The sequence below is a fragment of the Podarcis pityusensis genome, assembly GCF_964106645.2.
Source record: "Podarcis pityusensis genome assembly, chromosome: 3".
Taxonomy (NCBI): Eukaryota; Metazoa; Chordata; class Lepidosauria; order Squamata; family Lacertidae; genus Podarcis; species Podarcis pityusensis.
This window is the reverse complement of record NC_138026.1, coordinates 44225031-44297119: the sequence shown is the minus strand read 5'-3', so window position 1 is coordinate 44297119 and position 72089 is coordinate 44225031.

The window sequence follows — 72089 nt, the reverse complement described above, 5'->3', positions numbered from 1 at the left end:
GAAAGTGGGAGAAGCAACAAGAGGAACAGCCATTTTAGATCTGGTCCTAACCAATGTTGATGACCTGGTTAGTGGGGTAGAAGTGGAAGGATCATTAGGCATGAGTGATCATGCTCTTCTGAAGTTTACTATACAGCGGAAAGGAGCAGCCAAGCATACTAGGACTCAATTTCTTGACTTTAAGAAAGCCGACTTCATAAAACTTAGGGAAGTGCTGGGTGAGATCCCATGGACAGTAATACTAAAAGGAAAGGGAGTTCATGATGGCTGGGAGTTTGTTAAGAGGGTGATAGGAAAAGCACAACTTCAGGCAATACCAATGAGACGGAAACATGGAAGGTTCCTAAAGAAGCCAGGGTGGCTATCTAAAGAACTTTTAACTGAGTTAAGATTAAAAAAGGATGTGTACAAAAAATGGAAAAGGGGGGAAACCACCAAAGAGGAATTCAAACAAATAGCCAGCACGTGTAGACACAAAGTCAGAAAAGCTAAAGCACAGAATGAACTCAGGCTTGCTAGAGAGGTTAAAAGCAACAAAAAAGGCTTTTATGGGTATGTTCGTTGCAAAAGGAAGAACAAAGAAACAGTGGGGTCACTCAGAGGAGAAGATGGTGAAATGCAAACAGGGGACACAGAAAGGGCTGAACTCCTCAATGCCTTCTTTGCCTCAGTCTTCTCCGATAAAGAAAACAATGCCCGACCTGAAGAATTTGGAGCAAATGATTCAGCAGAGGAAACACAGCCCAGAATAACTAAGGAGATAGTACAAGAATACTTGGCTAGTTTAGATGTATTCAAGTCTCCAGGGCTAGATGAACTGCATCCAAGAGTATTAAAAGAACTGGCAGATGTGATCTCAGAACCACTGGCAGTCATCTTTGAGAATTCCTGGAGAACAGGCGAAGTCCCGGCAGACTGGAGGAGGGCAAATGTTGTCCCTATTTTCAATAAGGGGAAAAGAGAGGACCCAAATAATTACCGCCCAGTCAGTCTGACATCAATACCAGGGAAGATTCTGGAGCAGATCATTAAGCAAACAGTCTGTGAGCACCTAGAAAGGAATGCTGTGATCACCAATAGTCAGCAATGGATTTCTGAAAAATAAGTCATGTCAGACTAACCTGATCTCGTTTTTTGACAGAATTACAAGCCTGGTAGATGAAGGGAACGCAGTGGATGTAGCCTACCTTGATTTCAGCAAGGCATTTGACAAGGTGCCCCATGATATTCTTGTAAAGAAGCTGGTAAAATGCGGTCTTGACTATGCTACCACTCAGTGGATTTGTAACTGGCTGACTGACCGAACCCAAAGGGTGCTCATCAATGGTTCCTCTTCATCCTGGAGAAGAGTGACTAGTGGGGTGCCACAGGGTTCTGTCTTGGGCCCGGTCTTATTCAACATCTTTATCAACGACTTGGATGATGGACTCAAGGGCATCCTGATCAAATTTGCAGATGACACCAAACTGGGAGGGGTGGCTAACACCCCAGAGGACAGGATCACACTTCAAAACGACCTTGACAGATTAGAGAACTGGGCCAAAACAAACAAGATGAATTTTAACAGGGAGAAATGTAAAGTATTGCACTTGGGCAAAAAAAATGAGAGGCACAAATACAAGATGGGTGACACCTGGCTTGAGAGCAGTACATGTGAAAAGGATCTAGGAGTCTTGGTTGACCACAAACTTGACATGAGCCAACAGTGTGACGCGGCAGCTAAAAAAGCCAATGGAATTCTGGGCTGCATCAATAGGAGTATAGCATCTAGATCAAGGGAAGTAATAGTGCCACTGTATTCTGCTCTGGTCAGACCTCACCTGGAGTACTGTGTCCAGTTCTGGGCACCACAGTTCAAGAAGGACACTGACAAACTGGAACGTGTCCAGAGGAGGGCAACCAAAATGGTCAAAGGCCTGGAAACGATGCCTTATGAGGAATGGCTAAGGGAGCTGGGCATGTTTAGCCTGGAGAAGAGGAGGTTAAGGGGTGATATGATAGCCATGTTCAAATATATAAAAGGATGTCACATACAGGAGGGAGAAAGGTTGTTTTTTGCTGCTCCAGAGAAGCGGACACGGAGCAATGGATCCAAACTACAAGAAAGAAGATCCACCTAAACATTAGGAAGAACTTCCTGACAGTAAGAGCTGTTCGACAGTGGAATTTGCTGCCAAGGAGTGTGGTGGAGTCTCCTTCTTTGGAGGTCTTTAAGCAGAGGCTTGACAACCATATGTCAGGAGTGCTCTGATGGTGTTTCTGAGGAGATTTCACCCCTCCCATACCCAAGAATCTCCTGATGATCTCCTGATGGTCTCTGCTGACTCTCCAGAGAGGAGGAGGCGTGTCCTGCCTATCTACTTATTCTGCCCAGCAACATATCTGTGTGTGTGTGTGAGAGAGAGTCAGTCAGTCAGTGTATCGGAGAGAGTGAGAGTGTTGGAGATCCTAGAGATAAGATTGCTGCTAAGAGCAGCTGCAGACTCTCAGTGTAGCATTGATGTATGCTTAGAATATTCAGCTCTGTATATAGCTTTGTATCATAGTTGTAGTTATAGAATAAAAGGAAGATATTTTACAGAGCTGCTCTCCGAGTGGTTTATACTCTGCAAGACTCTGCAAAACTCTGCTGCGCAACGACTGTATTATTGAGACAGTGAATCCGGTGCTCTCAGCTCTAAGCTGTGAGTCCACAGCACTGTGACCTGTTCCTGTGGGAAAAGGAGGTCTCTGGCGGTGCTACCCAGCTCGCCTAGCCCAGTCGGGGTTGAGGTGCATGAGTCCAGTTGGCGCACTGGCTCTAGGGCGATGCTGACAGTTTCCTGCTTGGCAGGGGGTTGGACTCGATGGCCCTTGTGGTCTCTTCCAATTCTATGATTCTATGATTCTAGGCTGAACTGGATATGGCATTAAAATCGCCTGGGGAAGGGAATTCTACTACCTCTCTTATATCAAATGCTCAGACAGTTTTAACTCCAAACAGATACTGGCTGTCATTGCCAGTTCAAATGTACTTAGGAATGCATCATTTTTAATAAAGCATGAGATTTACTAATAAGACATCAACTGAACGTAGTGCACTATTAAATTCCAATCAAATTAGTGCATCTTGTGACACATTAATTAATTAGTTTATTAATAGAATAAAAGATTGGTAATATGACAGAAAATTAGATAGCATGGTGAGAGGGAAAATTACTAGTACAATGAGTCTGTCAATTTTTATTATCAAATTCTGAAGGGTTTTTTTTGTAATATAAGATAACTTCTGTCAAAACAATAATATATTAAAAGATTTGTATTCTACTAAATGCATTTTATGAGTTTGGGGTGTCTTATTACTGCACTAATAGCGTTTCATTTTTTACAGAAGAAATACAATAATACTTATGCATCGTGATGCTTTGTCTCTTATGCTACCACGCAGCGCAATAACAAAGAAGTATTTGAGGGGATGGAAGAACATAGAACTTCTCTCCAATGCAGAGTGGAGAACTTGTAGTGCTCCAGATGTAGTTGGACTCCATCTCCCATCACCCCCAGTCAGCTGTGGCCAATGGTCAAGGATGATGGGAGTTGTAATCCAGCAATGTCAGCCAAGGCCACGAATTCCTCAACCCTGCTCTGATGGGCCAAAGCAGGCAGCAGCACAGAACTATGGTCAGGGCCTCTTTGCAACATAGTTGAGTGTATTTGGGAAAGATGGGAAAGATGCAGTAGAGCACTTTAAGGTATCGGCTACAAAAGAAGGAAAGAGTATAGTGAGGAAAATTTATTGGGTATCTCAGGTCATTTGGTTTGTAAAAATTATTATAATGAATTCAGGTTTCTGGAAGTATATACTGCGCATTTTGCAAAACCTACTTCTTCCCCACACCTTACATGGCCAAAGGAATTCTGTGTGAAGTTGTTTCCTGGGTTATTTGAAGAGATGGCAAGTTCTTTGTAGCAAAAATAATTGTACACAGAGCTTCTTCCTCCTCTGACGCCTACGGGAATATCTTGGATAAGGGAGCTTCATGTCTGCATTGAAACCCCCTGTGTCTGCAATAAATCATTGAACACATTACATTCATATGCTTATTCAAGATAAATAATGTCGGTCATCAAGGCTATGGATTGTGCTGCATCTTATATTAAAAGAAAATACCTTGTTATATGTTTATTAAAGCTACACATCCCATTTAAAAACAAAGCTGCATCAATGTGGAGTATTTTTTAGACATAATTATTTGTAACTTGCAGATTATATTCAACTTTTTATTTTGCTCTATCCTTAATTTTGATGCTGGAAGCTCAATTTTTAATTAACCCCTCTTATTACATATTAGAAAGACTTCTGGATTAGTTTAATGATTGCTCCCAACTTAGCCATTCTCAGAAACATGGTGCAAGCTTTTCTACCTATTGTTGAAAGTAATTTAAAAGTAGTATTAATTGTGTGTTGTGCTAATGCATTTTTGGAGCCCCAGTCAGGGATTAAAAGCTTTTTAACAAGGTGCTGTCTAGACATGTGTTAGAAACAACATTTTCAACCAAAGAAGCTTAAGAGCAACAAGGGTGGTATCGCCTGATTCAACATTAGGTACAATGAAATTCCCTAGATGCATGTGCATGGCATTAGAAAAGGGAATTAGTAAAAAAAAAAGAATGGACAAAAAATGTGCCTGCTTTGCATTAATTAAGTTGCATTCTCATTGTATGCATTTTTATTTATTTATTTTAAAAAATGCTTTTTCTGTCTGCATTATTTCAGAGGAAATTTTATCATTGTCATCAGCACTGAGAAAAACAAGTTTTCCTTAAAATAAAAAACTACTCAGAAGCTTTACAAGAAAACCACAAAAATTCATTATATAAATATCTGCCAAATAAATGTGCTGTCATGATGAACAACAGTTTTCTTATAATACAAACAAAGCTATTGCTTATTTGTAAAATACCACATTTTCCATAACCTCAGTAGTTCCCATCTTACAACAGAGAGCCGAGTTCCAATCCCAAGTGGAGCCCATGGACAGTCAATATAATAAATCCCAAAAGGAAAAGGAACTATCAATATAGAAAGTTTCTACTCAAGGCTGAACCCTAATAAAACAGAAAAAAACACAGAGAGTTCAGGAAAGGTGACAAAAACTGACACATCATATTAAAGGCTCAACAGGCATTCAGAACCTTCATCAATATTGAAAAATAGAAAAGTGCAAAACCTGGTCAAACAATCACAATCTGAAATGAGGTATTTAGTTCTGGTCATGTCACTGCTGAGCTAAAGTAAACAGAAACCAAAGCAAAGGAGGAGGCAAAACTGCTGAAAGGAGATCTACTCACCTTCGGCTTTCATTCTCTGACATTATGTGGGGCCACTCACAGGGGCAATGGTAAAGAGGCGGCAATAATCTTTCTGCAAATTCGGCAAATATCCCATCAAACTTTGACATTAGCCACAGTAGCACATCTCGCTCTTAAGGGCAGAAAGAGCACATGCGGTTGGCTTACACAATCCAAATATGCTTTTACAGCAGCTTTTTTCTTTGTTCCTTTACTCAGACTCGTGAAGAGTCAAAGTCAAATGAAAAACAGCTGAGGGGGGAGTTGTTTATGTCTTTGCCACAAGTTTTGCCACACTTCAGCCCACTGATCCCTGGACAGCGACTTGTTTACTTGGAGAGCCATTTTGAAAATGCAGACAGAGAAGGAGGCCCAGGGCCCAAATTCCAGCCCATAGCTGATTGCTGACAAGTCCTATCCCCTTATATTGCAGCCTTTCCACAAACTGCTTTTGTCTCTGGCTTGGAAGCTGAAGGACAGGCTTCCTCAGAGGCCTGGTTTTGCTCCAGGAGTCTAGCATAGAACCAAAGCTGGAAAATGTGTGCTGGATAATCAATAATGTTACCCTTAAGTTTGGGGCTAGCTCAGGGCTATTTTTCTAGAAAAAGGTGCTGGAACTTTCCATAAACACCTCCCTCTCTCTCTTAGAACGGCAATGGTGCCCACCTGAGAGGTGCTGGAACTTAGTTCTGGCTAGAGAAAAAGCCCTGGGCTAGCATGCATTAGGAAACGCTACATGAAACTCTGGAGAGCTGTTGCCAGTCATTCAAGCTTGGCTAAAAATGCAGACCAAGTCTTTCTTTGGGGATGTGCATTTATCATGGAAAAAGGAAAAAAAAGATACTGTTTTGAATTAAGCCAGAAATGATAAACAAGCTTGGATTTTTTACAGCTAGCTAGCAAGGAGTCTCGGATTGTAGGATTTCTTTTGGTGCTGTGGTGTTAGCACTGCTTTAAAGACTATATCTGCCTGTCTAGGTTTCTGTTTCTTGCCCCTCATCATCTTGTGTATTTTAAAGAAAGTAAATATGTACAGATATTATTTAAAAAACAAACCATGAATCTCACAAGGAGATTGACCCTGTCTGTAATGCCTGTTCTTGGAACCTAAAAACAGGTCAGGGAAGTGGAGAAAATGAAACAATACAGAACATTTTTTTCCTGGAATCTCAACACAAGCTGACTGGTATAAAAGCCAAATGCACTATGAACAGTGGTTTTCTAGCTAATTCCTTTTTTCTTATTGCTATGAAACAACTCCAGCCATTTGGAAGAAGGCAAGGGATTAATGGCAAATTTCAAGCTTGCTCATTTTTATCAGGACGTCAGTGGCGCCTAAAGTAGGGGTGTGTGTGTGGGTGTGTGGGTGTGTGTAAGCACATGAAGGAACACACAGCAATATTTGTTAAGATATGAATGAGCAGAATGTTGTATCCAGTCAGTTATTCGTTTTCCCTTGGACTCTGCGTGGTTGTTTGTTCTTGTTTTGATTTTTTGCAGTGGGGGATTTTGTAGTAGTATTGTGTATTGTACAAGGGAAGGGAAAGGAAGTGAGACAGTGAAAGCAGAAAAGGAAAGAGAAGCAGACGAAAACGAAGAAGAAAGAGTAAGAGAACAGGATGGAGGCTTGGAGAATATAAATGATACTTTTTAAAAATACACCCTGCTGCATCCTCCTTATGTGAATAATATGCAAAATACAGATATGATAAAATACACTACCTTCCCTTTGCTGCACATTGTGCAAATTGTGGTTCAGAATCAAATGGGTCCCGTTCTTTCCAATAAGCTGTTTTGTTCAGAGATCATGAAAAATTTCTGCAGGTTGGGCTCCTGTGAAGCACTGCAGCTGGATAACCACAGAAATAACCAAAAACGGATGGCAGGAGATGCAGCCCAATAGAGAGGAGAGCTCATGGAGCTACTAGAGACAGCAGGACACAGATCTTAAGGGGAATGGGATGGCAAAGATACATATGAGCAAATCTGTTCTCTGTTCCTTGAAAGCCCTGGGGAAGGCCATGCTCTGAAATACGTACTCCTTGTATTCCCTATTTTGATTTTTATTGTTGCTCCTTCTCTCTCTTTCTCCCGTCATTGTACAGCAGACAACTGCAAGAGCTCTTGCATTCAAAAACAGCGAGTGAAACAGAGGTGCAGAGAATTTGTGGATAGGATAATAAAAGGGTTTATCCTAAGGCTTGCTATGGTAAATGCTTGTCACAGCAGGTGTAATTTTGACCAAAGACATAATGCTATAATGTGTTTTTTATCTGTAAACATTTATTGTTAAGCCAATATTGTTAATAGCAAAAAGAATGGCTGCAGATATTTCATTATTGAACTGAAAATGTCACATATTGATTCAGATTTGAAAGCATATCCTTCCAAAAATGTGAAAATATTTCCCTCAGGTAGACGAGATTCAACTATATAGAGTTGGAACACTTTGCCCTGATCAAAAAGGCAAGTGCTTCTTAAGGACACAAGAAGATCAGCCCATCTGGTCCAGCATCCTGTTCTCACTGCGGCCAACCAGATACCTACTGGAATCCTGAAAGCAAGACCTGAGCACAACATTACTTTCTCTGGTTGTGAATCCCAGCAACTGACATTCTGAGATATAGTGCCACTGACAGTCTCTTTGAATATTCAAGTATTTGGTGCCTATGTATTTGGAAATCACACACAGGAAAGAGGGGAGTTGCCACCTTCTCACCAGTATCATACCTGCTGGCCATATCCCAAGGTGACACATGGTTGGCATTTCTATGCACATAAAGTTTGCAAACCTGGAGATTCGCATCTTTCTGCTGGGAATCCTACATGCATAGAAGCATTGTCACTAAGGAAATAGTGTTCCTGCTGGCCCCTTCGTGCATTTGGTAACTGTGTGCAGTGAATAAGGTTAGAGTTTATAGTAAATTCACTATTAGAGGAAGTGATGTCATCTCCTTGCCCAAAGAATGTTTAAAAAATGCATTGTTCATGAGTTGTAAGGCAAAACAACAGAAAGAGATAACAGTTTGTAATTAGAATTACATAGAGACTCATATCTGTGTAATCTAGGGAACAGGGTGTCTAATTTGAACCTCAGAGATCTGGGTTCAAGTTCATTGAGCCTCTGCTTGCCACTTTGTAAGTCTTCTATTTTACACACTGTGTGATGATACCAGTCTGTTTGATGAACCCACTGCCATTTTAAAAGCAGGTAATGCCATGCTGGGGCGAGCAAAGCTTACAAATCAATCTGTCTTAACTGATTGTTTGTACCTGTCTATCTGTGTGTGTGCATTTAATTTTCTGTATTTAATCCTCTCTATCACACACAGCTGCAGCTACAGCTTTGGACATTTCATGTAACTTTAAAGCAGTGATGGCCAAACTTGGCCCTCCAGCTGTTTTGGGACTACAACTCCCATTATCGCTACCTGTTGGGTTTGGAACTTAACAGGTTAAGAAGTTCCCATGATGCCTCAGCATTCTGACGTCAGCTTTAGAAGCTGGGAGGAGTTTCGTCTCTGTTCCTCTCTGGTCTCTGAGGGAAGAGGTCGCAGTTTTTAGTCATGGCTGCGGTGAGCCCAGGAGATTCCTGGGGAATGTCGGAATAAAGATACTGAAATGGACAAACCTGGTCTCTGTGTGTTTGTCGGAAGCTAAGTGGAAGCTACGTGACAGTTTCACCGCTGTGTTTAACTCTGCTGAGGCGTGACTGGAGAGCTACTGGAGACGGAGCTGAGTGGCGCAGCTCGGAGGAAGCGCGCCGGGCATAAAGAGCTAATTGTGGATCGTAAATCAATTAGCAGGGGTCACGCCAAACCAATAAATCAAATCAACAGGTTATGGACCCTTAATCACCGATCGTAAAAACTGTCAGAGCTGCCGGAATGCGTTTGAAGTCGCTGGCAGGAGTTTTTGCCTGGTGTTAAGAGGCAAAGGAGGGCTGCGGAGCTCAGAGCAGCTGAAAGACGCAAAGTGTTTGCCTGTGCTGGGAGCTGAAGAGCAGCTGGAAACGGGTGCCGGATAAGCTGGTGAGTAAGCTTGGGGCCCCGGGAAGACGATGGCAGACAGCCAGGTCTTGAAGGACATTGCGTTTGAACAGCTCACTCTAAGAAGTTGGGCAAGGGCGTAAAGTCAGCAAGGGCTGCCTGGGATGTGCTGTGAAGCTTCAGCAGGAGGCCAGAGCCCTGGAGAAGTATTGAGAAAAGCCTAGAGATGGCTGCAGCCCCTGTTCCTGATGTTTTAGCCTCAAGGAGTGCTAGTGAGCAGATCGGGGGGGCGAAGGATTCCAAAGGCCACTTCAAAAAGTTGTCCACTGTGCGTGCTGGAGTGGAATGTCAACAAAGCAGGTTCCCAGAAAGCCGCAGTGGGAGCCAGGCCAGAGGGGGCGGAGCTGGCAAGGAGTGCGTTTCCGGAAGAAGGAGGGCCAGGCCAGCTGGGAGGAGCCCCGGGCAGTGTTTTTCCACTGGAGTTCGTCGTTGCTGCCCATGGAGAGCGGAGACAGCTGGGCAGGAAGGTCCCAAGGTCAACCAGCTGAGTTCCCATGGGAATCAGTCTCGGAGAGGAGGCCAGCGTGGGAACGCAAGGGAAGGACGTGGTTCAGACACTGGGGAGGGTTGTTTTCTTATCACTGCTTCTATGGCAACTGTGAAGAACAACTCCAGCCAGGACACGGTGATGCGCTGGGTTTTGAATACTGCTGTTGGTCAGCACCTGCTAAGCGAGCCTGCTGGCGAAATGCGGAACTGCAGAGCTGTTTCAACAGGACACAACTGTGATGTTAGCAGACGGAATGAGAAAGTCGGTTTCTGCTGTGGCTAACATGTTTTTTTCTCCTTTACAGGAGGAGCTAGAGGTCTACGTTGGGGGGAAACAAGTGGCCAACGTGGAGTGCAGCAGAACAATCTCTTTGTTCTGGAGTCACCTCTGGAGGGTGGTGGGAATGCTGGAAAAGCACAGGCGCAGTGTGCTAAGGTTCCCAGTCATGTGCAAAAGCTGCACAGGTGCACAAAAGGGTACAAACTCCGGAAATGTGGGAGGTCCCTAGGGTGCAGGGCATGCAAGGGTGCACAGGTACATGGTTTTCCCGGGTTTGGGAGGGTAGCCGAAGAGCCCTTTGAGCTCTTTGAGGCAGGTGGTCCAAAGGTTCAGGAAATGATCTTCTGTGGATATGATCCTGCAACCAATGGGTGGAAGTTTGCATACCCAGAGGGTGATCAAACCAAGCTGCTGGTCAGTAAGCAGGCTGAGTTCTGTGAACAGAATGGGTGTTCAAGACTCAGGGATGGTTCTGATTTTTCTCTCAGAATGTCTGTCTGATTCTGAGGAGGAAAGGGAGCCAGAGGCTGATCCCGGTGATAGGGACCAGGTCCAGGATCAGGGTTCAGAACCCGGTGATGGGGACCAGGTCCAAGATCAGGGTTCAGGGCAGGTCTGGGCATCTCCAAAGGTTGTGAAAGGAGTGTCCAGGTGTGAGGCTTCATCTCCGGTTAGCGTAATGGAGAAAGCTCACAAACAGGGTGTCAAGTCAGAGGGGGAAGGATCTGACGGAGAAGACACAACTGCTGGCCCAAATGGGTCCGTAGGGTATCAGGTCACAAGTGCGTGGAAAAGTGTCGCACAGTGTGATTCTGGGAGTGTTGAAGGGGTTCAACAGGTGCCTGGGAAAGATGCCGGGAAGGGGCACAAGGCAAAGGGGAAGGTGTTGAACTCAAAAGGTCTTGTCAGAATGGTTCGGCAAGAGGGGGTGTTGGGTTTGGAACTTAACAGGTTAAGAAGTTCCCATGATGCCTCAGCATTCTGACGTCAGCTTTAGAAGCTGGGAGGAGTTTCGTCTCTGTTCCTCTCTGGTCTCTGAGGGAAGAGGTCGCAGTTTTTAGTCATGGCTGCGGTGAGCCCAGGAGATTCCTGGGGAATGTCGGAATAAAGATACTGAAATGGACAAACCTGGTCTCTGTGTGTTTGTCGGAAGCTAAGTGGAAGCTACGTGACAGTTTCACCGCTGTGTTTAACTCTGCTGAGGCGTGACTGGAGAGCTACTGGAGACGGAGCTGAGTGGCGCAGCTCGGAGGAAGCGCGCCGGGCATAAAGAGCTAATTGTGGATCGTAAATCAATTAGCAGGGGTCACGCCAAACCAATAAATCAAATCAACACTACCTAACAGGACTAGTGGTCAGGGATGATGGGAACTGTAGTCCCAAAACAGCTGGAGGGCTAAGTTTGGCCATCACTGCTTTAAAGAGAATATATGTATACACACACACACACACACACACACGGATGTGGATGCCCTCTACTCTTTTGCCTTGGTGCTACCAATTTAATACTAATAATAAACTCTGTAACCCAGTTCCAGTGTATTATATCGTTCATGACTGGCTAAATTCTGACTGGTTCTGAGACACGGAAGTATGAAGAAATGTTTACCAAGAGACAAGTTCTTAGGCTGGGTTTCCATTCAGTTGGGAATTAAAAGAACTGGTGCCTAAGGTTGCTTTCCCCCCTCCTCCTTTCTTATGTGTTATGTCCTTTGGGCGGGCCAGGGCATGGCTGCCCTAACTATCAAACTTATGAGCTGACCTAAGAGGTAAACATGATTTAAATATCTAATAAATAAATAATGTAAGGTTATGGGACAGTTATACCTGCAAATGCTCACTTTTTAAAAAAATCTATGTGAGCCTTCCCAATCACACCTGGGCTTAAACCATTCCAGAAATATCAGCAGAGTATATCCACACAGTGCCTAGTCCAACAAATTGCATTGCATTTATCCATCTGATGGCCTCTGCAGTGCAGTCAGGAGAAGTCCTATGGAGAAAGGAACCTTGCATGCATCAACCAGTACTACTAGTATAAAGAAACGTAAATATATACAAGGTGTGGTCAAAATCCTTTTGGTCATTTCTAAAAGAAATGCTGGAAGTAATATTGTAGATCTCATTTTAGAACCAACTGTTAAAAAGCACCTGCCAAAGTTTAGGAAGGGTGACATGTAAAGGTTTATGCATGTAGATTTATATATTACAAGACTGGTAACAATTGAAATATCCCTTCATTGTGGAGCATGTCATTAATCTGTAAATATTAATTGGCTTGACAGTGATTGTGATTAATTGATCTACTTTCCACATGTTTTCTACTCTAATCTATCATGACTTAATCCCCATTTAAACTATAATGTTGCTATTATTCATTATACATCATCTCAATGAGTGACCATCATCCTTTTATAAAGGTGATTTGTGAACTCTGAATCGTACCATATTAATTTTATTGCATAAGCTAAAACTGATTATATACACCCACTTTAGAAGGGGCAGAAAGCCTACACATTGCTGTTATCTGCTACCCTCTAATTTTCCTTTGCTACTTTCTAATTTAGAATTTGATAACATAGCAGAAGATGCAGAAAAATAAAAAGCTACGAATAGCCCTCATGTTAAATCAGAAAAAAGTGAGATGTGAAAACTAAGATTACTCAGTGGAAAAACCCAAAACATTCCTATCACTCTTGTCCTTCAGAAGTCTTTGTTGCTTAAACTGTTTACAATACTGTTGACAACTATCAACAAATTAGACAGTACAACTGGGATAAATAGCAGTAAAAGTGATATCCAAGTAGATGGGGATATTGCTAAATTATGTCACAGTAGGCTCCCTTTACCTTAACCGATGTTTGGTTTAAAAAGTAATAATAATGATGACTCTCTGGGATCTGATGGTTACTTATATTTATTTGTAAGAGCCCTCCACTTCTTTTTAGTAGTTGTTACTATTATCTGTTTGACCCAAAATATAATGAATTTCAAGGCTACTCGGATCAGGCATCCACTATGTCCTGCTCATTGACATCACTTTAACAAACAGAGGGGGAAATGTGCTTTTTTGTTTTTGTTTTTCAGTTGATTAATGGTCAGAAAGTATAAAGGTTGCTATAACTGATGACACTGGTTGCTGCTTGTCAAAATCAATAATCCCAATTAAAAGAAAATATAAAATTCAAATAATTAAAAGCATTCATGACCTTTTAAGAAGGAAGGACTGGATATGTAGTCATGATTGACTGGATAACTCAGTTGGCTAGAGCATGTTGCTGATAATGCCAAGGTTGCAGGTTTGATCCCCATATGCAACAGCTGCCTATTCCTGCATTGCAGAGGGTTGGACTACCTTCCCACTGCAGCAGTACCTATAGGGATGCGGGTGGCACTGTGGTCTAAACCACCAAGCCTTTTGGGCTTGCTGATTGTAAGGTCGGCAGTTCAAATCCACACAATGGATTGTTTTGCAAATTTATTGTTTGTTACCCTGGACTCCTTTGGGAATAAGGGCAGGGTAGAAATTGCATAAATAAATAAAACAAATACTTTCATACCTTGTCCATCCCTCAGTTAAGAAAATGTTTCGTAGATTTATGCCATCTACATGGTATACTATATAAGTATACCATGGCAGGAACAGAAATGTGTTCTTGGATGTGAGCATGTTGGAAATTTTGTACACTGTCTGTTCATCTGTCCTTTATACGCTGAAGCAAGGGAGAAATGTTTATCAGATACTCTCCCAGTAATCAGATAAACTGCAACAAGATATTGTGATATAAATGATAGGCAAGTGTTGCTATATCAGGTGATGCTGTTTGCTGCACTGACTAAGAAATTATGTGCAAGTTTTTTCAAGGGAAACATTAATGGTTTAATGAAATTATGCACTGATACAGTCAACTGCAGTTATGGATTCAATTGTGATGGATTCAATGGGTATTGTAAATTAGGAGTAGGGAATGCAGGCACTCCAGGCCTCTCTGTCTGTCCCTCAGGACTATCCCTGGGCCATACTCCTCATCGGCTTGGCAACCTGCCCAGTGCTTTTGCCTGGCTGGAATGTCCTTGAATTGTGGGGTTAACATGACTGCCAAAAATGTGAATTTATTTAAGGATAATTATGAAAAATGTTGGATTGAAGTGAAAAAGGATTTAGAAATATGGACAAATTTGAAGTTATCATTGTTAGGCCGAATTGCTGTGATAAAAATGAATGTGCTGCCAAGGATGTTGTTTTTGTTTCCAACATTACAAATTTTGGATAAGATGGATTGTTTCAAGAAGTGGCAGAAAGATATTTCCAGATTTGTTTGGCAGGGCAAGAAGCCTCGAATAAAATTTAAGATATTAACTGATGCTAAAGAAAGAGGTGGATTTGCCCTGCCAGACCTTAAACTCTATTATGAATCAGCTGCTTTTTGTTGGATGAGAGAATGGCTGCTTCTTGAAAACACTGACGTGTTGGATCTAGAAGATTTCAATAATGCATTTGGCTGGCATGCATATTTGTGGTACGATAAGGTAAAAGTACATAATGCGTTTAAAAATCATATTGTTAGAAAAGCATTGTTTAATGTTTGGATAAGATATAAAGATTTGCTAGAAAAGAAAACCCCAAGATGGTTGTCACCAATGGAAGCTAAGGCACAGAAAAAACTCAATATGGAGGCCAAATGGCCGAAATATTGGGAAATTTTGGAACAAGAGGGAGACAGATTAAAATTGCAGAGTTTTGAAAAATTGAAAAATAAAGTGCGAGATTGGCTCCATTATTACCAAATAATGGAGGCATACAATTTGGACAAAAAAGTTGGTTTCCAGGTGGAAAAATCAAAATTGGAAACAGAACTGTTAGATCCAAAAATCAAGAATTTGTCAAGAATGTATAACTTGCTGTTGAAATGGAACACTCAGGATGAAACGGTGAAATCAGTGCCTACAGCCGCATCTGTTCCAATTCTACAGACAGAGACTCTCACCTAAGAGATCTACAGCAAACCTTTTCAGAACTAAAATACCCAGCAGATGAAGTTAGACAACAGATCAACAGAGCCAGACTTATACCCAGAGAGAACTTGCTGCAAGACAGACCCAAAAAAGAAAATAACAGAACACCTCTAGTCATCACATACAGCTCCCAAGTTAAAACAGTACAACGCATCATCAGAGATCTACAACCTCTCCTGGACAATGACAGTTCTCTTTCTCAAGCTCTGGGAGGAAGACCTTTCATTGCCTACAGACAGCCACCCAATCTTAAACAACTCCTAACCCACAATAATACTACAACCAGACTTAACACAGACACTGGCACCAGAGCCTGCAATAAACCCAGATGCCAACTTTGCTGCCACATACACCCGGACAACACCATTACTGGCCCCAACAACATCACACATACCATCTCGGGACTATTCAATTGCTCATCATCTAACATTGTGTATGGCATCAAATGCCAACAGTGTCCTTCAGCTCTCTATATTGGACAAACAGGCCAAACCTTACGCCAAAGAATAAATGGACATAAATCTGACATCAAGAATCACAAAACAGAGAAACCAGTAGGAGAACACTTCAATCTCCCAGGACATTCTATACAAGATCTCAAAGTAGCTGTTTTACTACAAAGGAATTTCAGAAATAGACTGGAAAGAGAAGCTGCTGAATTGCAACTCATTACCAAACTTAAAACCATGGAGAGACCTGGTTTGAACAAAGACATTGGATTCTTATCCCATTATACATGACTAAGCCATTTCTCACCTTCTCACCCCTTGCCTTTTCCTGTAAGACCTATTACAGTCGTTAAGAGTCGTCAGCAGGCTCATCTCAGCTATCTGCCAATCTCCCATTCCCACCACCCTTCTGAGTAATACCCCTCCCCACCTTCTCACTATATAGAAGGATCTGGCAACTTCTGTTTCAGTGTATCTGAAGAAGTGTGCTTGCACACGAAAGCTCATACCAAGAACTAACTTAGTTGGTCTTAAAGGTGCTACTGGAAGGATTTTTTTTTATTTAGATTAATAGAGTATTAAAGGAAAAAATAAGGTTAGAATGTGTTAAGATAATTATAGGATAGAAAACAGAGGAAGATGGAAAGGAATTGCTGAAACATCTAACAGAAGTGGAATACAAAAAGGGAGGTGTGAGGAGGTCGTGGAAATAAGTGAATGAAAGATGGGATAATGAAATTGTTTGATTTATTTTACTGTTTTTGTTTTGTTTTGTTAGTTCAATGTGTTTAATGTGTCAATGTTATGTAGTGTTTTTGTATTGTATTGTATTGTTTTTGTAATGTTTAAATTGTTGGAAAAGTAATAAATATTATTTTTTTAAAAAAATGGAAGGTCCTTGAATTGTGATAATGCCTCTTGCTTGCTTAGATAGCAAAATGTGGGTATGTAGAAATCTCTGACTTTTGTGTGCCTGGAATGTAGCCTATTGTGCAAAGTCATATCCATTGCTCTGCTCACTTTTTCCCTTTGGTCCTGCTGGGAAAGTTCTCCATGGGGGAATGTGGCCAGTGGGTTGAAAAAATGCCCCCAGCTTCTGTTGTAAATGCACATTTATATCAGGGATACAATGTGATTTTTTATTTTGTAAGGTTCTTTGGTTATGTGAAATAAAGTTCATCTGGAGATTAAAGTTCATGCTATGCTTTGCTCAAATCTTTTCCAAATCCTCTTTGTGTTAGCATCTTTTCCACATTTTCTATGGATGATACATTGACTGAGTATCTGATACTTAGGGGGTGTCCTTCTTCAACATTATAAAGTATCTGTTTGTCACCCATGACAAAACTAATCAGAATCTGCTTCTTGTGAAATCTTATGTGTTCTTTTAAATTAAAACCATTCTCTGTTTTTCTCCATACATACATACATGGTTTATGTACATTTTTGCAGACACAATGCCTCAAATATCTTTATTTTACTTATCAGTCTTGACGCAACCTGTCTAATTAATCACTACAGCTATAAACTATTTGGAACTGCTGCCAATTAGAAAATGAATATTCTATCAGCCACATGTTTTCTATTGGAACTCTCAGATAGCCAGAATATTCTGAAATATCTAGACTAAGACAGTGGAAAGAGATGATCAGCCAGATTAGTAGAGCACATAACAAATGAGCTGGCAAAGTATTTAGTGGGAAGCTTTATCACAACACATCATCAATAAATATGATGACACATTTAAAGAAAAGCATGATGGAGCATACCATTACTTGTAACGTTTGTAATCATGGAGATATTAATATCAGCAAACATAGAGAATCCTTGAATCTGCTCTGGATATATAAATATAACCTTGTTACTATGATAGCTGTCTCTATGGGCTGCAGTCATTGCTAGTCCTATTAAAGTTAATGAACATAACAAGCATGGATTCATTCATTTCAATGGGTCTACTCTGAGAAGGTCTAGCATTGGATACAACTCTCTCTCCATATGGACACACACGCACAGCGTACTATCTATGGTGGTTTCACCTGCATGAGTCTCATAGAAATGTGGGCCTTAGCAGGAGAACCCAGTGGTTTGTAGACACAGTATTTATTTAATTACAAATTTCCTATGCATTTATGAAACGGGGGAAAAAGGAAAGTGACATCCAAGTAACGGCACAATCCTAACTGTATACTCAGAAGTAAGTCTGACCAAATTCAGTGCGGCTTACTCCCGGTCAAATAGGTCAGGGCTGTAGCTGAAGTCATATGCAGAGTAGAGCACCAAAATTACTGGACAGGACTAACTTAGGTCTGTTCCAGTTCTAAATCCTTTACCCAATTAATGCTTCTTGCACTGCTGCCTGTCTATAGAGGTTGTCCTGACTAATTGCCAGATATACTAAAAGAATATACTCCAAGATATGTACTTCAGGACCTTACTAGACTGCCAGACCCAAAGAACACAAGGTTTGGATGTATCTCACCAAAGTCTCCCTTTCAGTCCAGCATTCCATCTCTTGCCGAGGCCAGACAGCTGTTTCCTGAAACCTCACGAACACAGCACAGGGGTGACACATGCACCCGCACATACACTACTGCCTCTTGTTTAAGTGACCTAGGAAAGCAGCACAGCCTGTATCAGAAACACAAAGCCCAGACTAAACAGGTGGCACACGGGATAAGTGCAACCCAAGGATCCTGTATCAGACCATCCCACCATGCTCCCTGAAATATTTGCCAGTTAATTTATTGGCTTTTCTACAGGCGTTATCAACTCTGGCAGGGTTAATCTTAATCACTTCTTTCCAGACTCCTCTGTCAAGTATTTCTGACCAGTCTCTGTTTGTTATTTCTCCCCCCCCCCCCACTTGTGGTTAAAGTTTCAATCGGTTTCATACATTGTGCCAGAAACAGCAAACAACTGGAGTTACTGCTAAGATATAACTTGAAAGATATGCCATATCTTTACATATTAATGGGGTCCTAGTTCGAAAGGTATCTCCCTTGCATATTCTGTCTTGACCTTTTAAACTGCATTAGTACCAGACAGGAGGTTTCAATGCCAAAAAAATGTTCAGATACTAATTTGACTGTATTCCAAAGAACACTAGTTACCAGAATCCCTCCTTGAAATACAAGGAGCAGTGTGGAACAATTGCTGTGCAGTAATGTTTAATAAGTGAAAATATCCAGTCCCCTATGGAGAGATGCCATAATTTTTCTCAACATTATCAAACATCTTTGATGAAGACCAAATTTCCAGCATTTGCAGAATTGTCCTTGAAAATGGAAAGAATGCCTGACACACATGTTTGAACATTTTAAACTGCTAAGGAAAAACATGCTTAATCCAAGATGTCCAGATTCAAAATATAATATTTATATCATTTTAAATAAACAATATGCATGCTTAGCCTTCTCATTCTTTCCTCATCAAGAAACCTAATAAGTGTGATTCTCCTTCTTTTTCTATATATTAAAAAGCTGGCTTGCCAGCAGCGATATAAAGCATTCCATGACTTCATCGGCTGCAGCCGTAGTATTATGTGCATGACTGGTCAGAGGAGAAAAGTTCTGCTTTCCAACTTAGTTTTCAAAGCAGCAGCATTATAAATTAAATAGCAAACCGTTTGTGTTGGATTTTAACATCAGGGTCACTTCTCACAACCCCAGCTGCATGCCAAAATGGCTCCTGACTGATATGGGGTCTGTGGTGAAGCATTTGACTGTTTCATCCAGCTCATCTTCCATTCACTGCTCAGTGCAAGAGCATGAACTGCTGCAAAGTGTTTGCGTGCTGAGGTCCCCCAAAACCCCTACCCCAATAACTCAGACATCACACATAATTTTTGTTTAAGGTTTTTGGCATAATTTTGGCCACAACTTTATTTTCATACAAATTGAGAGTGGTTGCTTAGGCATTGGTTATGACTAGCTGTCCCTCTCCCGCCTTGGGGGACAGCACTGACTCCCTAGTCAGTCCCGGAGGAACAAGGTCAGAGTCAGCTGGAGCTGCGACACAGGCCCTCAGCTACTCCGCGCATGCTCCTTGAAGCTTACGCGGCCCGCACCCTGCCGTCAGGGTTTGGACGAAGGGGATGGTAAGCTTCAGAATTCCTTTAACGGAATACCCGTCAGCAGCAGCATTGGAGGGGCAGGCACAGCCAATCCATACCCCTCCACCAACCAATTTTAACCAATGCCTAACCGCCAACCTTACAAGTTGTGACGATTTGCTAAGCAGTAGGCAAAACCCAAAAGGCACGCACTAATCAGCCAATTGGAAAAATTCCTACTGGGCCCCCGCACCAATGCGAACGACCCCATGACAGGCAGAGCAAGGTCAAAGCGCAAGCCCAAACAAGGGAGGGCGGGCGGGAGATCCGATGTCCACAGCGAAAGAGAAAGAGAAAGCTGTGGACCCTGCTTATATAAAGCCATTAATCCCACCCCTAAATTGGCAACATCAAATTTACCCCAGTAACACAATCATCCAATCTGCTCCAGCCCATTGCCATCAATGGCCTGGCTACTAACTGGGGGTTTTGTCTGGCCCCATCCGCAACACGTGCTCTCTCTTTTATGAGAACACGCTTTGCGTGCTGAGGTCCCCCAAAACCCCTACCCCAATAACTCAGACATCACACATAATTTTTGTTTAAGGTTTTTGGCATAATTTTGGCCACAACTTTATTTTCATACAAATTGAGAGTGGTTGCTTAGGCATTGGTTATGACTAGCTGTCCCTCTCCCGCCTTGGGGGACAGCACTGACTCCCTAGTCAGTCCCGGAGGAACAAGGTCAGAGTCAGCTGGAGCTGCGACACAGGCCCTCAGCTACTCCGCGCATGCTCCTTGAAGCTTACGCGGCCCGCACCCTGCCGTCAGGGTTTGGACGAAGGGGATGGTAAGCTTCAGAATTCCTTTAACGGAATACCCGTCAGCAGCAGCATTGGAGGGGCAGGCACAGCCAATCCATACCCCTCCACCAACCAATTTTAACCAATGCCTAACCGCCATTCGAGCCCTTACGCTTGCCGCCAACCACTCACAAATCAAGCCACACCCTCAACCTGGACACCATAGCATCCAACCACACATCATTCCCAACTGGCGAGAGATGAACCCCGTCATCCCTGTAATATTCAACCGCCTTGAATGAAATAAGAGGGTGAGGGATCACACCCCCGCCCAAATTCACCACCAGCTTGCTTGCCGCGGAATTAATCCGCTTCCTTACACGTTCGGTGGCAGCTGGGCAAGGACTCCCCCGCCAAATGCGGCGTTGAAGCAGCTGTGACCAAATTAACTTAGCTGTCGGCACCAATGCCGCCAGCTCCCCAAGGTCCTGTAAAATGGCAGCACGCAGCCCGTAGCAGGAAGAGGAAACCATATCGTTCTCCCCGAGCTGCACCACGATCGCTGAAGGAGGGCCACACTGGAGGACACGCCTTCGCATGAGGGGTAAAAATTCCCTCCACAGCATCCCCCTTCTGGAGATCCAGGACACCTGTACGTGCTGCGGGAATCCCAGGCCATCACCCAGTCCAGACTGACGAGCTCTGTCCGCAGCCCAGTGCACAATACTGTGCCCTACTATCCAGATACGGATAGCAGCCCGACCTAGGGTTAAAACACACACATGTAAGTCCAACAACACATTATTTACGCACATAGACTTTGAATGCATCCGATCTCCACCGTCCTAGGTCCTTTATCCTCTTTACTGATAAACCCCAGTGGGCAGCAGTTGTAGCAGCTCCGATCCTAAATGAGTGAGGGGCAAACTCAGAAGCCGGGAGGCCGCAAGCCGCCACGGCTTTACGCAAGACACCAGTAAACTGGCGTCTCACCAGCGGGCGGCCATTTTCGTGAATGAACAGGGGCCCTTCACCGCCAGGACACAAGGCTAAATACTTCGTAAGGTCTTTTACCGGGCAAGGGCCACTTTCACCAGTCGCAGGGAGCGTAAGAACTGCGCCCCTGCCTAGTTGGTCCGTCTTCGAATTCCTGACGTTAACCTGCAGGTCCATTGAAGACACACTAACGTCCTGCATCAGCAAACCCCTTGAACCTCCGTCCCGTTTGGGCTCAAGGACCACCTCTCCGACTCTCAGGGCCCCAAAGAAGGCCAACGAAAAGGCTGCTGAAAATAGCCGAGCCTCAAATTTTGCCCAACAGACGCTCCGCAGCTTAGACCGCATCTGGGCCAGCAATTCAAATGTAATAGGCCGTCTGGAAATGGGCCTGGAAGGAATGAGTCGCCCCCATCCCTCCAGGGCCCTACGCACCACAAACTTCCCACACGGATCTTTGTTAAAATATGCCTTATTAAAAAAGGAAATTGCTGCGGAGTGCAGACGTAGAGTCCTAGCCGCCCGACGCATCTGGAATAGATGTGCCAGATACCGGAGCACCTGAGAGGTGGAATGGGAGGTGGTAACTTCCCCTACTGACTGCCCAATAAATGATAAAAAATCCGCCCAGGCCTTTTCATAGGACCTCAAGGTAGAGGGTGCAACGGATGCAGCTACTCCCTGTAAAACTAAGTTCTGCCAAGGTTCCAGAGATGATCCGGGAAAATTTCTGGACGGTCTCGAGCCACTGGCACCAGGGACCTGAATCGCTCCATCTGAAAACGGAACAGAGCATCAGCAATCTCATTAGAAATTCCCGGAACAAAACGAGCAGAAAACACAATATTAAAACGCAAGCAATGCAGAACGAAAGCCCGAAGAAGGGCGGATACCCTAGGGGATCGTGAAGACTGCTTAGCCAGTACATTCACCACCGCCTGGTTATCGGTCCAGAAACAAACTCGATGATCCCTGAAATGCTCGACCCACAAGTGCACTGCCACTACAATGGGAAAAAACTCAAGAAAGGTTAGGTCCCGAGTTATAGCCTGCCCCCGCCAGGCAGGAGGCCAGCGCTCAGCACACCACCTGCCTTCCCAGTAAAGGCCAAACCCCAAGGACCCAGCAGCATCCGAATGCACCTGGAAGTCGTTGTGGAGGTTCAAAGTGTCCTGCCACAATGACACCCCATTGAATTCCTCCAAGAATTCCAACCAAACAGCAAGGTCAGCCCTTACCTGAGCAGGAAGGCGCACCCTGTGATGCGGGGCCTGTAAGCCCGAGGTAAGTCTGGCCAAGCGGGAGCAGAATGGTCGCCCCGGGGAGACCACCCTGCAAGCGAAATTCAAGTGGCCCAGCAACGACTGAAGCTGCCGCAAGGAAACCTTCTTTAAGGGAATCATATCCCCAATAACCTTTCTCAAATTGATTATTTTATCAGGCGGCAAGCTGGAGGTTTGAGCCACGGTATCTAACAAGATACCCAGATAAGTCAGCTGTGTAGCAGGACCCTCGGTCTTTCCAGCTGCTAAAGGGACACCCAGATCTTCCGTTAAGGAAGCAAAGGCCTGCAATAACGCCACGCAGTCCCCTGTATTGCCTGCCGAGGCGACCAAAAAATCATCGAGATAATGCGTGACACCGCCCAGACCGGTCTTTTCACGCAAGGCCCACTCTAAAAATGAACTGAAACACTCAAAAGCCGCACAGGCCACTGAGCAGCCCATGGGCATAGCCTTATCGAAATAGAATCCTCCTTCGAACTGAAATCCCAGCAACCAAAAATCGTCGGGATGAATTGGAAGCAGCCGAAATGCTGATTCAATGTCGCATTTTGCCAGTAAGGCGCCCGGCCCGAATTTCCGAATCATCTTGATCGCGTGATCAAGAGAAGCGTATTTCACTGAACAAAGCTCCGGGGGAATCACATCGTTTACTGACGTGCCTCTAGGATGTGAGAGATTATGGATTAGGCGGAATTCCCCCGGGGCTTTTTTGGGAACTATACCCAAAGGTGAAATGTGCAAATTGGGAAAAGGGGGGGCAGCAAAGGGACCGGCCATGCGACGTAAAGCTAGTTCTTTACCGATTTTCCTACGCGCCACCTCTGGCATATCCCTAATCGATTTCTGGTTCGCTGGGTTCCTAGCAACTGGGGTAGAGATCACCGGGATTCTAAAACCTAAAGAAAAACCGTCACGCAAGTAGGACGCCGATTTGGCATCCGGGTATAATTCCAACAACGATAGTAGCGGTTGCAGCCTTACCGGGGTGTAAGCTAAGGAGGAAAGTATGCTACTTCCCAGCTCCCGCGGCAGGGACCTGGGAAGCAGCTTTTGGGGGCTGTTGAGAGCCCCCCCCTTTCCGAAAGGGACGACGTCCCCCCAAACACGCGGACGCCGAATGGTTCCCTGAACACTTCTCGCACACGTGTGCGTATTTACAAGATTGCCGTGGACAAGCACCCTTATTAAAATCCCAGCATAACGGCTTACGGCCTAACCTTGTCGGGGCAACCTTGAATTTCTGCGTATCAGGGACCTTCTTATCAATGCGGGGGGCCACATAAGTGGTCCAGACATCCAAGTCCTTCCGATCCCAGCGGGCCGTGGGGATCTTGGCAGCCCTACGCCTAAAATTCTGGTCGTAAGCTAGCGCAGCAGTTTCACCGGCCATTGTGAAGGCCGAACGGACTATGGAGAGATACACCCAGAGATGCAAGGATCTCCTGGGATAAGCTGCAGCCACTACTCCAGCGAAAACCTGGAAACTATCTAACCATCGCTCAAAAGTCCTATCCGCCTTAGCTATGACCGTCCGCTTCTTCTGTACAGGCAGGCCCCTATCCAGGGGCTCCTGGCCTTCGAGCGGAGGAGCCAGGCTGAATATATCCACATAACGGCCATCCAAAATTCTGGACCGCAATTTAGCAGACAGGTGAGCCCCCGGAATAATATCCCTGGCCGAATTGGTGGAGACCTTTACGTCTGGCACCAGGACCCCTTCAAGGCAGTCTTGTACCGCCCCATACCTGGCCCTATGGGAATTCGCCCTCCGCTCCCAAACCCATTTTGGGAGCCCCGAGGCTTCTCCGAAACCCCAATATAACTTAAGGGGCGCTTCCTCATCACTACTGGAGCTCTGGGAAGACGTACCTGATGAAGAAGACGAGGTGTCTCTACGTCTCCTCTTGGCACGCCTCCTGGAGCTTTTCTTGCGGCGGCGGCGCCCACCTGAAGAGGCCTTCGGAGGAAGAGGGAGGCTGTCCTCAACCGATGAGTCTGATGCCTCACCCTGCTGCGTAGTGGCTGGCAGTGACTGGAAAGACACAACCTGTGAATGACCAGGGATCGGACTCCCCACAACTGGGGGCTGCGCAGGTGAACCCCGCACAACTAGACCCCGGGCAGGTGCCCTTTTTCTGGCCCCGACCCTGGAAGAAGCCCGACCCCGTGGCGCGGCAACCTGCGACACCGGCAGGACCGGGGACCGAGCCTGTTGCGCGTCAGGTAAGTAGCCACTGGCTGGCAATGGCTCTCTCTCCTCTTCACTGGATGATGACGGTGGAAACGAAGCGTCCACAGGGGGAGCCGGCGTCGCAGAAGAAGTCGACGGGGTTGAGAGGCGATGCATCAGACCGTCCAGCTCCGCCTCCATCCTTGCCAGAGCCACCGGGTCACCAGCCAAACTAGATACCATAGATTGAAGGCGTTTCACCGACTGGCCAGGTTCGGGAGAACGTAAGGCCTGAGACGGGCCTTTTATAGGCCGCTTTGCAGAGCAGGCCGGACCAGACTTCCTTGTTGCCTTCTTTGGGGCCATCCCTACTACTGGTGTGAAAGAAAATTAGATTTAAATTAAAATAAAATAAAATAAAATTCAGCAAATTAAAATGAAAGTAATAAGATTATTGAATTAACGATAAAGCACAGTTAAAGAAATAAATAAGTACCCAGCAGCAACGAAGGACCCAGCCGGCAGCAATTCACAGTGGTGTGGCAGCACTTAAGACAGCCAGGCCAATATCCAAAGGCACCAGGAGTCAGAAGCAAATGCGGCCTACGCAATACACCAACATCCACAAGAGGCCGCCACCTGGCAATGAAAATTGCCTTGCAATGCACCCTGCGGCCACCAGAGGCCGCCACACAATTCTTTGACTCAATTGGAGGGGAAGGCAAAATGGCGCTCCCGCCAAAATTGCTTGGGGATGAAGCAGGCAGCCAGGGGAGCCCACCCTGGGCTAGGTGAGTCACCCCCAAAGCCCTGACCGCCTCTCCCGGCGCCCCCAGAGGCCCAGAAAACGGGGGAGGAAGGAAACGGCCCCCCGGCCGGGCCTACTAGGCCGCAGCAGTCGCGGGCCGCCGGCCCACGCACCAGGCCAGCGATCCCCGGCGCGGGGACGGCCCAACGGTCACGGAGGCCCGTCCGCGCCTCGCGCCCGCGGATCAGGGCCTCGCCAGGGGCCGGGAAGGCCCAAAAGGACGGGGGGGGCAGGCGGGCGGAGAGGCCCACGCCCAACCTGCCGCGGCGCCCAGCGCAGCGCGGCCCGCCCGACGCGGCGACCACGCGCCGCGCCGGAGTCTGGGCCCACGCGAGGGCCTCCAAGGCCCGATAGAACCCGTGGGGGGGGCAGCGGGCGAAGGAGAACAGGCCCCACCCGGGCCGACCAGGCCGCGGCGGCACCGCCGCGCCCGCAGGCCCACACGCGACGGGCAGGCGCCGCCCGGCGCGGCACAAACCTCCGCGGCCGGAGATCGGGCCTCCCCCGGGCCCCCAAAGGCCCGATGGACGCTGGGAGGGGGGGAGCGGAAAAGAACAGGCCCCGGCCGGGCCAACTAGGCCTCGGCGGAGCCGCGGCCCTCAGCAGCGGCCTGCAAGGCCGAAGCAGGGCAAAATCGGAGGCCCTACTGCAGGGAGGCGGGGGGAGGAAGGAAGGCTATCCCACCCGGCCCTGGGTCCTGTGGCTCGGCCGAGAACCGGGCCGTCAGCCACCCGGGGCCAGAAGCCTCGCCCCCCCCCCTCCTGAGGGTAATAAGCTGGGAGCTCACCCTATGCCGAAAAAAAAAAGGGGGGGGTTATGAAAGGGACCAAAACAAAAGACAAAAAGGTGGGGGGGGGGTAAACCAAGGAAGAACGATACTAAAAGGATGAGAAAGCAAAGAAAGCAAAGAGGGAAGGGAAAAATCCACAAAATATACGACCAGACTCTCGCTGAAGTCACTCGGTGCAGATAGATCCGATGTCCACAGCGAAAGAGAAAGAGAAAGCTGTGGACCCTGCTTATATAAAGCCATTAATCCCACCCCTAAATTGGCAACATCAAATTTACCCCAGTAACACAATCATCCAATCTGCTCCAGCCCATTGCCATCAATGGCCTGGCTACTAACTGGGGGTTTTGTCTGGCCCCATCCGCAACACGTGCTCTCTCTTTTATGAGAACACGCTTTATGGGACAGTAAATGAGCAGGAAAGCAAGCAAGCAAAGTCCTGCTTTTCATCCAGCCATATTCAGCACAGATCTCATTTGTATTTTTAGCACATGACACGAATCCTATGCAATAAGGAATTCATTACTATTATTCTATTATTTTGGTTAAATGTCACTTATTTTTTATTGTGGGGGAGCAGTGTGGACATCATTTTCTTTTTAATTTATTGCATTTCTATCCCACCTTTCTTTCTGAGGAGCTTAAGATGGCGTACCAAGCTCTCCCCTTTACCAGGGTTCAGATCCCCACTTGGTCGTGGAACTTTTACTGGGTGAATTTGGCCCTGTCACTGCCTCTCATCTTAACCTACCTCTTATGGGGGAAGAGGAGGCAAAGAACACTGAGCTCCTTAGAGGAAAATGTGGGATATGAATTAAAATTAATTAATCCTCACAACAACTCTGTGAGGTAGGCTAGGCTGAGAGGGAATGTAGGTAGGTTTGGCTGAGACAAAAGTGTTTCAAAGCTTCCCACACCTGCCTTCCCCAGTCCTCATATTTCTTAAAGGTATTTCTTTCCCCCCATTTTTTCATATCTGGAATGTCACTGTTCAGCCTTCCAGAGGAGAAAACCTGGCTGAATTCAGCTTATTTACAAACCCTTCCAGACAATCTATACTCTGGTTGGATTTTTGCTACCTACCTTTTACTTTTACTTTTACACCTTGTGATCAATGAATAGCCAAAGGGTTGTTTTTGTGTGTGTCATTATAAGGTTTCTACAGTCATACCTCGGGTTGAATGTGCTTCGGGATGAGCGTGTTCAAGTTGCGCTCCGCAGCAACCCAGAAGTAACGGAGCGCGTTACTTCCGGGTTTCGCCGCTTGCGCATGCGCAGACGCTCAAAATGACGTCACGTGCATGCGCAGAAGCGCCGAAACATGACCCGCGCACGTGCAGACGCGCAGACACGGGTTACATTTGCATCTAGATGTGAACGGGGCTCTGTAACGGATCCCGTTCGCATCTAGAGGTGCCACTGTATAATACATCAGCCTCTCCTCTACCATTTTTCAACTGATGCTTTCCTCGTACCTTCTATCTTTGGCACTTATCTGACAATCACTAAGTGTCCTTGATGAAAGATCTTAAGAACACTATCAATAATTTTCACAGTGGCTAAGAAATATAGTAAAATATTTTCCACTATGCAAACGCTGTCACTGCAAGTTCTTTAGTTCTTGCTTTGTTCACAATTGAAAATACTTCTCTACAAGGCTTCTTTAGTGATACAACTATTACTACTTTAAAATGAAATGTAAAATGAACATAAAAACATAAAAAGCGGACTTACATTGTCCATCTAGCTCAGTACTGTCTACACTGTGTGGCAGCAGCTCTCCAGGGTTTCAGGCAGGGCTTTAGGTCTCTCCCAGCCCTACCTGAAGATGCCAATGGGACTGAACATGGGGCCTTCTACCACTGAGCTATGCCGATTTATCCTAACATATTTGAAATATATATGAAGAAGCTATTACAGAGACCGCTTATTTACTGTATCATACATAATCCCTATTTTGCAGCCTGTTGAGCGACATGTTATTTAGTGATCAAATTATATATTTCATGGGGGAAAGGTTTTCATGTGGACTTGCACTGGGCTCCATTAAGACAGCAGTAGTGGTGGTGGAAGGGCCATCAGAAAACCGGGGAGTAAGTTCACCATCAAACTTTCCACCAGCATATTTCCTGACCCTACCAAAGAGAGATGAACCAAATTGTTATAATAGGTTGCAAGTTGCCTTAGGGATCATTTGATCAAAAGGCAGAGTAAAAAATAAATAACATTTGTTTCACTCTATTTAGTTGAAAAGTGCTTCAGAGTCAACATCTTTATGCCATCTGCCCTCAGATTCCCATAAAAATAAACTGCTGTTATTCACATTTTATAAAGATGCGGATCAGCAAAGCTGGAATGAAGCCAAGTTTCCCTGGTTCCATTTGGTACACAATACTGGCTCACCCTCTCAGCACTGTGAAAACTTTGGTTGGCTTAATAAAGGCAAATTTCAGGCACAGAAAAGGCTTTGCAGGTTTACTAAATCTGGGTATTTAATAATGGCTTAATTATTCAAGAGAATACAGAGGCTTTGTGATCATGACTGAGTATTCTGCAAACTCACTTTGCTGAGCATTCCTATTGCCCTGAGTTGAACATCCATTTCATTACTGAAGATTGCTGCAGCTCCCTCATTTGGATAGGAGGCTACCATAATGCTGGGCTTGCATCATTTGACAGAACAAAACAAAGCTCAAGAGACTCTAGCAAAAATTAACATTGATTGGGGTCTTGTTATTGACGAAAGGTCACCATCACAGAACCTGAAAAAAGTGAAAGCTATTTCCCATTGTAGGGGAAATAGTACCTAATTCTAACCAAAATAATAATCAGAGCCCATAAAACACATTCCCTGAGAATAATGTGCAGTATAATTTCCAAAAGGCAGATGTGTCTGAGTTTAATTACCTTGATCCTATTGAGAGATTATCTCCATAGTATAAAGGAAAGGCAGAGAGAGCACGGGGGAAAAGATAATTAAGAAAAAATAATGTTGAAATGCAGAATGCATCATATGTTTTAAATAGGTATAGAATGCCCTGTAAAAGTACCGAACTCTGAGGCCTCAATCCTAAATGCACATGTAATTTCTATAGAAATCACATACTGTTTAGTGGAACTTGCCCAAGGGCTGCACAACTTGTGAGCCATTAAGTTGAATGCAGAGAGCCATCTGCCCTACCAGGGGCTTGAGCATCCAAGAGCTAAGGAACTCCCATTCATTTAAAGATAATCTGTCAGTAGATTGTGCTCCATGTTGAATTGTTTGATCAAAACAACACCAGGGTACCATTTTAACATCCTGACTTTAACAACAAAAATATCGGGTTTGTCCTGTCCCTTCATGGGCACTGATGTAGTGTGCAGGGGACTGAACTGATTAAGGACCATCCATACAAAAACCTCCCAGCTTTAGCTGCAAATAATTATTTATCTACCAGTGTGCCCAAAATGATATTACTGTTAGGATATTTCCGTTCCACCTTAAAAGGGAGCAGGCTTTGTGAGTCAGAGTCTGCGTATTTCCTGTTCACAGGATGTTTATGTTTTCTGTTGCTTTCGTTTTCTCTTGTGTCGCAGACACTAAATCAGCAGGCAGTCATGTTTTTCTGTGTTCTGATCAACGCTGAATAAACTTGTAAATAATGCTCTCCTGAGTGCAACTTTTGGCTGTGCATCTGCTGATAGTGTGCATGAGCTCTGGAATGTGGCAACATATTTTCTAGAAACTCATGTCGCTGCGTGCCTACGGGAGGTCGATGGATCGTCCGGCAGACGGCTTGGGGGCCTTGATGGACTTTATCTCCCTGGCAGTATCCCAAGAACAGGTTTCGGGCCCAGATTCACAGCACTTACAGGAGAGTAAGACTGCGACAGACTGCTGAAAGGTATGTGGAGGAAAAGCGAAAGTGAGGCTTTTCGTTGCCGCGGCAAAGTCCCTTTGATGTCCGGCAGGCCTAATTGGATCTGGGAGCCGCGCCAAAAGCTTCGTGATTAATGGGAGCCAAGATAAGGAGTCTCTGAAGTGAATAAAACTCAGGCTCAAATAAAAAGCTGGAATGGAGTTTTTCCAGGCTTCTGAGGCTGCTGAGTGCCCAAAGTTAAATCGGCACAACTATCAGACCTGGGCAAAATGGTGTGAGAGTTTGCTGCGTCAGTTTGGAGTGTGGCATACTGTGTCTGAAGCCCCTCCAGTTCCTCTGACAGATAGATGGAGGGCCGAAAATTCGAGGGCGATAGACGTAATCGTCTTGTCCGTCTCTCTGGAGGAAATAAAGACGCTTGCTGGCAATGTGACTGCACAAAAGATGTGGCATGCTTTGAAGATAGCCCATCTGCCAGTCATCCCAGCCCAGAGTTTGACTGCATCGGAGGTCCTGGCTGTTTCCCAGAATGCGAGTGAATGCAGGGATGCTGAGGGCACCGGTTGCAAGCTGCAGGGGGAGCTGACTGTCACGTCATCCCAGGCAGCATTCCAGCCTCCAGGGGGAGCCAAGGAGTCGGCAGCTGAGAGCTCTGTTTCTCATGGGAACCAAGGTCATCGCCTTTGCAGAGGCCGGAAGGGCAAAGGTAAACAGAGGCAGACGCCTGCAGATGGCCAGAAGCAGAGGGAGGGTGAAGAGCCCACGCCAGAGGAAAACAAAGTTTTGTTTGCTGGCACAACTTCACCAAAGGCTAAAGGCAAGTCTGATGGCCAGGAGCAGGGGGGCAAGCTGCAAAAGCCCACGCCAGTGGAAAACAAGGTTTTGTTTGCTGGCACTGGCACAGCTTCACCAAAGGCTAAAGGCGAGTCTGATGGCCAGGAGCAGGGGGGCAAGCAGCAAAAGCCCACGCCGGTGGAAAACAAGGTTTTGCTTGCTGCAAAAGCTGCTCCAAAGGCCAAGGCCAGGTTTGTTATTGATTCAGGCTGTACCCGCCATGTCTCAAAAGACCGCCACCTATTTATCTCCTTCAAACCTCAAGAAGGTGAGATCCACCTGGCTGATGGAAAGACGTTGCGAATTGCGGGAGAAGGGACTGTGAAACTGGCAAGTCTGCACACGACCATCAAAGATGTACTGTATGTTCCAGGTGCTGCAGACAATTTGCTCAGTGTCCCACAGCTGACTGGGCGTGGTTTTGAGATTTCCTTCAAGAGGAGCGTCTGTGTCATCAGAAAAGGCAAAGAGGACATTTTGCATGCAAAGTTTATGGATGGCTTGTTCTGTATAACTTATGACGACAATGCTGCTGTTGTGTCTAATGTTGATTCTTGTTGTGTTGCACAAACTAACAAAGTTCTTCATGCAGGATGCATTCACGATGCACATCGAAGGTTTTGTCATCTCTCTTGGAAGGCACTGTCCAAGATGCCAGAGATGGTTGAGGGTTTGAACATCAAACCCTGTAAGTTTCACATGAAATGTGTATCTTGTGCAGAGAACAAGGTGAAGGTTGCTCCAAAAGGCAAGGAGTCTAGCAGGCAGGCTTCCAAACCCTACCAGCTAGTGCACGCAGACCTGGTTGGTCCACTTGCGCCCTCTTTGGGTGGAGCAAGGTACTTCATGGTTCTAATTGATTCTTTTTCCAGGTACATTCACGTGTTTATGCTCGAGCAGAAATCGCAAGCGTTTCCTAAGTTCAAGGCATTCTGTGCTTGGTTGGAGAATGTTCACGGTAAACGTATTGGCTGTCTCTTTACTGATCGAGGCGGGGAGTTCACTTCTCAGCAGTTTGAAGCTTTCCTGACTGAGAAGGGAATCCAGCATGACTTGTCAACGCCTAGATCGCCATGGATGAATGGGCTTGCGGAGCGAGCAAATCAAACGTTGCTGCAAGGAATGAAAACATTGTTGCATGATGCCAATCTCCCTGATAAGTATTGGGGGGAGGCTCTGTCGAATTTTGCTTACACTTATAATCGCAGATTGTCATCACCTATTGGTTGTACTCCCTATGAGAAGATGTTTGGTAAGAAACCCAACATCAAACACATGAGAATCTTTGGTTCTGACGTGTGGGTACACACCCCACAGAGCAACAAGCTTGGGAAGCGTGGGGCACATGGTTTGTTCATGGGGTACGAAAAGGGTGCATACAGGGTATGGATGACCAACTCTAAGTCCATTAAGTTCACAAAGAGTGTTGAGTACAATCCTAAGTGGGGGGAAAATGTGGGAATTTTCCAGAGTTACCCAGAGGAGGATGAAGGTGATGTCAAAGAAGCAGCTAAAGCTGAGGAAGCTGCTGAGGATGATGATGACGATGATGATCAGAGTTCGGATTCCAGCTCAGTGGGCGGCGCTGCTGCTGATGTCGGTGACAGTGATGACACAGCAGACTACAAGAGCGCAAAGGCCTCAGTCAGACCATCTGATGCGTCTGACAATGAACTGGAAGAACCACTGTTCACCATTGGTCACTTTTCTCCTAAGAAGGAGGAGATGAGTCCAGAAGACTTGTGTCTAGTACGCAGATCTGAAAGAGCCACAAAGGGCAGACCTCCAAAGAGATTTGCTGATGAGTTTGCTAAGACAGCAACTGCTGTTCTTAGTAGCTCAGAGAAGGTATGGGAACCTTCAAGCTTCAAAGAGGTTCAGGAGTTAACCTCTAAAGATGCTGAGCCTTGGCTTAATGCCATGAAGGCTGAAGTTGATTCCTTGAATAGGAACCAAACTTGGGAGTTGGTACCGGTAGTCCCAGGGATGAGACTGGTTGGCAGCAAATGGGTCTTCAAGGCCAAGACAGACCAGAATGGCAAGGTTGTCAGACACAAAGCCAGATTGGTTGCCAGAGGTTTTTCACAGGTACCAGGACAGGATTACCACGAGACCTATTCACCCACAGTCAAATATGAGAGCATTCGGTTGATGCTCAAGATTGCTGCGGAGGAGAAACTGCATGTTTCCCATCATGACATTAATACAGCTTTTTTGTACGGGATTTTGGAAGAGGAGCTGTTTATGCTTCCACCTGACGGGATGCAGATACAGAAGGGAATGGTCTGTAAACTGCGGAAATCCTTATATGGTCTCAAGCAGAGTGCCAGGTGTTGGAACACAAAGCTCACTGAGACATTGCTTTCTCTAGGTTTTCACCAGGGCAAGGCTGATCCATGTGTGTTTGTCAAGGAGGAGGGGCAAAACAAACTGTATTGTTTATGTTTTGTTGATGATCTTCTGATGTTTTGGAAGAATCAGGCTTTGTACCAAAGCACCCTAGCTCAGCTGAAGGAGCACTTTGACATGAAGGATCTTGGTGAGGTATCCAACTATCTTTCTCTGCAGGTAGAGAGGGACCAAGCAGGTAATTTTCTGGTACACCAAACACAGAAAATTGCTGATGTATTAACCAGGTTGAATTTGGTTGATGCAAACCCAGCAGACACACCGATGGTGACAGGTTACCAGGTAGACAGTACTGCTGAAGCGTTTTCTGACACAACGCTGTACAGATGCATTCTAGGCAAGTTGAATTTCATTGCTAGATGCTCAAGACCTGACATAGCTGTAAGCTGTAACCTGCTTAGCAGACATGCTAACAATCCTACTGTTCAGGATTGGAAAGCTCTGAAGCGCATAGCCCACTATTTGAAAGGGACTTTGCACTACAGGCTGAGGTTCACCAGTCAGAAGACTGGAGGTCTTGAAATCTTTGCAGATGCAAGTTTTGGAAGTGATACCACGGATGGTACAAGCACTTCTGGAGTATGCTACATGTACAACCACTGTCTGTTTGACTGGCTGTGCAAAAAGCAGACGACAGTGAGCCTAAGTTCCTGTGAAGCAGAACTCAATGCTCTGTCATTTTCACTCATGGATTGTGAATGGTTGATGCAACTGTTTAAGGACATCGGAGTTTCTGTGAAATGTCCTGTACAAGTGTATCAAGACAATAGATCGTGTTTGGCTTTGCTGAACTCGGAGAGTTGCAAGCAAAGGACCAAGTACTTGCAGATTAAGCTACATCGTGCAAGGGAGTGTATTCAGAAAGGACTCATTCAGGTGTCCTACATGCCAGGAAATGAAATTCCTGCTGATCTGTTGTCTAAGGTTGTTAACAGAGAACAACTTAAGGTTTACGTACAAAGGTTGCAATTGGGTTGAACCACAGGTACTACAGGTTACACGGAAAGGGGGAGGATGTTAGGATATTTCCGTTCCACCTTAAAAGGGAGCAGGCTTTGTGAGTCAGAGTCTGCGTATTTCCTGTTCACAGGATGTTTATGTTTTCTGTTGCTTTCGTTTTCTCTTGTGTCGCAGACACTAAATCAGCAGGCAGTCATGTTTTTCTGTGTTCTGATCAACGCTGAATAAACTTGTAAATAATGCTCTCCTGAGTGCAACTTTTGGCTGTGCATCTGCTGATAGTGTGCATGAGCTCTGGAATGTGGCAACATATTTTCTAGAAACTCATGTCGCTGCGTGCCTACGGGAGGTCGATGGATCGTCCGGCAGACGGCTTGGGGGCCTTGATGGACTTTATCTCCCTGGCAGTATCCCAACAATCCATTTCTTTCCCAGCAGCCCTCATGCTATGCCCTTGATTTCTGAGGGGCACCAGGAATATATTTCCGTCACTTGCATTATTCTCATAATGTAAATAAGTCCGAGTATATTCTAAGTGCCTTCTTATGTCTTTAAAAACATACTGTTTCTAGCATTATCACCTTCATTCAGTCCACACTGGTCTGTTTACAGCTGGCCTTGCAACACATGAGCAGCAAATTATATATGTTTCAATATTATAAACCATACTGCTACTGGAAATTTTGATGTAATAGTTACTGCATTACAAACTGTTCAGATTATGATCTGAAATTATTCTATCTAAATTTATTTTAAAAAGGAAAGAAAGACTTGAAGGTGAAAGCAGGTGCAACCTTAACATGAAGCAAACACTAGAAGATTAAAAACATGTTCCAATCCCCCCTAACACTGCCAGCTTTTATTTTGACAGCGTTCCTGCATCCTTAATAACTATGTTACATGCATACATTCAGCAGGTATAATTTTTCCCATCACAGCAGCTACATACCATTGAAACCTTTGCCTGATTAATTTCTGCTTGCCATGCATCTGTTAAACATACAGATATCTGGCCAGAAAAATATTGACTTTTATTGAACCTAGAACTAGCAAATCCATGGCAAGCATCACCAACATGGTGCCCATGAGTTCTTAAGTACTAGTGCAGAGGCCTTCAGTGATGCACTTAGGACCACCAACCTATCTTCTCTTCCTCGCTGCTGAAATTAGGCTTAACAAAATTCCACTGTAGAAAATAGAAAAGGTTGTGGTATGTGTATATTATGCCCATAACAGTTTTTTCCAGTTTTTAAAAATACCCAGGAACCCCAAAAAGGCTGGCAACCCCTTATCTGCTACATATTGGCTGGAGTCTGTCAGCTTAGTACCTCTAGTATAAAGAAAGGTTCTCAACATGCCACAAAAAACCACTCTGTGCCATTGCGGGTCAAACTTTGCACCTTTGTGCATATTCATAATGTCCTAGATTCTGGTAGAAGTATCTTGTAGCATTACTCTATTCTGCCTTGGTCAGTCCAATTCTAGGAAACACTGTTTAAGAAGGATACTGACAAGCAGGAATGTGTGCAGAGGAGGGCGACCGAGATTATCAAGGATTTGGAAACTAAGCCTTACGAAGAACAGTCGAGGGGAAAGAGGAAACTGAAAGGAGATATGATAGGCGTCTTCAAATATCTAAAGGGCTGTCATGTGGAGGATGGAGCAAGCATGTTTTCTCCTCTTCTGGAGTAGGACCCAAACCAATGGCTTCAAATGACAAGAAAGGAGATTCTGACAAAAAATTAGGAAATATTTTCTGAATGTAAGGTTGGATGGTCATTTGTCAGGAATTCTTTAGTTGTGCTTCCCACATTGCAGGGGGTTAGATCAGAAGATCCAACTCTATGATTCTTTGTTTCTATGATACATGCCAGCATTGGAAGTCTTTGAAGAACTCTGCTCCCATTGAGTGCAGGCACTCCACAGATGCACATACTGTTATCAAAATGCCTAATAAAGAAACAGGATGCACAACTCCCAAAGCTACAGATTGAGACTTTATCATGTGGACTACTTTGTCCTTCCCACAATTTTTCTACTTATATTCCAAGACAGCTAGTTAAAAGACCTATACTGTATGTGTTTGTGGCCCATCCGTTGTTATTTAGCTTCTTAGATTCCAAGCAATGCTACACAAAAGGCAAGAGATAGGCTACGTGTTGCAAACTATCACAGCATGACCCTTCAGAGACTAATCAGCCATGCTCACAGGGAAGAAGACTGTGGATGATAAATCTTTCCCCAATTTAAGTAGAGGTTTTGGAGTTTCTAGAACAGAAAACATTGCGGGAGTGACTGTATTTGTCAATAAATTGGAGACTGTGGCCTAAGGCAAATCAATGTGTCTGTCTGATCATCACTACAATCCTGTTTCGGCTTCAAATGATGCATCTGCAGGATCTGAAGAGTACCACTGGCATTGATGTATGCCAATAAAGTTTTAACTGTGCATCTAAACAGCTAAATTATGAGCAGTAGAACTTTAAATAGTGCCATCTTGGCTCCCCACGTCATCTCATCTAAGATAGCAAGAGACTGTGTATTTTCCGGCCTATAAAGTTTATTTATAATTGGGAATCCATTCTGAATCATTTCCAAAGTGCTATGGTGTAGGGCAACTGGGAATATAAAGAGACAGTGATTGTATCATGTATAATCAACCGCAGATTTGTTAACTGCCATTGAAGTATATTTCTAATTAGAGACTGAGCAAATAATTTAGAGCACAAACATGTGCAGGTGAAGCCTATCCGTCTTAAAATTCTTATACATGCACACTTACTTGGGAGTAAATACTACTGAACTCAATGGAACTTGGAGGCTGATGTCCTTTTTGTTAGTGGTTGAGAAACCTAAAAACAAATAAAGCACTTTTCTTTGACTAGCAAGCAGTGGCTCATTCCCAGAAATGAAAAGCAATTACTGTGGAATAAACCACTGATGTCCTATCATGCTGTAAAGTGTATAGCTCAATTTGGCTTCTGCTGTTAGTGTTGTTTATAGATGATGGCTCCAATCCTAAACCCACTTATTAGGAGGTCAGCCCCATTGAACTGCAAGTAGTTATGCATAGGATCACACTATAAATCATTATTTCTCAAAGAAACATACAAGGAGATAATTATAGCAAAAAGTCATTGTAGTCTCATCCTCAGCACTGATCTCCTTTTTTTCTGATCACTTTGCCATTCTTGACAGTTGGGGAGGGCAGCTAAAATGAAACATGTTTTCTCTTTGTCCTATTCATATTAAATACTAAAGACCTGGGACCTTTGCTGACACACCAATAGCAAGAGCTTGTCAGAAAAAGCTCACTTAGGGACCAAATATCTCCTAGGAATTGAAAACTGAAATATGATATAAGCTACAAAGGTAACTGTTTACTCATCAGCAATTATGGTAGGCTGTTCCAGGAAAAGGTATTGCCTAAATTAATTAAATTGTGAAGGTAAGGTTTGCAAGTAAAAAAATGGAAAAAGCTAATAACCCAAGCAGTGCTGTGGCCCTCCAGATATTACACAAACTCCCATCAGCCCCAGCTAGCATTGCCACAGGTTCCCCATCCTTCACCTAAAGACCACTTCTTCTGATCAATAGCTTGCTGATGCAAAACAAGGTGAAACAAACAGCTGGGTAGGGTGAAGGAAAGACCACACAAATAATGAAATTGCTGTCCAGCTGTACGTTTCATACTGCAGGTAGGTCAACTTCATTTTGAACACCTCTTCCATCACCCCCACCCCAAAAAACTACCTCTGCAATATGACGAGAGAGTCGGCTTAGCTTTCTTCATAGTAGATGTTTTTCCTGTGAGGGAACATTCAAATATGCATGATTGCTTCTTTCTGCTCTATGACAAGCTCCATATGGTCTTTGAAGTGAGGGTCTGTTATTAATAAGATAAAACAGAGCTTGTTATTGTTTTCGAAAGATTGTGCTTAATCCTGTAACCGAGATTTAATGTAAGGTACACTGGAAGGGTCTAAGACCACCTGTTAATGGCCCTTACTAATCAATCTGTGTAGACTGAACCAAACTAGATGTGAAATTATCCAGGCAGTTAGAAACTGTGTGATTATTTAAAAAAACAAAAGAAAGTAAATAGGAGACATGAGGTCCCTGATCCAGATCAGTACTCCAGGTTGTCCTCCAAACAGTCTGTTTGCTTCTTTAATTAAAATAGCACACGCAATGACTCACTGGGTGAGTAACATCTCATCGAGTTTGGCCCTGAGTGTAGGAGGTCCCAGGTTTCAAGCAAGTGGGTATGCTTGTTCGTGCAATCAGTAGTAGTTGTGGAAAAATGCAGAAACAAAGCATGACTTTTTGTGTGCAAACATTGTGCTCCAAAATGGCTGTTCATGGCTTAGTGCCACAAACACTATTTAGTGTAAGTGAAGTTTTGTTTGTTTGGCGGGGCACCTTTCCAAAATTATCATCATCATCATTATTATCATCATCATCTCTACTGATCACTGCCTTCCTCAGTATCCTCAGTATCCTCTGAATAAATATTAACCTTTCATATTTTGCAACTTGCCTAGAGTTGTGGAGGTTAGGGTGGAATGAAGGACGATCTGTTGCTGGAATCGAGCCAGTGATGGAGACAGAAATCTGAGTCATAGTGGCTGTCAGGAGTTTTAGAAGGCTCCAAGGACATGTCATTCTCTTTGTGGGCAGAAGGGACACACACAACTTGAATCTGCTTTAAAGACAAGTCCTTCCTGGCTATTCCTTGCCTCCTTCCTCTGCTCAGTTTGTGCATCTGTAAATAAACAAGAGTAGGAGTGAAATCCTATACACAATTTACTCAGAAGTCTCACTGAGTTCAATAGTATGTTACATAGAGTGTTTCTTTTTTTAAAAAAAATATTATTATTATGAAACAAATGTCATGCTGCTTACAAGAACAAGAGACTTATACAAAGTTTATAGCTTATGTCTCCGGTACTCCTCCCTCACAAGGAAACCAGACCCCCTAAAATTAACCTTAAATCTCCTTTCTGTACAAGAAAAGTGTGAAGTGCATTTGGACAGCATGGCACTATAAGCCAACCTTTGTTGGGTCAGAATATCTATTTTAAATGGATTCATTACTGCATAGTTTTCTGACTTTATTTATCAAAACATCCCAGACTTTTACATGGAGGGCTGCATGCATATGAAGAGCCTTAGAGCCTTAGAGTGATTCTGGAAGTTTACTTAAATTAATACTGAAGAAGGAAACTTCCTTTGGAAAGCTTTGAAGTGAAAAGAGGTCAGGGACTCGGCTGAAGAGTGTCTCTGTGTATTCATGCCAAGCACCAGCTTTTCAAATTGCCTTTCAAAGAGAGGGTAAACCTGAATTTTGATTATGGAAAACTGCAGCATTGGTTTAGTCCTGGGTGAGTAGACTCAGGAGTGCTTTCACTTATGAAAACACTTCCCTTTCTCTGGCAGATGTTCAAACTTTTGGCCAGTGTCTAACCCTTGCTAAGCCTGCTTGGCATGGCTCCAGTTTCAGAAAGCAGTTCAAAAGTGTAAGTGGCCAGAGGAGGGTTCCTACTGCAAACAAAATATGCAAATAAATGATAGGAGCATGTGCCAGAAACAGTTCATTACTCCAAGAGTTTTCAAACTTCCTTAGTGGGCATCCCAAAGTCAAGTGGAAAGGAAAGCTCTCCAGATGCCTGCATTACGAATGTGTAGCTAGACATTCCAAAGGTGGCCATTCAATTCTGCTGAGGTCTGCAGACTGGCTGATAAAAAGAAAAAGGAAGAAACAAGACCATATAACTCCTCAGAAACTTTTATGGTTACTGCAAGAGAGGGCCTAGCAGAAGCAAGACAGTCGGAGAGAACATATTTACTGCTCAGGACGTGGCCATGAATTAAGCAACACAAGTGAAGGGTGAGAAGTGTTCATCCTCAATCTCCATATTCTGGTCCAGTAAACAGATGAGAAAAAAATTACACTAAGGAGAAGAGTCAGAAAAGTAGTTTATACCTCTGTGTTGTAAGTTGAAGAAAGTTCTTTTAAAAGCCCACATTGGGTTGACATATGTCCTTTTTCCAGGACACGTCCTCTATGGGTAGAGCTGTCATAGCAATCCATAGTTAAAAGTAAAAGCTGGCAAATATGTCTTCTTTTTTGCTCTTCAAAATATGGCAACTCTACAAGAAACTTCAATGGTTCTACCAGTGAGAATGTTGATCTTCATTTACTTGGCACACTAACATAGTTCATGAGGAAACACCATAGCTTAGTGATAATGCCCATACTTTTAATATCAAAGGCCTCAGGTTCAGCAGCTGGTATTTCCAGGAAAGGCTGAGAAATACTCCTGCCTGAATCCCTGGAGAACAGTGCTTACTATGTTACACATAGTTAAAGCTCTTCAGAAGCCTGAGCTGTTGCATTTTGAAGCCAGTCCATTTATGCCACCTCCAGCAAGCTTCACTGTTGACCTACTCCCATTAAACCATTTGCTCCTGTTGACTACAGGCCAGTAGCAGTGTGATGGCTGGGAAACATCACCATTTTTAGAACAGAGGTTGCTAACTCTAATGTGCCTTCACCACTTTGCTCCAAGCCTGGTTGTACATACATCCATGGTACTGTTTGAAAAACCTGCTACACTGTTTAAGAACTGGTGAGACGCTTCTATAGTTAGTCCTCATCTATCACCTGTGTTTGGTACTAATTGAAGTTTCTGAGAAGTGTTCAAAGGAAGCCCCAGATTTACCCCACTTGCAATAGTTCAGTGCAGAGATAATCAGGGAATGGGTAATTGTGGCTAGGTTGTCTCTTGGCATAGGAAGGCCACAGCTGGCAAACCATCCTAGCCGGAATGTAGATGGAAGGAATGTAATTCAGTCTAGAAAAGGTTGAAGCTGTTTCCTGATCCCATAATGACTACTTAGGACTTATAATGCCCTGTTATATTTTTAAAAGGCACTTTACAACCATTTATTGACTTCAGCCAAACAATAGCCTATTATTTAATACCGTTTCCATTTTGGAGATGGAAAACTGAGGCAATGAGGCGATAGCTTTTCCAATGAGTCAATGGGAGGTTGCATTTGGAATCAGGTCCCCGATATTCATGTCTAAGTCCCTCATCTCATATTGGGATGTATGAGCAGTTTGTGTGCTATAAAACCATGCTGAGCAGATAATGGCTTTACTCTGCTGTTTTATTCCAGCTTTCCATACAAACTGTTAATATGCTGGTCAGACATCGTCATGCATGATAAACGACTGTGGGCTCTTTTTTGATTCAAAGAAATGTGCTGGTGGGTTGGAACTTAGCCTCTTACCCTGACAGATTGGCATTTTATGTCGCACTTTTTGCCATATGCACCTCTTTTCCATCACTTTATTTCCTCTTAACCTTAAAAATATAGTTTTAAAAGTATTCAGAACAATTGCATAATACATTTTTTTCTAAAGTTATCCAGGCTTGTACTCACAATTCCTAATTACTCAGTGTGACATTTAACTTAGCTTCCCTCACAATTATATAGTTATGATGTGGCATTCAAATTGGCCACAGAAGGCATTTCACATTTTGACCTCCTAGGGCTTTTGGGTTTGGGTTATTCTTTTTTGCTCTTTTTGCAATCTGCCCTTCTAGCAACGTTCTTCTTGTTCTTTGATGCCAATTAGTCAAATTATCTGACCGTTGAAATCTGTCTTCAGGGAAATGGGTCAGTATATAGTAATAAATCCTCTCCTTTCTCTCCTTGGAGCCCCCAGTCAACAGAAATATAAATCAACGTTGCCCACCTCTCCCTCCCCCCCTTACCAGTTTTTGGTAGTAGTGGGGGAAATCAGATTTCACCATTAGGATTACAAAATACCACTACTTTTTAAAGTCATTTTATTCTGACCCTGAATATTTGGAAAGCCAAAAGGACTGGGGACTGAGGAAGAATATAATGGGAGGGGGTGTTCCATCAATGTAGCAGTGGGTAGAAGTCTTGAGGCTTTTGATATAACTCACAGGCAGTTACAAGTTGGTCACTTGTGTATGTATTTAGTATGCCCCACTGTGTTCACTCCCTGCATAGGTTTGCAGCCTTAGGCACTCTTCATGCTCATTGAAATCAGTGGGATTGAAATGTACAGTTAAGAAAATTAAACCAAACTAATTTCTATGGTGAACAGTGCAGCATGCCAAAATTTTATCCATATCTACATAAAGAAACTAAATTCACCAGCTGTGAACTTAGACTTGAAGGAAGGAGCTTAGATATCTGACTTAATCCACTCTTCCTTTTCACACTTATAGGGTACCGTCCAATGACTGTAGGGAGGTAGCAGGCAAAAGGCTCTGCTGCTATAGGAAGCTCCACAGCTCAGTAACTGGGCACATGCTTTTTGTGCAGAAAGGTCTCAAGTTCAGTCCCTGGCATCTCCAGGTAGGGATGGGAAAGATCTCTCTCTCAGAAACTCTGAAACAGCTGCCCATCAGCATTGACAATACTACGCTAGATAGAGGAACGGTCTGACCTGATATAAGGCAGCTTTTCATATTGCTATGTCTTCCTCGGATGTGTCTTAGTGGCAGCAGCATTGACTGCTAAAGACTTTAGTCAATATTCAGTCTCCGTCCCCAGTTCTCGCATGTGCTCTCTTGTCCTTTATCCAGAGCAATCCAGAATGTGGCAGGGAAGCAGTGGTGTGGTGGATGCAAAGTCACATCACAAGTTCTGTTTGCTCATGTTGGTCAGGATGAAAGATGGAGGCACACCATTCTCTCTCCCCCCCGCCCGCTACACACACACACACACACACACTATAGATAGATATAGATATAGGTATAGATGATATAGATATAGATATAGATATAGATATAGATATAGATATAGATATATAGATAGATATAGATATTCTCAGAGTGGCAGACTTGAAGAGACTAAGCCCCCGGATGGACCATGAGGCTTTATATTCAGCAGAGGGGGTGCAACCAGGTGCCTCCATGGCAGGTTCCCTCATTGAGGCAAGCCGTACCCGAGCCGTGCCTTTAGGGCTGGGCGAAGTGATGCTCACACATGCCACGCCCCTGGGCTAGCTGAGAGGGAGGGAGAGGGAGGAAATGTACCACCACCCACCGAGGAGGAAGGAAGAGGAAGGCGGGAAAGCACTGCTGGAGCCACATGCATTGCCCAGAGTGCCTTGCTATAAGGACAGGAAGGCAAGGCAACACAGCAGCGTTCCTGGCTTCGCATTTCTCTGCTTTATCTCTGCTTCCAAGTTGGGGCTATTTTCTAAAGAGAGACTGCCTTGATTAGATCCCGGCTGGCAAAGAGACTGCTACCCAGCCCACCAGGGGAGTGCAACAATTGCCCCACCCCCAGAGCAGGCAACCCACGCTACGGCTCTGCTGAAACTCTGTTTTAAGACTTCTTCTTTCTTTCTTTTTGCTATAGTGGGCAGCTTTCCTCCTGCAGCAAAAAGGGCAGGTCTCCACAACACTACATCAACACTGGGTGTGTAGGAATCAAGATAATGTTCTTAAAGTAACAATAATAAGAAGTAATATATTCCTTTTTGTTGAGTGAATTTAATTTTTTTTCCTTAAAAGGCTATATAAATTCTCAGACAAAAGAATAAAACTACACTAGCTTGACCATGGCATGACACTTTCATGTTTATTACTCCATCAAAACAGCACAGTTGTGTATGTACATATGCGGCATTTAATAGCTGCTGGCAAGAGCTGCAGAGATTTACAATCCTTGGAATGCCAATTTTTCCCCTTTGCGGCGACAGTTACTTAGGTGAAATTTACTATCAGACGTTCAGTGGAAACTCATCTTCCTCTCTAGTGAAACCTTCCTGAATGGGTTGTTTCCCCTTCCCCTATTTTTCCTTATTGCTTAAATGTTGAAGTAACTCTTGTGTTGTACTTCACTGCAATCTTTTAACCCAGTGGTTTTCAACCAGTGTGTCGTGGCACCCTGCGGCGCCTTGAAAGATGGTAAGGGGTGCTGCGGGCAACACTGGCCTCTGTTCCTCTTTCTTTCCCTCCCTCGTGTCTCTGCCTCCCAAACGGTTGTGTTGCATCAGCCCTGGCTACAAGTTCCCAAGGCGAATGGTGCCTCTGGGGCTGGCCAGGGGGAGCTGGTTGCCAGGAGCTGAGGCAGCCTTGGAGTAAGCAAGCAAGCAGGTGAGGTAGCCCAGCCTGCCAGTTCACCAGCCCTTGCTGTTGGGAATGGACAGACAAGTGGGAGGCCAGGCAGGCAGGCAGGCAGGCAGGCAGGCACTGCACTGGCCTTTCTTGTGCTTGCTGTGTGTAAGAACTTCCTGGGATCTGAGTGTCCGGGACTGAAACCCTGAAACCCATGCAGCCCCAGCAGCACCCACTGCTGCCACCCATGGGAAGGTGCTGGCCTCATGTTCACCTTTGGCCAATCTCCATTGGGCCACCAAGGATGAGGACATCCCCTCCCAGACCTCTGTGGGGCAGCCTGAGGAAGCACCTCTCTTTGGGGCAGGGGGGAGCAACTCAGAGACCAGGGGTGATAGTGCCAGCTGCTCAGGACTCCCAAGGAGAGGGGAGAGGACAGAGATTGTTCCCTCAGCATGAAAAAGGGTGAGATGCTGCCAGCTCTGCAGGCAAGGGGTGTCATAACTGGGCTCCTGAGTCCCACAGGGGTGCCACATAATGAAGGTAGTTGGTCAAGGGAGCTGTGGGAGGTTGAAAGGGAGGTTGAAAATCTCTGTTCTAACCTGATCCTAAAAATGTGCATAGAGAAGTGTTGTTTGCTAGGAATATACAAGCAGTTCCAATGTTATGTCTCCCAGTTCATGCAAGTTAAGGCAAATTATTTTCAGTCTGTGCCGCCATGTTCAATTGGAGATGGGCGAGAAATGTGATTTTGTTTGCACTTGAATGAGCAACTATTCAATTCATGCTTCTTAGTCCATTATTCAAACTGAAACACAGATATCCTCTGAATTTCACACTTCTCCAGATTTTGCAATGCAATTCTCCCGTCAATGTGTGCAAAAAAAGCATATATTAAGATGTGAGCATAAAATGCACATGTAAGTAAAAAAATATATACACAAATCTACTTTATTCGGTGAAGTTTTTCCTAGTATGTTTATATCAGGAGACATCACTACTAAAAATTTCATGAGGATTAAAAAAGAAAAACAAAATAATTAGAAACATGGAGAACTGAATTTAAGAATGGAAAAATGAGATCCTGAGAGAAACTGAAGTTGACTTATTTGTCCATTCCTATACTCAGTGTACAGGGATTTAATCTGTGAATTGATCATCTTTGTTCTTCATCACAAGGCCAAGTCAGCAATGAGCTATGTAAAGATTCTCACCTCTTTTCCAGGTAAGAATCTGGATTCTCATTGTGAAATTCTCAGGTAGTTTATTCACCAGTTATGGAATGGAGTAAAAGCAATTCCAGTCACACACAGACCAGTCGGAAGCCATGCCAATAAATGGTATGTGTCTGTTGGAATGAAACTAATCTATAGGAACAGTTTGTAACTGGCTATTTAAATCTCAGTGCCATGGTCTTTATAAACCTCCATTTATAAGGATGATTTTGTTTCCTAAAGAGTTATTGTCACACAAGTCAAGGAAGTTAAAGTCTTGGCATAGAAAAAACTATGAAGGATGAATTGTATAGGAGGTTTTTTGTTTTTTTTAAAAAAAATAATCTTTAGAAATTAAGAGCTACAGTCATATAGAGGGTCATTGACACTGTTGATAAATTCCTTATGCCCAGTACTAAATTGCTTCTTATGCTTTCTTTAAAAAGTCACTGAATCAAAGAAGAGCTTATAGGAATGACATACTAATGCTGGAACTGTTGATTGGCTATGCTATGATATAGGTTGCTGAGGAAACCTTTTAATTTCACAGAGCAGGAACTGGATGAGTATTTTGAGGATACAATTGAGCATTCATATGAAAGCTTATCTGTGATTGTGCTGCTTAACAATAGTACTAGGCTCTTGACATTCAGTTCTTGGAAAGGAACTGAGCTTTCCAAAGCGAATTTCATTCAAAGTTTAAAAATAAATAAATCTTAAACTGTTAGTGTTGGATTGCATTTTAAAAAAGCACATTAATTGTTAAGAAAACAAGTGATAGTTTTGGTTATATTGCTCCTTCCCCACTCACTGTGTTCAATCTTCATTCATAGCAAGGATGGGCAAGTATTAAAAAAAGAAGAGTCTTTAAAATTTGAATCCTAATGCTTCAATATTACCAGTCATCATGACTAGGGTTTTGAAAATGTGCACACTAAATGATAGAATTACAGAAATCACCATAGTGGCCTCAAATGCCACAGAACACCCACCAAAGTACAAACCAAGCCAATATCCAAGATATTCCAAGGAGTCCCTGCTGGTCATTCCATTACCAGTGGACTGTCACTTGGGGACAGTGTGGAAGTGGACCTTCTGGTTAATAGCACCCACCCTCTGGAATGCCTTCCCTTGTGTAATGTGTGAGACAAAATTAATCTTTAAATGCTTCTTTAAACCATCTCTGCTTAGCTGTGGCTGTCCTGGTCTTTGCCTCTTTGTTTTTAATACTGTTTTGTGCACTGCTCACTGTGGTGCATAGTTTTATTCTGTTTTTACCTACCTTTTAGGAATTGTATTGAATATTACAATTTGCACTTATATTATTCTCTAGGTAATCTGCTTGGACATTTTGATTATACTAAACAGTGTAAAAGTATAGACAAATGCAATCTTGTATAGACCTTGTATAGAGTGGACACCCTTCAAACAACTGGAACAAACAAATCTACAAAATGACTCCACGCTTTGGATCTTGAGTTCCCATCCTGCTTAATATCCTTTCCAAGCTCTATGGTGCCCCATGATTGACAGGTGGGTTGTCCTGCCCAACTATCAGAATCAGAGCTTGAAGTCCGGATGCTTTGGGTCATTACTTCCCCTTTCCTCTTAAGGTGCTTGCCTAAATTCTTTCTTCCTCAACTGGCATTATGTTCTTGTAGCAGCCACTTCGTAAGTCCCTGAGTGGCCATGCTCAGACTTTTCACATGCTCATTTTCATCAACTGAAACCAGAACACTGGCATTTATTTATTTAATAAGTAAAGGGTTGCCATATCTTGAAGCACATAAAAGAGGACAGTCCGAGCCTGCTGCCAACCCAAGCCCTGGCTCGGGCTGGCAGCAGTTGCAACATGCAGAGTAGCCTAAGCCCAAGCTACCCGTGCCCAACTTCTATAAATAAATCAATCCCCCCAAAACTGGACATTTCCTTTAAAATGTAAAAATCCCCCAGATGGGCATGTTGCCCCCCCCACCAAAGAGGACATGTCCATGATTTCCTGGATGTATGGCAACCCTATGCCCTCTCTATCTCATTGACGACACTCAGCTTTTTGTGAGTTGGGGAAGCTTTTTCCCTTATGTTACTTTATTTTTTCAACCCTGGCCCAGTCAATCTATGAAGGAATGGGCAAGTGTCACACATACCACGTTACAAACCCCTACTGGAAAATAGATTTTACTGTTGGCTGGCTTTATTTTACACACACACACAAGTACAATTTATTAGGTCACAACTTGCCTACATTTTTACCTGTCACGCCGGTTCCTCCAGCTCTAGCAGCAGTAGTGGGTGTGACTGACAAAGGGATAATTAAGCAACAAGACATGACAGCATGTGAATTATGTGGCAATAATTCATATCTTACGTGTTCTTAGTACGGCTGAGTGCTATTGAATTATTGTGGTGTGGTTCAACCTATGAAGAGAGTGTGAGTGGGATTGGGAAATTGTGTTGTACAACAGGTAGTTAAATGAAAAAAGATCTAGTTTTATTTAGAGAGAAGTGTGTTCTTTAAAAAGCAGGCACATCACTGACTCTTTGCCTAAATAAAATGCTTCAGCAATATTCATATCTATGAACATTGTAGCTATCCTGGGCCTAACATCATGGCTTATATGTGAAAGCTTTCTTCTACTTGACTTCCATGACATTCCCATCCTGTCAACATGAAGAGAACAATTTTCACACCCCTTGCTTTCCTGTTGGGCTTTAAACTGATCCCATCCATAAAGTGGACAGCCTTAAAATTCCCAGGGAAATGTCATTCCTCTCTCCCCTTCCCTCTTTCTACACAACTTACATGTATATGTAGCAATAACTCTTTCTTCACTCTTGCCTTCATTTATAAAAGATAAAGGTACCCCGGACCATTAGGTCCAGTCGTGGCCGACTCTGGGGTTGCAGCACTCATCTTGCTTTACTGGCCGAGGGAGCTGGCGTTCAGCTTCCAGGTCATGTGGCCAGTATGACTAAGCCACTTCTGGCGAACCAGAGCAGCACAGGGAAACGCCGTTTACCTTCCTGCCAGAGTGGTACCTATTTATCTACTTGCACTTGGATGTGCTTTCGAACTGCTAGGTTGGCAGGAGCAGGGACCCAGCAACGGGAGCTCACCCCGTCATGGGGATTCGAACCGCCGACCTTCTGATCGGCAAGCCCTAGGCTCTGTGGTTTACACCACAGTGCCACCCGCGTCCCATGCCTTCATTTATACCTCTCTTTGAAATCACATTGCTATCCTGAGTTCTTCTAAGCATTATAGATTGGTGAATATGCAGTTCCCTCAAATTTCTCTTCTCAACAGCCGTGTGAGGTAGGTTAAACTGTATGGCTGGCCTCTGCTCTCTCATGAGCTTAATAGCAGAGCAGGAATTTCTCCTTGGACGTCCTCAGCCCAGCACACTGTCTACTTCTACACTGCCTCTCCTCTTAATGACATTCCTTGCCCAGATGCACTTCAAGTTAAAAACTATCTTGCCCACAATCCATTCTCCCATCTTTCAAAAACACTAACAAATTGAGGAAGACACATATGTTGTCCACCTGCCTGCATCCTCCCAGACTCATTATCCATTTTTTTTTAAAAAAAATCATCATCAGTATACCTGATACTCCCTGTCCAATTCAGCATACAGTCTATATCTTGACATAGGCACAAGCAAAATTGATGTTGCCTTTGAGTTAACGAATACAGAAATTAGGAAACTTACTTCACCGAGTTATTTTTGTCTGAGAAAGGATGTCAAGATCTTATCCAAATCATTTGCTTAAAATTAAATGCAAATGATGCTGAATTAAAATAGACTAAAAATAGATTTATTTTTTTTAAAGTACAAAGTCAATTCCTCCTGGCAGGATACAAGTGGTTTTAAAACCTACTGCTGACTTTAGCAGAAAAGCCAGTCTAGAACATGTCATTTTCTTTCCCTTCCTCATTGCTTGCTGAGGCACTCCACAGAGCTATAGAGCAGACTGATCTTCTGAAGATTTAAAACTCCTAATTTACCTTCTTAAATGAAAGGAAAAGCTTGAAAGCTGCCCAGCTGACTCTGAGGAACAGTAGAGCACAATGGTCGGAATGGAATGGGAACAAACTGTGCTGTCCTTTGAAATGTTTTGCATGTGACTGTCAAGTAGCTGAACTTCAAAAGCAAGACACCCTCTTTCTCCTCCACCTCCTACCTATGCATTGCCTGAGCCACACTTTAGGAAGCTGCAGGGATGCTTTCAAGTCAACATTCGTATTTTAAAAGCAAGTACAGGAACGCTGACTGACTCCCAATTTTCCATTTAAAAAAATAAAAATATAACAACATAAATAAATCAAAAGCAACCCTGTTCTGCTTCCCCTATTTATATAGGTTCGCCATCAGTGTTGACTCAGGTAGACAACTTTTAACTTTTTGAAAGTGAAAACTCCAAAATCCCAAAGTGCCAGCGATAAATTTATGGATTTAGGTTTAGGATAAATAGACAAGTGGATTGTGACCTGAAGCCTAATCCTATGCATTTTTACTCAGAAACAAGCACACTTAGGTCTGCCTCCTCCTAAGAAAGATTTGATAGGATGGTAGCCTTGATAATTATTACCTTTTTGGTTCAATAAAAAGTAATTGCTGATTGTGTCAATTCATGGACTTGCTGTGTCACTATCAGTTGAGGAGAGAATTACAGGAAGACTTGGAGTCTAGCTTGAGTGTATGTTTTATCTTTGCTACTAAATTCCCAACCCAATACTCTAGGAATGCAGAGAAAACCAAGCTTAAGGAATTACTATTATATTCTCTTACTGTTTTGTGTGTGTGTGTTTGTGTGTGTCATATGTTCCAGCTGTCCTTATTTACTAGAAACAGCATCTCTTTTTTTCCATGGAACCAGTTTGTTAATCATTCCTGAGAATGCCTTGTTAAAGTTGTAGCCTGAGTTCTTCAAGGTTCAACTCACTCCACAGCATCTCTAGGAGTGCATTTATTATTTTATTTATGAGATCTATGCCTACATATACAATAAATCTCTGACTAAAATATGTTTCCATCCCATCATTTTTCATGTTCCTCAGCTTCTATTGGGTTGTTGGGCCAACTATAAAGGCTCCATTGAGTGACTGTTTCTATTTTTTCTTATGCATTGGAAAAGAAAATCCATTTGCATTTTCCAGAATACAGTACCACATATGGCATATCCAGCTAAGCCATACTCAGAGTACATCCACTGAAATCAATAAGCTTGTTAGTTGTGACTTTAAATCCATTGATTTCAAAGGGCCTACCCTGGGTATGATTTAGTTGAATACAGTCCCACTTCTTGGTGTGGAGGGGCATTATTTAGAGAAAATATTTTGCCCATTAGATACCATTGGTTGTGCCAATATGTTATTGAAAGAGGAAAACTTTAAACTTTGAGTAAATGGTTATTTGGCTGCTAGTACTCTGAACTGCATGAGGACAGTTTGAACTCCCAGTTTACAAGAGGTGAAAATAGAGGATTTAATATTTTTAATGCACATTTTATGATACTTTAGGTTCTCAGTTACAATTTATAGCTAGACAAATGTAGTTTCCACTTAAATCACATGGGAGGGATTGTATTTATCAGACAATTAGCACAGAGCTTTGTTTTTTTGCAGCTGTATATTATAAGCATAGATAGTGGTTTTGTACATCTGAAATGCTCCAATAATGATGTTTCATTAGGCTTGTGCTTTGCAACTATAAATAGGCTTATTTCTGATATAGACTGTGTGGCAACTAAATGACCTCATTTGTCCTTGTCTCAAGGCAGCTTTGCCAAAGGGGAAATGAGGAAATGCCAGAATTCTCTCGGAAATCTTTTACCTTTAATCTATGCCTTTAAATTTAATGTTTCTCATTTATTTAAAGCTCTCCCTTGGAGAATGCTGAGAAACATTTCAGTGTTATTTCTGACGTTATTCTTATTCTTTACCTACTGGATTGCAGCCCTATATCCATCTTTGCATGATAGCTGCTATTTTCCTGTTTAGAGGGCATTTCCATGATTTCCTTTTACAGCCACCAGCATTAACTTATGTAACCCCCATTTGATTCACCAAGTACTATAAGCCTCTTGGTATTATTATCATTGCTACAGCACACTGGTCCCAGGTGGAGTCTTTGAAAAGAGAAGAGAAACAGTCAAGGAACCCCATTAAGTCAATGCAGGAAAGATGGTTGTATAATGTAAGCGTCCTCCCAAGGCTGTGAGCTGGGCTATGTAAGGCAACCCCCCCCAAAAAAAAAACACTGTTAAACTGAACCAGATGTTTGCCACGGTATGTGTGGAATAAAGAAGCAGACATGGGTACAAGTATTAAAATGGCTATGTGCTAATTGAGAGACATGACCTACAAAATTAAATTGAATGAGACTAATCTGGAAAGAAATTCTCTCAGCCATTCTGCAAGGATGCCTTCCTGGAGAGGGTCTGCCATACCCTTGCAGAAGGGACACATGACTGCTAACAGTTTCTGCAGGGCCAAAGCCCTTTCCTCACAGCCCCATAATTCTTACCTACATTCTTAAGGCGCTCTCCGGCATCCCAATCCCTTCCAGTTTAAGTCTGTCATTTCATTGTGGATACAAAGGGCCTGTTGTTCAACTCAAGGGGTTGGTAGCGCTGATTGCATCATAGGGGATATGTGGAAAATTTGGGGGTGTAGTCTTTGCAAACATTTTGCCCCCTACAAAAGTGGAACCAACCCAGGAAAGAAGTGAGGGTATCAGAAGCAAGGATGAGGCAACCGGGCTCAAAGATGCACAAAGGCAATTTCTTACATAGCCCTCTTGGATTACGAAGCTTCCTCTCAGGAGTGACTCCCGTTTGGCTGTTTAAAAGAGAAAACAAAACTGTCTCCTGTTGACAACAGTTTGGGTTTCTCTTCGGAGAGTGTTTTAATACTCAAAATGTTCTGTACAATACATTGCTCTCTTTTGGCCATATGAAAAGCGTCCCCATTGGTTCTGATTATTTTTTGAGGGAGAACAGGGATTGCAGAGCTGCTCACATCTTGATGCCCATTGTGAGGAAGAACAAGAAGCATTGTCCTCCCTTTGAACAGATGTTGTAAGGAGCACTGTAAGCATTGTGTGGCGGCACGGAGAACAAATCTGATAGAATCCACAGGGCGCCATAATGAAACAACTGAGACAAAGGTAATAATAACCATAATTATACGGCAGTATCAGTAGATCTTTGATGTCCTATTGATTTCTCTCCTCACAGAAGGAGTGAATGGTGGGCTTCCCACAACTTACAAATTTTAAAAAAGGAATCCTAATCCTAATTTAGAGCCCATTAATCATACTGGCTGGGACTGTTGGGAGATGGAGTTCCACATGTGGCCTCAGGTTTCTGACTGATGTAAGAACGACAGAGAAAGTTAATCTGTGACACATAGGACTAGAATTCTAACTGAGGTTTGTAAGCCTACTCTCACTTTCAGTGGTAATTTCACTGCTTTCTGTAGATACAAGATGCCTTTAAGTCTTATATTTAGGAATGGATAGAACTGTGCGGGTACAGTGTGTTCTCCACAGGAAACTTTTGTTCTCTAATGTGCTGCTGAGAATTATTGGTTAACCGTGGTAAATGTTTTTTTTACTTGTAAGGAATATCCTTTGGCTGGTTTTTTCTAGGGCTAAGTAGCCCCAGGGGTTGGGCTCAGTCTATTATTTGAAGAATGACAGCTTTAAAAAACATTAGCAGTATATCATATTTGACCACTCCTCATTATGTACTGCCTGGAATTCTCAATAGATAGCTGTGATGGGACGATGAGCTGCTTGTGTGTAAAATCCTAGTCCCTCAGAGTTTGGTCAAGTTTGCAAACCTCTGTCTGTAACGGAGCCCCTTAAACATGGCTCCGTCAGTCGCTGGCAGATTCCGACAGTGGTTGCTTTCGGAATCGCTTCCAACATAAAAGCTCCTTAACGGAAACACGTCTTCTGGACTCTCTGCGTGACAGTTTCCGGCGAGGAGTGGGTGTCCCTACAGGAGGTCCTGAAACCTCCCCACTGTTTTCGCTGGAAGTGTCTCTGAGCCATCCCTCCAGCTCCCTTTCCCTCAGCCCAGCTCCTCTCCCCCTACTGGTTCCCTCTTCAGCTGCTGAGTCTCTCCCAACCTGTGTGAGCCCTTTCACTTCCCTTCCTTCCGATGGCAGTTCCCTGACATCCACCTCCCCTCCAGGGCCCCCTTCATCCCCTCTCGCCCCCTCCTCTACGGGCGGTGAGGAGGCAAAACCCCGGAATGAACTTCCTTCATCTTCCGATGTCCCGAACACTTCTCTCCACCTGTTGCGGTTCCTGGTCTCGAAGTACTCCTCCTCCTCAGAGTCCATCTCCCCTTCCCCTTCCGATTCCGAGAATCCTTCCAACTCCTCCTCCTCATCGGTGGTCCCAAAGTATTCCCTCCGGAACCTCTCCACAGGCTGAGGTTTCCTTGGGAACCTTTGATGGAACGTTTCTATCAATACCTCGTCATTGATATCTTCTGCCATTACCCAAGTGTTTTCTGACTCCGGTTCTCCTTCCCACGCTACCAAATACTCCACCTGATCCCCCTTCCATCTGGCGTCGAGGATTTCTGCCACATGGCTGCTGCATTCCCTTTCTTCTATGACCGGTCCCCGAGTGGCCATCCCTTCTCGTCCCCCCTCATACGGTGACAGTAACGACCTGTGAAATACTGGGTGCAGTTTCATGTGGTTGGGTAACCGGAGCCTGAAAGCCACTGGGTTGACCTGTTGAATGACCTCAAAGGGACCCAATCTCCTGGGTCTTAATTTCTTACAACCTCCTTTGAACGGCAACCCTTGGGTTGACAGCCACACCCTATCTCCCACCCTTATGGTTTCACCTTCCCTTCGGTTCTTGTCTGCCTGCCTCTTGTATTCTTCCTTCGCCCTTTCTAAGTTGAGTTGGAGCTGACGATGGATTGCTTCCATTTCTTCTACAAAATGCTCGGCTGCCGGGACACCCCATCTCTCCCCTTCTCCCCCTGGGAAAGCCCTGGGATGACACCCATAATTAGCCAAGAAGGGGCTCATCCCTGTGGACACATTCTCGGCATTGTTGTAGGCAAATTCCGCCAGCGCCAACTTTTCTACCCAGTCATTCTCTCTGTCATTGACATAACACCTCAGGTATTGCTGGAGGACCCCGTTTGCTCTTTCCGCCTGCCCGTTGGTTTCAGGGTGCCGGGCAGTCGAAAAGTTGACCTCCACCTGCAGTAAGCTCATGAGCTTCCTCCAGAACCTGGAAGTAAATTGTTTTCCTCGGTCTGAGACCACCCTCAATGGCACCCCGTGCAACCTAAAAATGTGTTCTACAAATAACTTCGCTGTCTCTTCCGCCGTGACTGCATGCGAGCAGGCTACAAAGTGGCACATCTTTGTTAGTAGGTCTACCACCACCATGATGGCTGTTTTCCCCTTGGACTTCGGCAGATCAGTCATAAAATCTATCGACACTGCCTCCCAAGGTCGTTCTGGGGTTGGTAAGGGTTCTAATAGCCCCGCCGGTGCCCGCCTCTCCCCTTTGGCTCGCTGGCATTGCTCACACCCTCTTACATACTCCCGTACATCTTCCCTCACCTTAGGCCACCAAAATTCCCTGGTGACCAACCACATGGTTTTGTGTTGTCCAAAATGCCCCGCCGTGGGGCTGTCGTGCAACTGCTTGAGTACCCTCCCCCTTAAGTCTCCTTCAGGGATATACAGTGCCCCTTTGTAATACAAAGCTCCATTTCTTTCCTCGAAACCCCCTGGTTCCTCTCCCTCACCCCTAAGACCTCTGAGCTTATTCTGGGCGTATTCATCATTCTCTGTTTCCTCTACCAGTTCTCTTTGTCCCACCAATGCCGCCCCACACACCCAGCGGTCCTCTGGAATGACATGTCTCTCTTCGGGTGCTCCCTCCTCCTCCAAATATTCAGGTTTGCGTGAGAGAGCGTCCGCCCTAATGTTCTCTGGGCCTGGCACGTAACAAATCTCAAAGTTAAATTTGGAGAACTCCTGGGCCCATCTCACTTGCCGTTGGTTGAGCACTCGTGCCGTCCTCCAATACTCTAGGTTCTTGTGGTCAGTGCACACTTGCACCTTATGTTGTGCGCCAATTAGCAGGTGCCTCCATCTCCGGAACGCCTCATGAATGGCTAGTAGTTCTCGGTCATACACCGTGTAGTTCCTCTCGGATTTGTTCAGCTTTCGCGAAAAAAAGGCACACGGTCTCCACTCTGACTCCTCCTTCCCTGGCTGCAGAAGCACCGCCCCAATCGCTCTGTCTGATGCGTCAGTTTCCACTCTCATCGGTTTTTGTAAATCCACATGCAGGAGTTGTTGTTCCGAGGCGAAGGCCCTTTTTAGTTCCTCAAATGCTCGCTCCGCCTCCTCAGTCCAAACGAACTTCTTCTTACTGCTGAGACAGTCCGTAATGGGCGCCGTCAGGTGGGCAAAGTTTCGGATGAACTTACGATAGAAGTTCCCAAATCCTAGGAACCTCTGCACATCCTTCCTTGTTTTGGGTGTTTTCCATTCCAGCACCGCCTGGACCTTGCCGGGATCCATGGCCAATCCCTTGTCTGACAGGCGATACCCCAGGAATTCCACCTCCTTGGTATGAAACTGACACTTCTCCAGTTTCACCCACAGCTGGTTGGCTTGCAGCCTGCTCAACACTTCTCTGACGTCTCTCACATGCTGCTCCTCATTCTCAGAATACACCAACACGTCGTCTAAGAAGGCCACACAATTCTTGTAAAGCAAAGGCCCCAGGACGTGGTTCATAAACGATTGAAAGCACGCGGAGCCTCCTTGTAGGCCGAAGGGCATAACTAAATATTCAAATGCCCCCAAAGGGGTGAACATGGTGGTTTTCCATTCATCCCCCTTCCTTATTCGTATCAGGTTGTACGCCCCCCTTAGGTCCAGTTTAGTAAAAATCTTTCCCTTCCTGACCCTTGTCAAAATGTCGTCAATCCTGGGCATAGGGAAAGCCACTGGTTCTGACACTGCATTTAAGGCCCTGAAGTCACACACAAGCCTCGGCTTGTTCGTGTTTTTTTTATCCACAAAAAACACTGGGCTGCCCCCCACCGCCCTGGACTCTCTGATGAACCCTCTCTTCAGGTTCTTGTCAATGAACTCTCTTAGCTCCTGCATCTCTCTGTCTGACATGGCGTACAGCTTGCCTACAGGGAGCTGTGCCCCAGGGAGTAAATTGATTTGACAGTCAAAGGGTCTATGCGGGGGTAATTGGTCAGCTTCCCTTTCGCTGAAGACGTCGCGGAGATCTGCGTATTGTCGTGGTACCTTCACGTTCTCCGTTACTTCAGTCCCTGCTAGGGTGGCTTGGGCCCCTGCCAAACCCTTTCCCTCTTTGCAGTGTTCTAAGCAATGTGCTGAACCAAAAGAAACCACTCTCTGATGCCAGCCCACCAGCGGATCATGTAACGCTAGCCAGCTCATCCCCAATATAATGGGAGCTCCTCCCAAGGTGGCCACATTAAACGCTATCAGTTCGGTGTGCCTTGCCACCTTCATTATCATTGGGACGGTCTGCAAGCTGACTTCTCCTCCCAACAGCTCCCTGCCATCGATCGTGGTCACCTGCAGGGGGTTGCTTAAAGGGATCGTCTGTATCTGGTGTTCAGCTGCAAACTCTTTGCTCATGAAATTGCAGGAGCTGCCTGAGTCCAACAGCGCCTTTATCTTTAGAGGGTGTCCGTTTGGCAGCTCTAGCGCCACTTCTATCACTAGGGCGGGTTTAGGAGGTTCTGGCGTGGGCACTTTCACTGCTCTTTGGCCTGACTGCTGTGCCCCGACGGTGGCAGCCAGGCGTTGGCTTTTACTTGCTTCGGTATTTCTTCCTCTCTTCCCTCCACAGCTCCTACCATCCCTTGCCATTCCTTCCTCTGGGGGCAGACTCTGGCAAAGTGACCTGGCTGTTGGCAGAGATAGCATTTCCGGGCGCCTTTTCCCTCCTTCTTTCCCCCCTCACTGGGCTTTGAAACTGCGCGCGCGCGCGCTGTTCCGATTTCCATCGGCTCTGCCGGCGGGAAAGTTGGCTCTGGAATGTCTGGAATGCGGAACTCCTTCCAACGTTCCCCCTTCCCTTCCCGCCTCTCCAATGCTCTCGCCTCCTGGCGCGCTCCTATGGTCAGCGCTGATTTGGTCAGCTGGTCCATAGACTCCGCCCTGGGCGCCCGGGAAAGTTCGTCTTTCACAGCCGAAGAAAGCCCTTCTTCAAAAAGCATTTGAATGGGTTCCGCCGATAGATCCCACCCCAATTTATGGATCAACATGGTGAATTCAGTCCAGTACTCACGGACAGATCGGCTCCCCTGTTTGCAAGCCATTAACTGTCTGCGGACCACTCCCTGTTCAATATCGCTGGAAAACATCAGATCCATGGCGCGAAAGAACTTCATCGTGTCCTTTAGGACGTCACTATTCGCTGCCATCAGGGGTCTAACCCAGTCTCTCGCCCCCTTTTCAAGATGCCCAATCACGAAAGCCACTCTTGATTCCTCGTCAGGGAATTCATCAAACTGCAGATTGAGGGCATATTGCATCTCTGTCCGAAAGCCATGATAGTCTTTGGGCTCCCCCCCAAACTTCTGCACCAATCCTGGTACCTTTCTGACGAGCTGGGTGTCTTTCCCCTTTTTGTCTGCATCCTGAGCCCTCCTCTCCTCAAGCCTCGCCGTCTGCAGCGCTAGCTGGACCTCCAACACCCGGTACCTTTCTTCCAGGCTTGGACCCGCTCCAGCTCCTGCTTCTCCGGTTCCGGCTGGGTTGCTCATGATGCCTTCTCCTGCACAAGCTGCTCACGAAGACTGTCGGAATGCTGTGATGGGACGATGAGCTGCTTGTGTGTAAAATCCTAGTCCCTCAGAGTTTGGTCAAGTTTGCAAACCTCTGTCTGTAACGGAGCCCCTTAAACATGGCTCCGTCAGTCGCTGGCAGATTCCGACAGTGGTTGCTTTCGGAATCGCTTCCAACATAAAAGCTCCTTAACGGAAACACGTCTTCTGGACTCTCTGCGTGACAGTTTCCGGCGAGGAGTGGGTGTCCCTACAGGAGGTCCTGAAACCTCCCCACTGTTTTCGCTGGAAGTGTCTCTGAGCCATCCCTCCAGCTCCCTTTCCCTCAGCCCAGCTCCTCTCCCCCTACTGGTTCCCTCTTCAGCTGCTGAGTCTCTCCCAACCTGTGTGAGCCCTTTCACTTCCCTTCCTTCCGATGGCAGTTCCCTGACAATAGCTCTGGACACCCTGTGAGTTATTTAATGCTAGTCTTAAATATTCTTGATAATGTCTGCTATGAAATGATGTCTGCTGGGCAGATAGCCTAAGCACTGAAATTATCATGAAAATCAGTATTTGCAATCTGCCTCCTCCAATTATTGGAAATATTATTTTTTGAATATGAAGGTGCCATTTAACAGCACCAAAAAATGCTCCCTGTGAAATTCCAACTTCAGCTGCAGGCTTATGCAGTATTACTGCAGTAGTTTGCTGCTATGCCACACAATTATAAGAGGAAAAACCAACTTTAGCACTTCATTTTCGCCTGCAAGATCTTAAGCACACTTACTCCGAGATAATTATGATGAATCTGGTCTGGCTCAGAACTGCTTCAGACTGCATTTAGCAAATATGTTTAGAATCAAGTTTTAGATACAACTGATCTAAGCATTCTCATAAGCTTCCAGAAGGCATGGGGGCAAATTTAAATTTCTGTGAGCAATGTTGTTGGAAAAACATGGTGGCGGCCATGCACCAAGAAGCATAATTCTAATGTGTAAAGCATGAGTGAGCAGTGGAAAGTACAATTTAGGTTCAGGAACCAATGATGCAACTAAATCACTCTATACAAATTCCATGTAACTTTTCATGGTAGTTGGGTTTTCTCCCTGTGGTAGTTCTTTGTGTGCAAGGAGATTTATCCACAGAGGGTTCTTCAAACATGCAGCTGCCCATTCATAAAACCTGAAATGTCTTGGAATAAGCAACAGTTTTTAATTAATACCCACTGTACTGAGATAAAATGAACCATGAAGTGGTTAATGTATCTAGGAACAGAAAGTTGCCTTCCTGAGTCCTCCGTTTACTTTCTCTTGCACTTTCTTGCTTGCTCCTGCTGTATCCAGAAATAGCTGATGATGTTAAGTCAAATATACAGTTTAAAGGTTATGATCGTATCTGTCTTCAGTGTGGTGAGTTAAAAACCTATTCTGCAACAGGTTATGGGCCTAGTTTTGTTTTGTCTATTTGTGTGGATGGATGGGGGGCAAATTAGCTGTCAGGGACTGGCTGGAGGAGGAGTGGTAGGAGGCACTTTCCATTTAAAACAATATCTTACCTGGATAGCTCAGCTGGTTAAAGCATGGTGATGATAATGCCAAGGTTACAGGTTTGATCCCCATATGAAACAGCTGCATATTCTTGCATTGCAGGGAGTTGGACAAGATGATCCTAAGGGTCCCTTCCAACTCTACAATCCTATAATTCTATACCAAGCAGAGATTTGTTAGGAAATCCCTTTTTCCTCTCAGAGGGGAAGAGGGGTCTCCTAATGACTCTCAGCACCCTTAACAGATGACAGTTTCCCAGGATTCTTTCAGGGAAGCCATAACTGTTTCAAGTGGTATGTGTGCTTTGCTACCCATTCCAGCAATCTAGAAGGGCTCAGTAGATCATAATCACTCAACTGTGGAGCCATTCTGAGGATTCTGTAACCTATTCTAGAGTTTGGGGTGCTTCCCACCCAATTTTTGGTGAATTCATTTCATTCATGGAGTTCATTCCCTCCAGCAACTTATACTCTCTGCCAAAGCTCAGTAAAACAGAACCCCACCAATCCAAAATATATCAAGAGTTGGTGACTTTCTGATGGCCACCCAAGAAGTCAGCAAAGGTTTCAAACCAGGGCAGAGAGAATCCTTGCCCTGTACATTCACCAAAAGCCCTACGGACACCGACAAATGTACAATAATTGAAGAACAATAATCTGATGTAAACATTTTTCAGAAAAGTATTTTAGAGAGGCTTTCATGTGTGTATTTGTCATATTTGTGACAAAGCGGGGGGGGGGGGATATGGTTTAAAGGAAAAAGTGCAAATGGAACCATGAAAAGCAAAATGTGTATTTATGGAACAGGATTCAAGTAACTGGCAGGAGCATAATAATACCAGTGGTACTATTTCCATTGCTTTTGATACAGTGAAATGCTAAATATTTCCTTCATATCTATCTGATTCACATTTTGCTGAGACCCTGGAACAGTGTCCGTCGCTCAAACATACTTTTCTCTCAGCTGATTCTGTCATTTTTTTGCCATCTTGTATTTCATAAATTCTGTCATCAATATCATTGTCCACTAGAAACTTTTTTGCAGAGCAAGGGAAAGTGGTGAAGGATGAAACTGCTATAGACTGACCTTGATAGAGAGCTAAAAGAAAAAACCCCAAACACTCAGAATTAACTCAGCTCCTGGGGCACTTATTTCTTCCTGGTGGGTAAATGACTACCACTATGGTCTTAACCAGAAAGATTTTTTTCCAGGAGGGGGATGTCTCCAATCTTGTCTCAAAGGTGATAAAGCATCAAAGTGCCTCCAAAGCATTTTCTCTCTCTTTCTCTTGTCATGGGGTCGCTGAAAAACAGACTAATGTCCTGATCTTAACCTGTGCCCACTGATTTCAGTTTCCTTTCCTTTTTCTCAGATTCCTTTAAAAGTTTGAGTGGTAGGTGTGACTGTTCTCAAAGTTAAGAATGTTGGGATACTGCCAGGGAGACAAAGTCCATCATGTCTCCACGTCGTCTCCGTTGTGACCCATCGATCTCCCGTAGATACAGTATCAGCAATTAGCGACACGAGCTCCAGGAAATAGCTTGCCACATTCCAGAGCTGATGCATGCTCTATCAGCAGATAATGCACAGCGAAAGATGCACTCAGGAGAGCATTATTTACAAGTTTATTCAGCGTTGGTCAGAACAAAAAAAACATGACTGCCAGCTTCAGTGTCTCAGACACAGAGAGAGAGAAACGAAAGCATAGACACAACAGAAACATCCTGTGAACAGGAAATACACAGGCTGTGACACAAACATCCTGCTCCCTTTTAAGGTGGAACGGAAATATCCTAACAAAGAACATGCTTAATGCTCTTGATGGGGGCTTTAGATGCACTGGAATGTGCGTTTGCTGTTAGCACATCCATCCTTAACTCTCAGCATATGGTATATCTCCTTTAAAACAACTTAATATTCTTTATTCCCACCACATATACCAGTTCAATCAGCCTTTCTTCAGATGGTGAGATGCTAGGCAAGGGTGCTGCTGGGTATTGCTAATATGCCCCTTGGGGTCAAGGTTCTTAAGTAAGTGGTGGCAAACCAGGTTCATTCTCTTTTGACTACCTCTCCCCATATGAACCAACCTGGACCCTGCAATCATCATCTGAGGTGCTTCTTTGTGTGCCCCCTCCGTGGGAGGTCCAGAGGGTGACAACACAAGACGGGGTCTTTTCAGTGTTGGCTCCCTGTTTGTGACTTTCCCAGGGATGCTTGCCTGATGTCATTATATATATTTAGGCACCAGGAAAAGCCTTCCTCTAAATCCAGGCCTTCTAACTGCCTGTGACCTTTAGAAGTGAGTGAGATATTTTTAATGAATTCCCCACACTAACCCAGTTTATTATCTCTGTGGGTGCTTTGTTTTTGGTCGTAAGTCGCTCTGAGTTGTGTTGAGCAAGGTAAAGTGACTAACACATTAATATTTCACCCGAAGACCCCAGGGTGGGTTACAATACTTTATAATGCACAATTGGTAATTCTAAGTATCAGGGTATAGACCCACGGTGTATTTGCATAATATTAGCATGTGCTGATTTGTATGTGAATATATGGGTTTAGGTCTTTGAGCAAATTGAGATGACTGGGGTCTTACGACTACTGTACTTTGCAGCATGCCCAGCCAGCCTGTAAGCAAAGTGTAAAAATAAAAAAAGTGGTAAGGAGGAGGAAATCTGAGGCTCAGTGCAAAACCCCCAACATAACCAGCACTGTGCGTGTCTCACACATAAACCCAACAATGCCTTTTGCATGGACAGGCAGAGTCCCCCCCCAACACCAGCCAACCACTGAGCGGAATAATGACTCAAGACAACGTGCTATGGGATTAAAATTGGCCACAACTTTATTAAATTTCAGATGTAGGGATACCTTGGCTCAGGCATTGGGCATTTATCCTTCCCAGTCCCCAGCTGGGGATCTGGGAGACATCAGGGTTATCCAGAATGTGTGGGGATTGGGCTGGCTCTGGAAAACATATGTTCAAGCAGAGAGGCCGTCCTCCGTTTCACCGCCGTTGGAGGAGACAGCGATGACAACCTCTTGGCGTATAGCCAATGCCTCCCCTCAAGACCCCTTTAACGGGGAACCCTGGGATCACCACTGCAAGGGAGGTGTGGGTCACTGCTTCACGCCCCCCCCCCCATTTAGGAAGATAGACTAAAGGATTCCGCTCAAGGCCGGAAACTACCAAAGTTGTGATGTTTTGCTATGGGAAAGGCAAAGCCTGCCAATGCAGGAAAATTCCTTTCCAGCCCTTCAACAGCGACCATGACATAGCAGCGCCCACGTACCTGTGGAGAAGATATCAACCTGCAAAAGAAGACTTAACTGAGAGAGGGCAGTGTGTGAGAAGCTCTGGAGCCAACTGACACTTCGCAGGTAAAATTCACCTTCTGTTGTGTGGGCAGGGCAGTCCCTCCCCCTACCTAGCTGATCCCCTGGCAACGCCTCCCCAGGCAGGATTGGGCGATTGGCTGAGGTAGGCAGAGACCTCTAGGTATCCAGCCTGGGGAGGGTGAAGCCAGCCCAAACTACCAGGGGCCGAACTGGGATCCGGGGGCCTGCGTGCAAACATGCAAAAGGTGCCCCCCCCATTTGATATGAGTAGCGGTCATTATCGTAGGAATGTGCCTGGTACCAGAAGCCACATGTTGATGAAAAGCCACATGTTTGGTACATATTTAGAGCAATGAATCAAAAGAATCGGTCTTCTTTTGTTTAAGGGGTTTTGGAAGGCACAAAATATTGACTAGTTTGGGGGGGGGGGGAGGCAAGAGTATAGAACTGCAATTAGAGTGTGCAGGTGACCAGTGCTGAGGTTCTGCAGCATTCCAAAAAATGTGTGTGGGAGACTCATAATAGTCATTTCAGCCAAGTTAGAAATGAAAATAAAATAGCTATTATTCCCTGCTATGTGGTAGACCAAATTCCACAATACTTCTAGTCTATTACACTAACAGTGAGTGAATTGTTACTTTTATGATTTTGGCACATATGATTAGTCCACGATCACACAGGGAATGTTTAAAATAGGGACTATTAATAGGGTGAAATTCACCTCTTTTTTTGTAAGACTGTAAGCAGTGCAGTAAGACTAAGCAGCTATGAACTGTGATATGGAATGGGTCCTCAGGAATGTAATTTTAGACAAATGTAACACGCTAATGCAGCCGTTCCTTCAGTGTGCCTGCCCCCTGCATCAGTGATACATTAAATGACTTCCACATTACTGGCTAAAAATCTGGGACAGAACTCCTTGTGATTCCGGTACTGTACATTAAACCTCTAAAATAAAAATGGATTCTTGGGTCAGTCTTATAAACATTAGAATCTATGCAGAATAGTAGTAACCATCTGTTTTGCATGCAGATTGCCCCAGTTTCAATCCCCAGCAACTCTAGATAGAGCTGGGAACGTCCTCTCTCCAAAACCCTGGAGAGCAGCTGCCAGTCAGCATAGACAGTACTGAACAAGATGGACCAATCATCTGACTTCATATAAGGCTGTTTCTAGTGATGTCATTTGCTATTTTCCCAGCAAACATGGGAATGTCTGTAGCTATTTCTGGTAAAGGCCCATCCAAAATAAAGTTCATAGTCATATACCCCAATATTCTGCCTGTTGAGAAACTATATAGAACTTGTTTTTGTGAACCCATCTACAGATTTAAATACTGTATATATATCTACAGATATATAAATACTGGTATTTTTGCAATGCTGTTTGAGAAAGCAGGATTCATAAGCAAAGACTGGCACCCCCCTCTCACACAGCATCAACTCAAGCTGAATCACCAACAGTTCAAAAGACCTGGAAAAAATTATATATATTTCCTCTAAAACCTGTGTCATTTGTATCACTATCAGCTGTGGCCAAAACAAGCCATTAATTACATAATCAATTTCAGTGCATTGCAATGGAAGGGAAACATCAAAAATATAGCAGGAAAAAAATTAAGTAGCATTTGAGAACTGAAAAAACAATAGTGAATATTGCTTATATTCACCTGCATGATTACTGCTGCTGGTTTCCAGCAAGCATGCAAATTGCAACAATTTCTTCTCCAGTTTCCGTTTCTGACAGAATTCTCTGATATCCTAATTTCAGTAATTCAGTTTACACAATACACTTGTTTTAGGCAGTTTCTGCAGTCATAAGAATCATAACTAGAGATTATTCTGCTTTAGTGAGATGTGTTCATCATGTGTGCAGAAGTAGAAAAACAGATATTCAGCTATAGCAACTTCTGTAATCTCTAGATCAATACCATTCTGCCTTTCAAATTAGGAAAGATGGCACAGCTGAGATCTGGGATCTCTCTGCTCACATGTTAACACGGCTCATGTTCAAATAGACCACTTAGTCCCTCCCCCCCCCCCCGAAAAATACGTAACATATGAAGCTGAAATTGACTGAAATTTGCTTTGCAGGAATTGCTACCTCAGTCTCTCTTAAAATGCAGTTATTTTAGCAGAAGCGTAGGCTTTTCATATACAAGTGGAAGAAGATACACATATAAGAGTAGTGTGGACATGTTCAAACATCCAGTTACTCTGTGAAGAGATTGGAAAGCTAATCTTAATCATTTTACTGTCCAACAGACTACTCAGTGCTGGAAAAAAGACATATAAGCTAAAATGGACAACTTTAGCATTTTTGCTGATATTAGCTAAAAGTAAAGTCTGTCCATGTGTTCAGCTCTTACTGTACAGCAGTGGAGATCAAATGCATAGAAACAGGCTATGACAACATTAATGGTATGCTTTGATGAGGAAAAAAGTACTATTGCTCTTAAAGCCCCATTAAAGTGGCATCAGACTTGCGTATACTAGTTTTTCTCCAAATCTTAACAGACTCTCCAAGTGTCCCTATTTTCCAGGGACAGTCCCAGATTTAAAGAAGCTGTTCCAGTTTCTGATTTGGTTCCAGAATGTTCCACTTTTCTTTAGGACATCTCTGTTTTCATCAGAGAAATGTTGGAGGGTATATCTTAATATGTATTATGTACTGGTAACTGTATTTTCCGTTAATAGTAAAACATTTATTTTTAAAAAGATAGACTTAAAAATAAAGTGTTTACTTACTGTATAATCATGCATTACCATATGATCACAATGATCCTGCTTCTGGACTGATTGACAGGAATCTTTCTGAATCATATTCTAGTGCTCTTCATTTGACAACGCCATAATAAATAAAATTCTAACACAGTAACACACTGAGATAAACTAAAACAACACCATGAGGCAAAAATAACAGTTGGTCTCTCTAACTGAACACCAAAGAGAGGGGCTGATTCCAGAGCACAACACAAAAGCCCCGCCCACCAGATGCCAGACCTTCTACTAATCAAATTAGGCCCCAGTGATTTTCTTACAGATATTAGCAGGTTATGGGGGTGGACCCCTAGTTTTGCAGGTGTACAGAAATGGTCTAATGAAAAAGCCCTAAGGGGAAGGAACTCCACAAACAATCTAATGAAGAACAGTTTAAAGAAGAGCAAATGTTTATCATGTGCTCTACCCTGAGGTCCTAGGCTACAAACCCATTCAGTTGCCTGACACCATTCGATGGGAGAGACTCTTCTTCTGACCCTTCATGATCAAGGGTCCACCATTATATGCGCAATAGCCTTGGACTGAGGCCCACTGAATTCAGTGTGGCCTACTTTCGAGTAACCATACCTAGGCCCAATGTCTGATCACGCTCAGAGTTGACTCCATTGGCCTTTAGAAAATGAGCATGCATTATCCTTTGCTTGGTCCCATGCCTCAAGACAGTATAATAAAAATTGTTTTAATTCCACACTGCAGGGGATTGCTTTGTGTGTTAATCACTTCTTGGTCGGCTATGATTTTTTTACTCCTGGATGGAGAAAATAACTAAACGTATCCTGCAGGGTAAAGACAGGCTCAATTTTATTGTTGTTCTTGTTATTATGACCCTATAATATCATGCTAAAACTTTCAATCCTGTCCACAGCTTAGCTGCCAGCATGCTGGGAGGAAAGCAGTGCAAACTAGAAGATATAAGAGGCTTTGCCAGGCAATCAGGGATTCCCCACTGGAACCGTATGTCACATATATATTTGCAGACTTGGTAGGACTGCAATTTCCCTTGTCTTCCTAATGTGAATTACGTATATTTACTTGTGTAAGAATATCAACTGTCTTAATTTCTGGGTATATTTAATAGTGTTTAGTCTCTACTGATCTTTGGAATGGGCCATATATTCCTTTTCTAGCGTACCCCAAGCATCAATTAACTTATTGACCATGGTGGTAATTACGGTATATTAGGTATGCAGATCTCAATTTAATCAGAGTGTCCTGTTTATTATTTTGTGGTTTCTAGTCGCTCTGAGGAAGCCAGCTCTCTGCCTTTAAAAATTATGTAGATTGTTTACTCTGCCACATTATTTCTGTTATTTTTAACCATGTTAAAATTTTACTTGCCTACTCAAGCTCAATTTCCCTAATGTTTCCTGTTCTTTTTTCATTATTATTAAGGCTGAAATTCTATACCTAGTTACCTGGAAGTAAATCCTACTGAATTCAGTGGAACTTCTCAATAGTCATGAATAAGATCCCCCGCCCCGCTCTCTTTCACTTTCTCTCTTTTGGTTCACAACAAATAAATAGCAGAAAAAATGCCCTCCCCCCTTGCCTCCATTCTGACCCTCTCCCAATCCTACTGGACAGAAATAAAATTGACTACTGCTATAATATAAGCCATTTAATAAGCCTCTGTCTTATGTATAAAATATGAATGCCAAAGGCAAAAATCTCAGTACTGAAGAAGAGTGATGGGCAGAGCAGTCCACCCCACACTATAATCCATGCTGATGTGTATTGAATGAGGTGAAGTGTCCCTTCTTTCAGCTCTCCTACATAAACTGCAGAAGGCCTGCAGGTAGGAGCGCACCTGGTATGAGCCAACAGAAACCCCTGAAATGGCAGCACGGGGAGCAGGGAGGTTCTGAGGCTGGAGCTGGGCTGGGCCATCTCACTGCTATTGTGCAAGGGCATCAGGCTGATCCAGTCATTCTGCCTTCCCACCTTCCATCACGGGATTATGGGAGTATGTAGTGTTGTCACTTGCTCTTGCCATTATGAATATTATTATGCAGAAATTACGGCATGCTCACAACTCTCATTTCAGGCTCAGCACATTGTCAGACAAGCCTGTCTAGTGAGCATCCTGCATCCCTCTTCCCAAAGGTTAAGTGCTTGGAGTGAAATAGGAGCAGTGTAAAACACTGCTTGGGATTTCATGAGCGTTCCTGTATCATGTGACAAACAAAATAAGTATTTTAAGTATGCGATAGGAATGTTTTCCAAACCTTGTTTTGAGGCAAATGGGGGTGGGAGTTTCCATATACTGTGACTGGGGGTGGGGGGTGGGAATGGCTCCAGTTATAAAAAGGCACAAAAAGGGAACCAGATTAATTGCAAATATTCCCAAGAGAGGATTGCAAAAAAATACGCTGGAATCATTCCACCCATCAGGAATCCAAAATGGCACCCCTTCTAGCAACATTTAAAAATAATTATAGGGTGACATCCAGTTGTGTTGATCTGCAAGCAGAGCAGCAATGATAAAATGCACATTTGGTACCATCCAGGTGCACATTACAAACCAGGAGGTTACTTGGAAACCATAACCTTTTCCCCTAATGTTCACTGAGAAATCAAGCCGATTCTGAAACAAGCTCAGTTTGCCTGTCACTAGAACAAAGACATTTGGTGCAATGCAACTACAGCAACGGTTCTTATCTGAAATTTGTTGAAATTAACATATCAAAAGAAACCTCGCTTGAACCGAGAAAAGGAATATCTCCTTGATTGCTTCCCATCCTGTCACCTCATGTTCTCTACCATTCCATCTTCCCACATCAGTGCAGGATGCAACAAGATTCAGTATAAGACTACATGACAGTTAAAAATGTGAATGTGAACAAAACCTTCATTGGATATTTGCAGCCTGTCTTGTAATAGACAGCTGGTTAGAAATCAATGCTTGCTAGATCTAGACAAGAACCATTCGCAAATGCCCCAGCGTTTCCTGGTTTGACAAGGAGGACAGGTATGGCCAGGATGTCTCAGTACATTCCAATGCATGAAAGAGGAAGCCAGGCGGCATGGAAATAATTAAGCATTGATAGGTTTTTGAATATCAAGACTCGCAAGTCTAAGTTTATCTGATTGATTTGTCTTGTTCCCCACCCCTTGCTCCTTCATTCTTCCATGGTTGCTTATTCTTTAAAAGAAAACTTCCACTTGGTGAAATTGAGATGGGAAATTGTAAAACATTGACATTGCACTCTTCATAGTTTCATGACTTTGCTATGCAGGGTGCATATATGCAAGTAAGTAATTGCAGAAGATGATGGGAAGTTTCTTGAAGAGACATTTTTAAAATAATAATAATAATAGCAGAAATCCACTTTTCAGATATTTAGAGACAGACTTTTTAAAAAAGTTATAAAATTGGCTAGCTGTTCATTACAAATGTTGGACTGTTGCCTGGCATTCAATGAACAATGGGAGACCCTCCAGAATAATGTGGGAGGTTGAGTGAGTTGGAGTGGGCAAGGAGGAATTGGTGAAAATTGCATCCTACCTTTTCAGTTTGCAGATGCCACCACTGGATCCAGTCCCCTTCCATTTCAGGGAAGTTCACCATTGGACCCAACCCAGTGTTTCAGATTTTAAACAGTCCTAGTTGCCTTGGTTGATAACCTCTGCTGAGAGGCAGGGGAGTGCAACCTTGTTGATTCTCTTGGATCTCTCAGTGACTTTTGATACCGTAGACCACTGCGCTGGAGCAACTTTGAGACGTGGGGACTAGAGGCACATCAATACAGTGGCTTATCTCCTTCCTACCGCTTCCCCTAACATTGTGAGTCATTCCTCTCAGTCCTTTGGCAATTCAGATAGGGGTTCTATCAGGTACCATCTCATCCCCCATTGTCCCAAACCCCTGGCCTACTTGGCAGCAAGTCAATATGCCAAGTTCAAAGTCCAAAGGTCAGGAAACTCAGTCCAGGGTTAATCCAAGGTGCTAAGTGTGAAGTCCAGCAGTTAGGATACAGTGTAGAGTCCAACTCAAAGCACAATCTCGTTTAGGTCCATCAACATGAGCAGTTAAGCAGACATAGCACCTCAGCTCTGTCTCTCTTCTGTACTTTGCATGCTAATTGTAGCACCTGGGCTTGATGAGGCATATAGTCACCACCTGTTCCAAGCCTAATTCAGCTGAGGAATCACACACTTCCTGCCAGAGCTAGCAAGCCCCACCTGGCCACCTAAGGAGCTGGGCTGTGGGCCCTTGCCTGCCTCAGCCTTCTAGAGCACTGCTGCTCCCTATGCCTTCTGTGTTCCTCAGGACAGGGGCCCCTCTGCTTCCTGTGCATTGACCTCCATCTCCTCACCATCTTCTGTCTCCCTGTAAGTATTTCCTTTCCCATCCCCTGCTTGCCCTGGTGTGTCCCAGTTGCAACTACACTCCTCTGCTTCCTCCTTTTCCTCCTCCTTGTCATCCTGCCAGTTCATGACACTCATGCTTTTTAAAATCTAAAGGAAGTCATCCATGATTTGGGGGGAGGCACTGCTATTTTTCAGGGGATACTCAGGGGTATGCAGTACTGGCACCTCTTTTTTGTTGTTAAAAAGTGTGGCACTTACTGTAACAACTTCATGGTGAGTACCGGCTCCTATTTTTGTAGAAGAAAAGGGTCACTTTAAGAAGGAAACTTTGTAGTTGTGGGTTGCCGTCACCTGTAACTAAAATCAATACTGCACCTGTCTATACAGTGGTACCTTGGGTTACAGACGCTTCAGGTTACAGACTCTGCTAACCCAGAAATAGTACCTCGGGTTAAGAATTTTACCTCAGGATGAGAACACAAATCGCGTGCTGGCGGTGGCAGCGGGAGGTCCCTTTAGCTAAAGTGGTGCTTCAGGTTAAGAACAGTTTCAGGTTAAGAATGGACATCCGGAACGAATTAAGTTCCTAACCCGAGGTACCACTGTATAACCTTACATTGTAACAGTTGTTGTTCACTGCAGAAACCACCATGTCATAAGTTCCATTATCTTGATATTCTGCATCTGGTATGTACATATATGGTATAATTGTTTATATTATTCCTATTTGTTATAATATGTTGAAATACGATATTATATACATTTATATTGTTTAGAATATGTACAACTGATGAAGCCCAGGAGGGCGAAACAAGGCATTATTCCGGAAATCCTTGTCAAGATTCTGTGGAACTGTAGTAAGCTCCCATTTGGATTTCATGAACATACAAAGACATACGTGGAACAGAAACTAGCAGATATTTGGACTTTAGGAATGAACTGATCTATTGGGACTTCCGTTTATATTGTTGTACTTTATGTGTTGATTTTGTGCAAGAGAAATATATGATACTGTGATAAAAATACAGAACAGAATTGTTTATGTGAATGCACAGCCGGTTACGTTTAGAGGCAGTTATGGTCTTGCCTACCACAGAGGTGCGACAACTGGATCCATCTATAAGTCCAGGTCTTTATCTCTGGTAGCCCCACCCCCACTCTCTGTGGGCCAACTTTGGCAAGACAAAATTCGAAGGAGGTCTCTATAACAGCAGATCTGCCACAAATCTAAGATTAATAATGCTATAATAATGATACTTTCCTTGTAGGGTGTCTGGCATGCTGCACAGTGTAGTTTCAAGGAGACTTCAGTCAGTCCTACATCGTCCACTGCCAGAGGCAGAATGCTTCTGAATACTGTTTATTGGAAAC